Consider the following 72,089-nt stretch of genomic DNA (forward strand, 5'->3'; position numbering starts at 1 on the left):
AGGTTCAACAGGATCGCTACCGGGCTTTTCAAGAGGTCAAGTTTTGGAGAACAATATTGATAAACAATACTGATAAAATTTACAAATTGGATCATCCAGTGGATATACTACCAGTTGATATACTACTATCCAGTTATATATTACTATCTAGTGGATATACTATATTAGCATGATCTGTGCCAAGTGTAATTCTGAAACAAATTTATATCTCAATGGCAGATTAATTCATACAATACACAGATTCTTTCCTACAGTGTTACCAGGATATAAACTCACTGAGGCACCAAACAAGTTCCTGTATCTTCCAGTGACTGTTCAGACATTGGACCTTCTCAGGTTGAACCTTGCGGGCAAGGATGGGAATATAGTCGATTTTAGTGGAGAGCAAATCATGGTACATCATCACCTGAAGCAGCAGCCTGGATAAAATGCATAAAACTTACCTACATGGATATAAGTGCACCAATTTGCAGTGCAAACACAACATGTTGATGGGAGAAATACAAGCTCAGTGAATTGGTAGATCTGAAATCACACAACAACATCACTCAGCATAATAGCTCCAATTCAATTAGATGAACAAATCATTTATCAGGAATAATACTCCCACAAACCGTTTGATTGGTGATGACCAATACTAATGATTCGACACCAAGAAGGTTTAACATTTCCTCTACCTGAAGAAAACGTTTATGAAGAAGGGTGGAAGTTCTACAGCAGCAGTACTGTAACTTACATGTAATGCGTTTGGCTTTCACGAAACAAACTGAAGGCTGTTGACATTGACCACACAGAAGTGTTGGAATTACATTGATCCTCAAAACATATGCTTTTGCTTCAACTTCAAACTTCTACAAAACCCTGGGTGGTTCATAGACAGATCGATAAGTAATAATTTTACTGTATGTATTCCACTCAAATGTTTATGGGGTCCTTTGGAGATTACTGACAAACCAAACTTCGAATTAAGACGATTAAGATGAAGGCTCGACTTCTGAAGATTAATTAAATGAATAACGATAGAGATCATTAATCACCAAACAATCCACTTCCACCTGAATTTAAATGGTCATAAGTTAACTGCATATTTCAATTAAAACACGAGAAATGAAAGATTTATAGTTTGACAAAATGAAAATAGATTTGAAATACAATGGATCACCTATTACTGGCGAAAGATACATCAAGTATATTTATATCCATATCATGCCTATCCCAGAACAAGATGAAGGAGACAATTTCATGAAGTGTTTTTCCGATATAAAACAATTACATTTATGAAGCACAAAGACTGGTGCAGTGTCAGTGGATTATTGATTTTCCAACATCTTGCTTTTCCACAAGTACAACCAAATTTTTTACCATTCATTCAATGCAACTGGCGTAATCTCATAAGCTTTTCAACTTGAATAACATTAGGAATTGTTAGATGTCAGTCTATAAGCAGGAATATTATTTGATATTTTTATTACTATCATGTCCATTTTGCACTTCTTAATCAGGCACCAAAGTTTACCTCTGTGTCTTTATCAAAAGGTAGGTTATGTAGCCCCTCTCACATGGTGAAAGCATCGTTTTGCAGTGCAACCCTGCTTCCACCATTTGACTACATTCTATTCACCTCAGTTGTTAGCAAAACTTTGGAAAGGTGCCATAAATATTAATCATTTAGTTATTATAGTTGATTCATAGTGTTGGTCATGAGAGAATTAACTGACTGAACAATGGTGTTTGTCATTTGAATGTGGTTTTGCAAAACAAACATTATTATTAGATTCTTTCTGTGGCATGGTATTCCCCACATTAGTTACAGATTTTCTCGTCAGCATTGGGTAATTAGAGATCATAGGGCATTGTTAAAGACTGGATTGCTATATCAGTGCTCATGATCAGATTTAACACATTTGCCTCCAATTTAGGCGAAATCCATGGGAAACGAGCTAAAAGTTGGGTCATGGTTTCAGGCTTAACATCAGTCATGTTTAGAAGTAGTATGGGTCACGAGGTGCATGACAAATAAAGTTTGGAATTTATTTTATATAGAATTGATGATAAATTTCATGTTCTTGAAAACCACACTAAGTACATTATTTTAAAATAAGGTTCATGTGTATGATCCTAGATTTGTTAAAGTACAGAGAATTCGCTGGATATGGCATCCAACGAAGTATAAATTTTATCTGGGAGTAGTGAACATAAGGTTATGTTAAACATGTTGTTTCTGAGTACAAATAACTAAATTCTGTAGAGTTCATGACGTTGTATTAGATTTTACAAAAACAACATACATACACATAATTTAAAAGGAAAAATTTTTTTCATTTGTAGGAGAGATGAGTTCAGGTTTTACAGGAATCATGTACTTTAGATTGTTTCTTATTTCATAACATTTTGTAAAAGTACAGAAAGGAGAAACACGTGTTAGTATGTATTTTAAGACAACTGATTTCAGGTGTTTAGACATTTTGAATGATAGTTGTCAATGAATAGTCTTCTATGTTGAGATCTGATGAAATGGATCACATATAAGATGCAAGTGTAAATTGTCGGGGCAGGATTCATTGTTCAAGTGCAGAGAGCCAGACAGCCAGGACAATCTTCATTGGCCTGGTGGTAGGTGGTCACAGTCTTTAGGATAGGTTGGTATCATTTCACAGAGATGTCACATAGCTCATCAGATTTGGATTAAATGAAACAGTTGTACATTTGTATCAATAACAAGTAACATAAGACTCGCATTAGGTTGTTCTAAAAGGAAAATTTCATTAATTCATACATAAACTTTATATAAGTACATAAACAAATTGCTAATCATTTGAAGACATTGAGGTCCCTTTTTAGCTTTTAAGGTTGTAGGTCTCTTTATCTTTCATCGATTTGTATATTTTTTCTTAACTGACTTAAATTAACATCTATTATTCATGACCTGTAATCTATTTCATAAGCAAGACACATCAGTGTCCACTATATACACTTGGAGAGGGCCTTCGCAGGGATAGGTTTAAATATTGCCATTACACATTTTAGGTCATTAATGGTTACACACCCAATATTTCACTTCAACAACCAGGTGCAGGACAGAGAGTATTGTCGCTTACGGTGAGTATGGATACAGTGGCCATTAACTTTTCGTGCACTGTGACACTGTGTGCACCTGCTTATCAAATGAGTTCATCAATCTCATCTGAAGCTGAGATCTTCTACTGGATCATGGATGTGAATCAATCTTACTACAGTGTTGAATAAGGTGAGTGAGAAACCATAGTTTATCGATTTATGCACTAGACTTGCTGTTCACGTCAACATTTGCTAGCATCACTCAGAGGAGCGATCACGAAACTTAAATACAAGAACTTCGACATAGAGTTCATAGCATAACCATCTTAAATTTCTCATTTTATGTGAACAGAAGTTTTAATATTGTCCCCACAGATCACAGTTTTTCGAGATACGATGTAAAACCAACAACATTTACATTGTATTTACACAAGAACCTTAATTCACAACGATAACATAGATTAATAAGAGTGTGACATTTTGGCCTGAACTTTACAGACGAGTACACTAACACAAACTTGTTATATTTACTGAACTATTAGGATATCATAGTTCATTTTCAAAAGTATACGTCTCTGCATAATTATAATATATTTGTATCATAATACATGTAGTAAACTTCATTTAACAAGAATAGAAAAGCAATTGTAAACTCATGAATCAGTGAAATAATCATTTCAAAGCTAAAAACTACTATCGGTTCCAGAGTAGGTAATTCAGATTCTGTATAGGTCGAATAATACTACCTCTGGACCTATGAACATCCACAATGTGAGCTTGGAAACTGTTTCTACACTACAGTCTTGGAAATTGACAGTCTGTGTAGAACACTGTACAGAGCTGCTATGCATCCACGTCACAATAAGTATTCAAAGTGGCCTCCATGCAATGCACACATTCACACATCGCATCGTGGATTATCACATTCTTTTGCATGTTTCAGGCTCTCTCTGAATAGCATCACAGGTGTCATAAATACACTCTTGAATGGTCTGCACATGAGGCACTGGTTCAGCATACACAACGCTTTGAGATGCCCTCAGAGGTAAAAATCCAGAGGGCTTAAATCTGTTGGTCTACATGGTCATGCTACAGGGCCTCTGCATCCTAGCCAACTTCTGGGGAAGATGTTGTTGAGGTGTCAGTGAACTATAATACAAAACGGGGTTGGTACTCCATCATGCAGAAATCACATAACCTGTCGTATTGACAAAGGCACATTCTCAAGCAGACCCAGCAGAGCATTCCACAGGAAGTCCAGGTATTGTGGAATAATAACCAATCCAAGTACATCGTCGCCAAGACTCCCTGCCCACACACTGACGCTGATGAGACACCTCAACCATTTTCTAAGAATTGTCTGTAGTCCACAGATGATGATTATGCAGACTGACGATGCCAGTTCCAGTTAAGGTAAAGAAGACTGATGACAGAAATCTCATAATTGTAATGGTCTGGTGCAAATACGATCTGCAAAGTCCTTCCCATAGAGAGAAATAAGCCGCTGACAATCTTCGCACTCGTTGCAGGTGATAGGGATAATCTTACTTTGGCTTACACCATGTGGGCTGGCCACTTACCTTTTTTTCTAATGTTCATCTCAAAATCCTATAGAGCCTGGTAGTCCAAATATGCTGTACGGACAGTCCACTGCCTCCCTGCATATTCCTCTGTCTGAAAGGATCCATGATAAAACAAAAGCCCAAAAAGAACTTGAAACGTTGTGTCATGTGGTTGATGTCTGTGAGGGTACTTGTTATGGTATAGAGGTGCTGCCTCTGGACTGTTTCCATTTGCTTGGCTGTACAGTAACACCATATCGGCTTGCTCCCGACGTGAATACCCGATCATTCTGCTGTTTACAGTACTCTGTGTCAATCACACAGCCTGCAACACACAAGCAACACACCGCATGTGGTCAGAGGAACTTTCAATCATCTGCACCACCTAATACCAAGGTGGCGATGCTTTCTGGAAACATATTCATAGGACCTTCTTTCCATCATTTTCAGTCAGTAATACGTAACTGCAGTGTGTCTGTTTTATTAATGTTCACCCTGTATATATATATATATATATATATATATATATATATATATATATATATATATATATATATATCCTGTGTATTAACAACTACTGCTCATGGTGCACAGCTGTTAATCTATGTACCCTGTATACAGTTAGTTTCTTGTCTTCAGTGCACTGACACCTGAGTGGTTGTCAACTACTACCATATCACCAATATGTTCCAAAATGCTGCGAGGGAAAATGCGATTTTTCGGGGATCATATGTCGGATTCTATTGATCGCAGAGATAAGACATCAAGTGTATTGGATAGCTCCAGGTCTAGTGACCATTTGTATACCATCGGTAAAACAGGCATACTGTAGCTGTCCTACAGTATAGGTTCAAAATTCAAACATCACGCACTTCCTGCATTGGATTAGCTGTGCGGTCTAGGGTGGACTTTAGGCAGCTTATAAAAGCATCATTTGTTCGTGGATGGTTCCTTAGAAAATTTATGAACTACCTGATTGAAAAACTGAGGTTCTGGTCAGGAAAACTGACAATGGTCACGAACTTGGTGTGTTGACCACATGGCCCTCCATATCCACATCCAGTGATGCCTCACGACAGTGGACAACACGGTAGTTGGTCAGTACCACTGGACTTCACGAGGAGTGTTTGGACAGAGAGTATTACGTGTACTTATTTGTTGGGCTATACGTATCAAAGTATATAAATGTGTCGAAAAGCGGGAAACTAGCTGCACAGCGGAAAAATTCTCCTACTAGGGCACAAAGAAAGAAAATATGTTCCTCTTTAAAAGTTTATGACTGAAAAGTGGCGAACCAGCTGCCTCAATCCTCATCCCGCCTACCTCACAAAATTTTTTGAATGAAAACGTATTCACACTTTTTGTACTGAAAGAAAGTAGTGGAGAGACAGTGACAGTTGAAAAGGGCCAAGACAGTGCCAGTGGGGAAAACGACAGAGAAGACAGTCATGGTGGGAGAGAGTGAGTGACAGTGAAACAGAAAGAGTGATACATGAAGTAGCAGCAGTGGCAGCCAAAGAGAGAGGAGATATTGATGGTAAGTAAGAGACAGAGGCAGTAAAAGAGAAAGAGAGATGGCCTGACACAGAAGCAATGGCAGCAAAAGAGAGAGGTAACAGTGGAAATGAAAGAGACAGATGTGTGGAGACCATACATAAGTTTGGAGGGTCTGCAACCTCCTCGACTAGCGAACTTTAATGCGTAGGTATAGGGGAGGATGCACTTTGGGCTTAAGTTTTAAACTCGTGGGTATAGGGAAAAAAATGAATTGGACACCCAAGAATTTTTTATCTGTTAATGTATGGTGTGAAGAGTAACAGTGGAGAAGAAAGACCAAAACGATACAATGTCAGACAGCAGATACTGGCGGTGGTATATATTGTAAATTAATGTAAGAAAACGGAGAGAATGAGAGAGTCATGTGAAAATAGTGGCAGTGAGAGGGAGATAGTAACTAAGAAATCTACCTACAAAGAGAGACTGCGAAAAATGATCTACAATCTTCTGTGTTAAAAGATTATGAGCATGCTCACATGCCAAATTTTTGGATGAGGCAGGCAGAATGAGGATTGGTGCAGCTGGTTTCCCACTTTTCTTTCAGAATCTTTTGAAGAGGAACATATTTTGTGCCCTAATAAATATAAGAAAATTTACATAGTAAAACATATTGTCCTGTGTTGTACCACTCATTTATGCTTTTTCTAAGAGAAGATCTTGGATTGTTGCTAATCTGTGCATTATATCAGTTATCTCATTGTAAGATTGTTAATATCTATAGCTCAGTGAACTAGTGATCATTCTCAATGTAGATACAATTGTTAACTGCACTGTATTTAATATTTAATAGGACAGGTCTGTTTCTCCTTGAAATGCAAATAATTACACTCTTCATTCTTACTCACTACTGTGTACATATATACAAAGACAGCAGCCATGGAGAGGATTAGCTAGTCACTTACGCTATTCCAAAGCTTAACTGTGTTTGTGTGTAATAGTCATATTAATGACAGAATACAGTTTCTGTCTCTGGATGTCCTTTAAACTGCAAATTAAGTACAGTCTTCAGTCCGGAGACTGGTTTGATGCAGCTCTCCATGCTACTCTATCGTGTGCAAGCTTCTTCATCTCCCAGTACTTACTGCAGCCTACATCCTTCTGAATCTGCTTAGTCTCAGAACATATCCTACCAACCGATCCCTTCTTCTAGTCAAGTTGTGCCACAAGCTCCTCTTCTCCCCAATTCCTCATTAGTTATGTTATCTACCCATCTAATCTTCAGCATTCTTCTGTAGCACCACATTTCGAAAGCTTCTATTCTCTTCTTGTCTAAACTATTTATTGTCCACGTTTCACTTCCATACATGGCTACACTCCATACAAATACTTTCAGAAACGACTTCCTGACATTTAAATCTATACTCGATGTTAGCAAATTTTTCTTCTTCAGAAACGCTTTCATTGCCATTGCCATTTTACATTTTATATCCTCTCTACTTCGACCATCATCAGTTATTTTGCTCCCCAAATAGGAAAACTGATCTACTAGAAGTGTCTCATTTCCTAACCTAATTCCCTCAGCATCGCCTGATTTTGTTATACTACATTCCACTTTCCTCGTTTTCCTTTTGTTGATGTTCATCTTATACCCTCCTTTCAAGACACTGTCCATTCCGTTCAGCTGCTCTTCCAAGGCCTTTGCTGTCTTTGACAGTATTACAATGTCATCGGCGAACCTCAAAGTTTTTATTTCTTCTCCATGGATTTTAATACCTACTCCGAACTTTTCATTTGTTTCCTTTATTGGTTGCTCAATATACAGATTGAATAACATCGGGGATAGGCTACAACCTTGTCTCACTCCCTTCCCAACCACTGCTTCCCTTTCATACCCCTCGACTCTTATAACTGCCATCTGCTTTTTGAACAAATTGTAAATAGCCTTTCGCTCCCTGTATTTTACCCCTGCCACCTTCAGAATTTGAAAGAGAGTATTCCAATTGCATTGTCAAAAGCTTTCTTCAAGTCTACAAATGCTAGAAACGTAGGTTTGCCTTTCCTTAATCTTTCTTCTAAGATAAGTAGTAGGGTCAGTATTGCCTCACGTGTTCCAACATTTCTACGGAATCCAAACTGATCGTCCCCGAGGTCGGCTTCTATCAGTTTTTTCATTCGTCTGTAGAGCATTCGCGTTAGTATTTAGCAGCTGTGACTTATTAAACTGATAGTTTGGTAATTTTCACATCTGTCAACACCTGCTTTCTTTGGAACTGGAATTATTATATTCTTCTTGAAGTCTGAGGGTATTTCGCCTCTCTCATACATATTGCTCACCAGATGGTAGAGTTTTGTCAGGACTGGCTCTCCCAAGGCTGTCAGTAGTTCTAATGGAGTGTTGTCTACTCCGGGGGCCTTGTTTCGACTCAGGTCTTTCAGTGCTCTGTTAAACTCTTCACGCAGTATCATATCTCCCATTTCATCTTCATCTACATCCTCTTCCATTTCCATAATACTGTCCTCGAGTACATCTCCCTTGTATAGACCCTCTATATACTCCTTCCACTTTTCTGCTTTCCCTTGCTTGCTTAAAACTGGGTTTCCATCAAAGTTCTTGATATTCATGCAAGTGGTTCTCCTTTCTCCAAACGTCTCTTTAATTTTCCTGTAGGCAGTATCTATCTTACCCCTAGTGAGATAACCCTCTACATCCCTACATTTGTCCTATAGACATCCCTGCTTAGCCATTTTGCACTTCCTGTCGATACCATTTTTGAGACGTTTGTATTCTTTTTTGCCTCCTTCATTTACTGCATTTTCGTATTTTCTCCTTTCATCAATTAAATTCAGTATTTCTTCTGTTACCCAAGGGTTTCTATTAGCACTCGTTCTTTTACCTATTCGATCCTCTGCTGCCTTCACTATTTCATCCCTCAAAGCTACCCATTCTTCTTCTACTGTCTTTCTTTCCCCCATTCCTGTCAATTGTTTCCTTAGGCTCTCCCTGAAACTCTGTACAACCTCTGGTTCTTTCAGTTTATCCAGTTTTAATGGACAGTTCATAACCAATAGATTGGGGTCAGAGTCCACATCTGCCCCTGGAAATGTCTTACAATTTAAAACCTGGTTCCTAAATCTCTGTCTTACCATTATATAATCTATCTGATACCTTTTAGTATCTCCAGGGTTCTTCCATGTACGAGGGCAGTTCAATAAGTAATGCAACACATTTTTTTTCTCGGCCAATTTTGGTTAAAAAAACCGGAAATTTCTTGTGGAATATTTTCAAACATTCCCGCTTCGTCTCGTATAGTTTCATTGACTTCCGACAGGTGGCAGCGCTGTACAGAGCTGTTAAAATGGCGTCTGTAATGGATGTGCGTTGCAAACAACGGGCAGTGATCCAGTTTCTTTTGGCGGAAAGCCAGGGCATCTCAGATATTCATAGGCGCTTGCAGAATGTCTACGGTGATCTGGCAGTGGACAAAAGCACGGTGAGTCGTTGGGCAAAGCGTGTGTCATCATCGCCGCAAGGTCAAGCAAGACTGTCTGATCTCCCGCGTGCGGGCCGGCCGTGCACAGCTGTGACTCCTGCAATGGCGGAGCGTGCGAACACACTCGTTCGAGATGATCGACGGATCACCATCAAACAACTCAGTGCTCAACTTGACATCTCTGTTGGTAGTGCTGTCACAATTGTTCACCAGTTGGGATATTCAAAGATTTGTTCCCGCTGGGTCCCTCGTTGTCTAACCGAACACCATAAAGAGCAAAGGAGAACCATCTGTGCGGAATTGCTTGCTCGTCTTGTGGCTGAGGGTGACAATTTCTTGTCAAAGATTGTTCCAGGCCATGAAACATGGGTTCATCACTTCGAACCTGAAACAAACCGGCAGTCACTGGAGTGGCGCCACACCCACTTCCCTACCAAGAAAAAGTTTAAAGCCATACCCTCAGCCGGTAAAGTCATGGTTACAGTCTTCTGGGACGCTGAAGGGGTTATTCTGTTCGATGTCCTTCCCCATGGTCAAACGATCAACTCTGAAGTGTATTGTGTGACTCTTCAGAAATTGAAGAAACGACTTCAGCGTGTTCGTAGGCACAAAAATCTGAACGATCTTCTCCTTCTTCATGACAACGCAAGACTTCACACAAGTCTTTGCACCTGAGAGGAGCTCACAAAACTTCAGTGGACTGTTCTTCCTCATGCACCCTACAGCCCCGATCTCGCACCGTCGGATTTCCATATGTTTGGCCCAATGAAGGACGCAATCCGTTGGAGGCACTACGCGGATGATGAAGAAGTTATTGATGCAGTACGACGTTGGCTCCGACATCGACCAGTGGAATGGTACCGTGCAGGCATACAGGCCCTCATTTCAAGGTGGCGTAAGGAGGTAGCATTGAATGGAGATTACGTTGAAAAATAGTGTTGTGTAGTTAAAAGATTGGGGAATAACCTGGTGTATTTCAATGCTGAATAAAACAACCCCTGTTTCAGAAAAAAAAATGTGTTGCATTACTTATTGAACTGCCCTCGTATACAACCTTCTTTCATGATTCTAGAACCAAGTGTTAGCTATGATTAAGTTATGCTCTGCGCAAAATTCTACCAGACGGCTTCCTGTTTCATTTCTTACCCCCAGTCCATATTCACCTACTACATTTCCTTCTCTCCCTTTTCCTACTCTCGAATTCCGGTCACCCATAACTATTAAATATTCGTCTCCCTTCACTACCTGAATAATTTCTTTTCCCTCCTCATACATTTCATCAATTTTTTCATCTGCAGAGCTAGTTGGCGTATAAACTTGTACTACTGTAGTAGACGTGGACTTCGTGTCTGTCTTGGCCACAATAATGCATTCACTATGCTGTTTGTAGAAGCTTACCCGTACTCCTATTTTCTTATTCATTATTAAACCTACTCCTGCATTACCCCTATTTGATTTTGTATTTATAACCCTGTATTCACCAAACCAAAAGTCTTGTTCCTCCTGCCACCGAATTTCACTAATTCCCACTATATCTAACTTTAACCTATCCATTTCCCTTTGTAAATTTTCTAACCTACCTGCCCAATTAAGGGATCTGACATTCCATGCTCCGATCTGTAGAACGCCAGGTTTCTTTCTCCTGATAACGACGTCCTATTGAGTAGTGCCCGCCCGGAGATCCGAATGGGGGACTATTTTACCTCCGGAATATTTTACCCAAGAGGATGCCATCATCATTTAATACAGTAAAGCTGCATGCCTTCAGGAAAAATTACGGCTGTAGTTTCCCCTTGCTTTCAGCTGTTTGCAGTACCAGAACAGCAAGACCATTTTGGTTAGTGTTACAAGGCCAGATCAGCCAATCATCTACACTGTTGCCCCTGCAACTACTGAAAAGGCTGTTGCTCCTCTTCAGGAACCACAGCGTGAGTAACTAGCTAATCCTCTCCATGATTGCTGTGTTTGTATTTATGTACACAGTAGTGCGTAAGCACGGAGAGTGTAGTTATTTGCATTTCAAAGAGTATATATATATATATATATATATATATATATATATATATATATATATATATATATATGGTGGTCCATTGATGGTGACAGGGCCAAATATCTCACGAAATAAGCACCAAACGAAAAAACTACAATGAACGAAACTCGTCTAGCTTGAAGGGGGAATCCAGATGGCGCTGCCATAGGTCAAACGGATATCAACTGCGCTTTTTCAAATAGGACTCCACATTTTTTATTACATATTCCTGTAGCACATAAAGAAATATGAATGTTTTAGTTGGACCACTTTTTTCGCTTAGTGATAGATGGTGCTGTAATAGTCACAAACGTATAAGTACGTGGTATCATGTAACATTCCGCCACTGCGGACGGTATTTGTTTCGTGATACATTACCCGTGTGAAAATGGACAGTCTACCAATTGCGGAAAAGGTCGATATCATGTTGATGTGTTGACTATTGCGATCAAAACTCCCAACGGGCGTGTGCTATGTATGCTGTTTGGTATCCTGGACGACATCATCCAAGTGTTCGGACCGTTCGCCGGATAGTTACGTTATTTAAGGAAACAGGAAGTGTTCTGCCACATGTGAAACGTCAACCACGACCTGCAACAAATGCTGACGCTCAAGTAGGTGTTTTAGCTGCTGTCGCAGTCAATCCGCACACCAGTAGCAGAAAAATTGCTCGAGAATCGGGAATCTCAAAAACGTCAGTGTTGAGAATGCTACATCAACATCGATTCTACTCGTACCACATTTCTATGCACCAGGAATTGCAAGGCGACGACTTTGAATATCGTGTACAGTTCTGCCACTGGGCACAAGAGAAATTATGGGACGATGACAGATTTCTTTTCATGTGTTCTATTTAGTGACGAAGCGTCATTCACCAACAGCGGTAACGTAAACCGGTATAATATGCACTATTGGGCAACAGGAAACCCACGATGGCTGCGACAAGTTGAACATCAGCGACCTTGGCAGTTTAATGTATGGTGGGGCATTAAGGGAGACCCCCATTTTGTCGATGGCAGTCTAAATGTTGCAGTGTATGCTGATTTCCTACATAATGTTCTACTGATGTTACTACAAGATAATTTCACTGCATGACAGAATGACGATGTACTTCCAACATGATGGATGTCTGGCACATAGAACGTGTGTGGTTGAAGCGGTATTGAATAGCATATTTCATGACAGGTGGATTGGTCGTCGAAGCACCATACCATGGCCCGCAAGTTCACCGGATCTGACGTCCCCAGATTTCTTTCTGTGGAGAAAGTTGAGGGATATTTGCTATCGTGATCCACTGACAACGCCTGACAACATGCGTGAGCGCATTGTCAATGCATGTGCGAACATTACAGAAGGCAAACTACTACCTGTTGAGAAGAATGTCGTTACACGTATTGCCAAATGCATTGAGGTTGACGGACATTATTTTGAGCATTTATTGCATTAATGTGGTATTTACAGGTAATCATGCTGTAGCAGCATGCGTTCTCAGAAATGAAAAGTTTACGAAGGTACATGTATCACATTGGAATAACCGAAATAAGATGTTCGAACATACCTATGTTCTGTATTTCAATTTAAAAAACCTACTTGTTACCAACTGTTTGTCTAAAATTGTGAGCCATATGTTTGTGGCTATTACAGCGCCATCTATCACAAAGCGAAAAAAGTGGTCCAACTAAAACATTCATATTTCTTTACATACTACACGAATATGTAATAAATAATGGGGGTTCCCATTTAAAAAAACACAGTTGATATCCGTTTCACCTCTGGCAGCGCCATCTAGTGGGCCAACCATAACGCCATCTGGATTTCCCCTTCAAGCTAGACAAGTTTCGTTCTTTGTAGTTTTTTTCGTTTGACTTATTTCGTGAGATATTTGGCCCAGTCACGATCAATGGACTACCCTGTAGAATGTATACCTGAGTACAGGTCACATTAATTACTGCAGCTTAATAGTACCCTTGTTCTTCTTTGCATAAATCATGTAATTAAGTTTTCTGTCAATGTCCATATAGCAACTAAGTTATGTATAAGTCAGAGCTTTCATGCATCTACACAAACCAGTAACTGTAGAAAATTTAAAATTAGTGCATGTATTTCTTAACTTCATAGTGAGTGTGTAGTCCCTTAACCTTGTTTGGCTCAAGTTAGGCTAACAAGTAGCTCCCTTCATAAGGTATCCTAACGACTTCAAACAGTCTTGAATACATTATTTGACAGTTTGTGTTTTTTCTCTTTAAATGGATGGCTTCACATATGTCCCAAAAAGTATGTCAACCCATATGTGGGATTCTTGGGTATGTGTTAACTTTCTATCATAGTACTCTTTCTTTAGGCAAGCATCTTCTGGTAATGCAGTCAGTGATTGTGTTAGTATCTCTTCCCAGGAGCTTTCTTTCCTCAGAAATCAGGGAAGTGGATCTCTCTACTTGTTCTTTTCTGATTCTTTAAGCATTAATTCAGCTAGTATGTATTGAGTAGAGTCATGTGGCAAAGTATTACCTATTTGATTGAAAAGCCCAAGGTACTCCACCCAACCTGTTTGTGATTTGCAGCGTAAGTACAGATAAATCGATTATCGATTAAATTCCCTGAAAACTCTATCCAGGGGTTTGCCTCTGGATGAAATCTTGAAACTGAAATCTGTTTAATTTGATTATCCCTTTGAATGCTTTCCACTTTGCATCAGAAGCGTTGTCTGATATTGATGCACCAGATTTACCAATTCTTAGTAAATAGTCATTTGATATCCTATTAATAATAGAAACAGCTGTGATAGTTTTCATTATCACAGCATGACATATTTAGAAAAGGTAATGTAAATTGCAACCAAGTAGTTTACTTCCCCCTGAGCTTGAGGCAGACAGCAAGAGACGTCATATGACATAATTTGTTGTGTTTTAGTTAGTAATATTGAATGTAGTTCTGTTCAAGAGCACCTGTTTGATGATTTGATCTCCAGACAGATGATGCACTTTCTTAAAATTTGTTGCTCTTTTCTATGCAAGTTTTGAAAGTAACAATAAAGATTAACTCTCCTTAGACATTCAGCACCAAAGTATCCCCATACATAATGAGTGTACCAGATATGACTAGCTTGACAGGCTGTGGAAAACAAACACATGCCAAGAATAAGATTGTACACTATGCCAGTGAAATTTTGTATTAGTGACTGTTCAACCATTTTACATCTGTGATCAGCATCCTGTAGAGACCCCTAACTCTTAAACATGTCTATGTAATAGTGACTATAAATGTCGCTCTTGATAAACAAGTTTCTGTAGCCTTAAGTTCATTCAACTAATTCCGAAAATTCTGGAAGCCCATAGGGAAGGTGTGATAAGGCATCTGCCACTACATTACTTCCTGCATGAACATGAATCACTTAAAAATAATTTTCTTAGACAAATAAAGATCAGCACATGAGATGCGCATGTAGGATTTTGCAGCTTGAAAGAAAACTCAAAGCCTGATAACCACAAATATCTTTGACATAATTACCATAAATATAATAACAAAATTTTTTAAAAGCCCAAACAACAGATAAAGTCCCTAACTCAGTGGCAGAATATACTCTTTCGCATTCACAAAGACTATTGCTAGTGAAGCCTGTGATGCCAATGTTTGGTTTGCCCTCAAATTCATTGATTTATAACAGACAAGCTCCCAAACTACAGCAGTAAGCTTCTGTTGCAAGATAGAAGTCCTTAGACATATCAGGCTAGTGCATAGTTCAGAATTCAGCAAGACTTGCTTGATAGAATCGAAAACTACTTGATAGTCTTTCGACCTAAACCACTATGTGTTTTTTGTATAGAAATTCAGGAGTGGCTCACCATTCATCAGTTGATTAGGTACACATTGCCTTAAAAGCTAGCCTATACCTAACAATGCTTTGATGTGTTTCTTCATTCTGGATGAAGGAAAATCTTTTGTCACCATCTGGTATTATCCTCTTAGGTAAAATTACATATCCAAGAAATCTGATTTTATCCTTACCAAATTTTGAAGGTTTTCTGTGTCTCTTACCTTCAAAAACTTCTGTAATACTCTCTTATATAAATTCATTTGTTTCTCAGAAGTGGGTGTCATGATGAATAAATCCTCAACAGACAGGGTTATCTTATCTCACATTTCAGGTCTTAGCTCAGTGTCTAGGCCAGTAATAAAGATACCTGAACTGACATCTAAACCAAAAGACAAAGCACTAAATTGGCAAATTCAACCTGCAAATATAAACAGGACACACCAACAGGAGCTTTTCAGATCAATGGTTGTAAAAAATTTCGTACTATGAGATTTTTGTATTAGATTAGATTAGTACTTGTTCCATAGATCATGAATACGACACTTTGTAATGATGTGGGAAGTGTCAGGTTAATAAAAGGTGTCAATACAAGATATTACATTACACAAAATATTACATGACACTTAATATTTTTTTTGGGTGGCAGGGTGGGGAAGTTACCCACTTACTATATCCAAAAATTCATCTAATAAGTAGAAGAAGTTTCCATCTTTGTTCATGTAGGTTCTCAGTCTTGGTGTGAAAGGAACAATTTGATTAATCGCTCTAGCATCAAGCACAAGACGAATGTTACCACTAGGCTTGGCCATGGCTAATAGCAGACTACAAAACAATGACAACAGAGACTCAGTGATCAACCAGGGTAGTATTTTATGTATTTCTATAGTAACTGCCTCTTGCTTAGATGATAGGGTGGACTAAGATGTATGACAATAGGATTTAATAATAAATGAAAAGCACCAGTCTGCTTTTGTTCTACAATATTATTTTTATTGCTAACCGGTTTTCGGCTTACAAGGCCATCTTCAGACATTTACTGAGTATTATCACCAAAGAAGTTAAATGTTCGCAGACAACATTGGAAGAGAAGTAACACATCTAGAGTGAAGTAAAAACATACAGTAACATCTTTGCAATGAAATAGTAAAAACGGAACAGTACATAAATAACAATGGAGTTGACAGGAAAACCTTTAGCACAAAATAGGAATAGCATGCCTACATAACAGTTTCTATTAATAAACAAAACTAATGAAATAAGATAAAATTAGTACTAGACAAGGCTGCATCAAGAGGTATGAAACATGGAGAGTGATACACAACCAATTAAAAAAGGAGACACAGTTGTCAATGTAAATACAGAGTACACAAGGAACTTAAACACAAACATGCAGCTTTCCACTCAATGGTACACCGTCTCATATCTATCCCCATGTCCAGAGATGATTTTATAGCAGAGTTAGATACAATAAAATTTATTGCCTCAGCCAATGGCTACAATGCAGTTCTTATTGACCACATCTTGCACAGGAAACAAAAACAGAAAATTATACTCCTCCTCTATGCCCCACCTGCTTCCCCATCCACTGTCTGCAAAAAATGGTGTACTCTACCATTTCTAGGTCAGGTATCACAGACTGTAGCCAAAGCACTGAAATCCTGCAAGTATAGGGTTTCCTACTATGTCAGGAACACTAAAGCCCAGTGTGTTTTTAATAGCAAAGACAAGATCCAGTTATTAGCGAACAGTGGGGTATACAAAATCACCTGTTCTGATTGTGACAAATTTTACATTGGTCAGTCAGGCAGAGTCATATCAACTAGGCTGGCTAAACATGAACGCAGATGGAGATTGCAGAATTCAGACTCTGCATTTGCTGAGCATGTACTGAGTGAGGGTCACAACTACCAGCCAGTGTCCCATGTATTTCACTTAGCAAACAAAGGCCATAAACTCAACCTGCTGGAAGCCCTGGGAATTAACAAACATCTTGCTCACAGGCCAGATCTCATCCTAAATGACCAGACACAACTCAACACTTCCCCTCTCCTAAACTTCATATAATCATCTTTGTTGTTCATTACTTCCCACACTCTCTCTTCCTACATATTCCCATTTTCCTGTAGTCATTAAGTTGTTTTATTTGTTGCCATTGTCTTTGTATTCCACATATGCTGTAGTTTCAATAGTTAAGGGTTTGCTTTTAACTTGTATTACTGTCCATGTTTAACTCCCCTTGTAGTTGTCTCATCAAATACTGTTCATATTTTACTTTGCTCATTTATTTAATGTAAACTGGTATACACCCACTGCTTTGATTATAGTGTGAATGTTAAAATGCAGTACCACCACACTCTCAAACTGTAGGTTCCCTCAAACACCTCAATTTTCCTGCATTTACTAATTTCTGTTTATCTTATTGATATTGTTTAAGTTCATCGTGTACTCTGGATTTACATTGACAACTGTCTCTTCTTTTTTAATTGGTTGTGTATCACTCTCCATGTTTCATACCTCTTGATGCAGCCTTGCCTAGTACTAATTTTATCTTATTTCATTAGTTTTGTTTATTAATAGAAACTGTTATGTAGGCATGCTATTCCTATTTTGTGCTAAAGGTTTTCCTGTCAACTCCATTGTTATTTATGTACTGTTCCGTTTTTACTATTTCATTGCAAAGATGTTACTCACTGTATGTTTCTACTTCACTCTAGATGTGTTACTTCTCTTCCAATGTTGTCTGCTAACATTTAACTTCTTTGGTGATAATACTCAGTAAAAGCCTGAAGATGGCCTTGTAAGCCGAAAACTGGTTAGCAATAAAAATAATATTGTAGAACAAAAGCAAACTGGTGCTTTTCATTTATTATTATAATGTTGTTCTACGAAGAACCGACGGAAGATTCTGTTAATACAATAGGTTTTGTGCGGAATTACTGCCGTATAGTATTCATACTCATGAATGATGGCTGGTTTTTCTGCATATACATCTACATACTTTAACAAAATTGACTAATTCAGCTTGTTGCTCTCAATGAAGATACTTGAATTCTGACACATTGTCACTATTATGATCTTTGCTAGAGTTCATATCCATGAAATGAGACTGCTAACTGCTGATATCCAGCAATTTTCATTTAACTAATTTGACCATTACACCTTGACAGTACTTACCATATTTGGCTATCATTTCTATTAAATCTATGGTAATATTCTTTCCATCACCAAATAGGTAGCATTTACTACTAAATAGGTGTAATTAGGTGTCTCTTTCTTGAAAAAAGTTAATGTCAAGGATGCAATGTGTAACTAAACCTTCTAAAATTAGGAATGTTAATCGAATGGCTCTATTCCCTAGGATTAAAGGTGCTTGTATTTGCTGCATGATATTGCAAGACCTAATACCAACCACCGAAAGTAGGCCCTTTCGAAATTTCATTATTCCTATTGAATAAGTCAGTGGCCATCACATTGACGGTAACTACCGTGTATAGTACAATTGTAGTTGGTACATTTTCCACTACAGTGTCAACAACAGCCTAATCTAGGTTTTCAAGCTGCTCACTAGTCATTACACACCCTAAGATCAGTACACAGCTCGTCTCTAATGTCTCTTTCAGCATTGTATCACATAGGTTAACAGAATTGGCATCATTGTCCTAACCCCATCCCATGGCCAGCATTTGAGGGCATAATGGCGTCGCTTTTAGATTGTTGGATTTGACAGTAAGAGGTGGCCATCTTCCAATTAGTTTTGGTGGTTCAATTCTACATTTTATTGTTTCCCTGATGAGTATTATTTACATTGGACTGACCATTATTTCTTAAATTAAGATTCCACTGATTTTGACAATTATTATGCACTAATTTCCCCTTTTAACAAAGTATCTGGCATTATACCTTCCGTCATTTCTTCTTCTTTTTATTTAGTTTCGTCAGACTCTGGTTTCCTTGCATACCATTATTCACCAGAAGTCTCATTGCCAGCACTAGACAGTTGTGGCAGCAACCGTTTGTTCAGCTGTGATTGTTGAAAAAGTTACCCATCAGTGTGGACTGGCCAGTACTACTAACATTACTTAGTTTAGACCGAGCGAGGTGGCGCAGTGGTTAGCACACTGGACTCGCATTCGGGAGGACGACGGTTCAATCCCGTCTCCGGCCATCCTGATTTAGGTTTTCCGTGATTTCCCTAAATCGCTTCAGGCAAATGCCAGGATGGTTTCTTTGAAAGGGCACGGCCGATTTCCTTCCCCATCCTTCACTCACCCGAGCTTGCGCTCTGTCTCTAATGACCTCGTTGTCGACGGGATGTTAAACATTAATATCCTCCTCCTCCTCCTCCTTAGTTTAGAATCCTCAAGTAGTAAGTCATTTGAGTCCAATATGGACATAAAATGCTCTAAGTTTGTTTCAGAAACATTTGCTAACTTCTCTCTGATTGATAGTGATACTTTAGATTTAAAAAACCACAACACATCTCAGTATGAGACTGTTTCGTCCTACTGTTGTGTTTTATTTGAATATTTTTTGAAGTATTTACGTAAATTACATTATTGGCTACGGAAGGGCTGTGAACTGAATATTCTTTTCTAGGCTTTTTCTGTACACAGGTAGACCAATATTTGGATACATAAGCCTTTTCAGATTGTTCATGTCACGGATAATAAAACACTCATCAGTGTCTGTTGCCCATAGTGTTGTTTCACCCTGTATGAATACTGTAGTGAATTATATTTTTTATCAATCAGTCCATGCCTCAGGTAAAACTCCTTTAAATGATTTTGTGGGAATGACTCTTTGTGTGCCATTTTTATCAAGTGAGAAGACTTGGAAATGCCTATGGCCCAGCAAATTTTCACCTAGAAGAACAGATGATGAAGTAGGAACTGCCTCCATCCTATATGATGTGCAGTTAGGCGACAGGCTACTATGATATGCATCATATTTATGTATCGTATCAAACTGACTAGATTTGTTATAAGCATCACCTGTCCTGTAACAGGGAAGGTGTGTCATGCACGAATACTTTAACAGTAGACAACTCCCTCTTTATATCATTAATTTGTGCAGCAACATTGTTGCACAACTTCGGGAGGTCCCTTCTTAGTACATTTTAATTTGACATAACTCAGACTGGATTAGCTCCCCTGAAATATCTCTTTCTGCTAACATCCCAGTACTAGACCTTTGTATAGTATCTTTTAACTCAAAATCTATCTTTTCATTAATCTCTGCACCTCCTTCAGATTCCATTTTATAAATGCATGAGAAACATTCCAACTCTTTTAATCAAATTGTTCTTTTAATTTTACCTCTTCTTCAGCAGGTAAGTTCCTTTCTATCTCAATTAGCTACTGAAGAGTTCTTTCTAGTCAGGAGTGTTCCAATCATATTGCACCCAGTTCACCTGTTAAACCATTTATAGCGCCATGGTAAGCACTATTTAATTCCAAAATTTCTGATATTAGTGCATCCTGTATGAACTGTAAAACTTCCAGTTTAGACTTGAAGGAGTCCTAGGTGGACTGAAAGGCAATCTCTTTTAATGACAAGCGATCAAAACTTGTAATCATCATTTATTATGTTATTTTATACAGCTCCATAAACAGGTTTACAGTGTGACCAGTTTATGGAACAAACTCCCCACCTTCAGCTTGCAGTTGATTCCATCTCCCAGGAGAAGGTTCTAACAATTGCCAGATCAGCAAATTCACTGCTACCTGCATGTGATTCATGATCACTGGTTTCTACAGGTTCCATATTTATAATTCTGCCTGTTTTTACAATGCTTCAGATGACTGAAATCATTTTGACGAATTTGGTGTATCCATTTTAAAGAGCAGTATACAATTAATATTGCCTCACAGCACAAACTGTTGACAAGAAATTAGTGATGTGTGGAAACAAGATAATTGCACTATACCATATTGTTCACACTGTGCACATAATCAGCTACCTTGTTGAGACTAATTTCATGGATAATAGAATTAACTAATATATTTCTGTACTAAATTCGGCTGTGAACTCTCTACCTAACTGACACAGTTTTATAAATTGCAGAGGCACAAGAGTAAACAGTTATATCTTTACCTTACATTTAGCAAGGTATTTTAGATCCTTTGTAAAAATATCCATATAAGAAAATTGTATTTAGACAATTTTATGACCTTTTAAACTTTTTTCTTTATGTTTACTGCTTATTCACTTCATTCCTTCTCATCTGGTTGTCTCGTTCACATTTCTGTGACCATGAAAAAGACAAATACAATTTTTAGTTACTTGACATCAAAATTAGCTTGCACTAGAAGCTCAACAAGATTATCTATAAGTCCTGATAAATGGTGACCACTTGAAGTAGTTCCTTTCGTATAAACTGATTAATTTTCCAGGTTATTAGAATTATCAAGTCTTTACTAAGGGATCCACTCAAAAGGTGGTATAAAAGGGCAATCACAACTGTCCTCATTTGTAATTGAAACTATTGTAAATGTTGATTATTTTTGCTTTAAATGAAGTTATATTCATTAACTTTAATAGAATGGGTAAAAATGAACTTGTAGCCGAAAAGTCATTGCTGGTTAATGGCGCATTTTGTGACAAATGACCATGTACATAGGTAATGTTCATACAAAGGAAATTATTTTGTAAAAAGTTAATTGAACTTCAGATTAAGATGCAGACTCAATTTTTTAAGAATTATTAAATGAAGAGCACTTAAGGTGCTCAATCATTGTGTCACAAGATTAACAGTTCCTACTTAATTTAAAAGGCCAGAAATTAATTGCATATTTAAGTTCTGACAGGAGCACTGGGAGGTTTATCTTTTAACAAATTGTAAACAGTTTTGAAATATAATGGTCCAGTTACTATTAACAAAAGGACACATTGAGTACACGTACTCCAGTATCATGCTGATTCCAGAATAAGAAAAAGAAAATAATATTGTTTAGAATCTTTCACAAATATAACACTTACAATCATTGTAGAACAAATGTTGTTACAACACCAGCACGTTACAGATATTAATTTCCCAAGACTTTGTTTTTGCAGAAATCCGACAAAAAGGAAAGCTTCAATGGATTGGACATAACAACAAACCAGCTGCAAAATCCTGGTTTATTGACACTTGGCCACGGTTTTAACAGTTTCCAGACTGTCTTCTTCAGACGGTATTCTACACAGAATCACATATTATCTGTATCCAGCGTGGGAGTTATCTCTGTCTAGTACATGTGTTTGTCATCCACTTAATCGTCATTCAAAACATATGATTTAAAAATAGTAGTTCTCTATTTCAGGACTCTGTCATAAGACTTTTTAAAAATACCACATATTTGACAATATCTTGGACGATTAACTGTGTGAAACTTGAAATATACTATATATATATGTATATGTATATATATATATATATATATATCTGTGTGTGTGTGTGTGTGTGTGTGTGTGTGTGTGTGTGTGTGTGTGTGAGAGAGAGAGAGAGAGAGAGAGAGAGAGAGAGAGACATTTAAATATAAAACATGGCATTGGAACCTACAGAGTGTAGGTATGCCACATACGGATCTAGCAGCAGTCCTGCAGGCCATTCTGTCTATATGCACCTGGTAAATCACACATCCACGCTGAACTAAACCGTGGTTGATGGTGTTGTAGGGGACAGGATCCCAGAAGCTTGCATAGACAAATCTGTAGGTGGCTACCAGGAAACTCTCATATTCCACAACGCTTACTAGCCCATTTTGGGAAGGGAGCTCCACAGAATCATCAATGACTCACGTTATTATGCCACTAAGTCCAGCATGGTTCTATGCTCCAAATTATGCACCCAGCTGAAAGAAGGTAGTAATGCTGCTGAAGAAGAGAGCATTGTCTGAATTTGGAGGGTTATTGGTGTGACATCAAAGGGCGACTCGATATGGCATACTGATACAGAACGTTTACCATGAGTGTCACACAGGCTCATTTTTCTGAAATGCAGGAAAGGCCATGTACTCCACCTCATCTTGTAATCACATGTCTTTGATCCAGTAATTGGAAAATCTAGTTTTATCCCCCTTCAAAAAGATATTGCCGCTAAAAAAGCATATATTAATGTCGAAAATTCTGCTGAGGGAGATGAATTCTGCTTTGCATGGTCACTTCTGGCTTGTGATAGAGAATACAAGGAACATGCAAACAACACTCTATGAAAAAGAAAATGAAATATGTATTGCATAAAGAAATCAGATCCTTAACTTTTCCAAAGGAGCTGGGCAGCAGCCCAAACACGTAGAATTGTTGCTATTCTTTGTGGGTGAGACACAACGCTATGTTTTGATCAAAACCACGTCCCACCGACTCTTCACCAATTGAGTACAAATAAAGAAGCATGGCATTTTTGCCATAGATGTCTCAGCTCGTTTACTACAATTGGATATTTAGCACAGCAGCTGACCGATTTCTCTAGTGATGAATGAGTGTGTGAAGAATTGCCTACTGAGGTAAAGAATTCCTTAAAGATTAAGAATGTTGACAACCAAGAACACAGTGCCTTTGGCACAAACGAGGATTTTGAGTGCCTCTTAGATTCAATTGCATGTTTCAAGGTGACGTCACTGCTTCTGATAGTACCTTAGCAGAATGACAGGTGTGACATCACTGCCTCTGATAATATCTTCACAGAATGACACGCATCATATGTGACAACATATCAAGTGAGCATCCTGTGAGATGGTTGCTCGCTGAGCTCGAAAACTTGCATGGCTTGTTGTTGCCACAACAACGTTCGCATGACAGAATCACAGGAGAATGATTACTTATACAAGTAGGCAGCTGACTGTCATATTTGTGTGTTTCAATGAATAGAAAACCTTCAAACCCTGCACAGAGACCACTGTCATCTGACAGGAAAGTTCCGCAATATGCATGCAACCTCAAATATCAAATGTCAAGGAAAATACCCTTTTTCCTTCATAATTTGGATGGGTATAATGCTCACTTCCATGTTGAGGCTACTTGGGTTATTTCGGCTTCAGAGGTCATGAGGTTAGTATCCTGCCTGATAAAGTCAAAGAATACATCTCATTCTCCAAACAAGTCACCGAAAACGTAACACTTCATTTCCTGGAGTCACTATGATTTATGGATACACATCTTCAGAAACTTCCTGAGACAATATGCCAGAAGAACATGCATGGTATTATAACTGCATATTCCAGTGATGCAAAGTTTCACCTTGTGACGAAGAAAGAGGTCTTTCCTTACGAATAACTGGATTAGAAGGAGAGACTTAACAGAGTCAGACTGCCCTGCATAGCTGCATTCACCAGTAAATTTACAGTCATTGCCATACTGGATGCATAGGATGGGCATGCAATTAATGTTTGGCAAGAGTTTGGCATCACTAATTTGGGGGAAATGGTCGACTATACATCGACACAAATGTACATCTGGTCACAGATGTTTTTGAGAAATTTTGGAGTGTATGCATGGGCCCATACTTTCGATACTGAATTTTAATACACCACACCAGGGCTTTCATAGAACATAATGTTAAAAATAACATGTGTCAGTATCAAATTATTGATTGATGCTGACATGCTGCTATTTTTCTATTGCAGAATCCACAGTGGAGTTTGAGAGTGTATGCATTCACCTTAAGGTGAATAGCCCACGAATTAGTGAAGAGGAGTACAAGTAATTACATGATTTGAATTATATCCTATGCTAGGATGCCAACAACATGCATAGGCAAGTCATGCAGCAATCTCAGCCAAGTGGAGAGTTCTGAGGGCTAATCAATTTGGAATTTGCCTGAATGCTGTGGATACTGGTGAATGATATGTTGTTGAGGCAGAGGCAGAACTGGCATGTCCCACCAATCTGCATGGTGAGCATAGTGACTTGCAGTTGTGCCCAGAGCGACTGGTCCCACACAGTGGTTCTTTACCCAATTGGATGATAATGCTGGGGGATAAGAGGAGATACATCAAGCACTACAGAAACCTTCATTAGTGTCTCAGTTTGGGTGTGTTTCCCTGAATCCATCACCGAGCGAGGAGGCGTAGTGGTTAAACACTGGACTCGCCTTCGGGAGGACGACGGTTCAATCCCGCGTCCGGCCATCCTGATTTAGGTTTTCTGTGATTTCCCTAAAATCGCTCCAGGCAAATGCCAGGATGGTTCCTTTGAAAGTGCACAGCCGACTTCCTTCCCAGTCCTTCCCTAATCCGATGAGACTGATGACCTCGCTGTTTGGTCTCCTTCCCAAACAACCCCCCCCCCAACCCCCCCCCCCCCCCCTGAATCCGTCATGCTGGTTGGAGGAGTATGTAGATATCAATACTGAAAAGGGTGGCACTCGTGAATGTGACATTGAAAAGTATTATCTTACATTAATGACTAATTGGTATTGGTATTGGTAACTAATGAGGAGGTATTGAATAGGATTGGGGAAAAGAGAAGTTTGTGGCTCAACTTGACTAGAAGAAGGGATCGGTTGGTAGGACATGTTTTGAGGCATCAAGGGCTCACAAATTTAGCATTGGAGGGCAGCGTGGAGGGTAAAAATCGTAGAGGGAGACCAAGAAATCAATACACTAAGCAGATTCAGAAGGATGTAGGTTGCAGTAGGTACTGGGAGATGAAGAAGCTTGCACAGGATAGAGTAGTATGGAGAGCTGCATCAAACCAGTCTCAGGACTGAAGACCACAACAACAACAACAATGACTAATTTCGTATTCAGGTTGATAAAGTGTCACAAACTTCATTTAGTTTACCAGTGGTATGGACGTTATGGTGCAAGAGATTGCATTTCCTCGAAAAATTTTATGCAGGCCACTGTCTTCTATCAAGAACTAGTTACTCTGGAGATGGCTAAGATTTCAGTACAGTCTACAAAACCTGTCTGTGATACACTGGACCTTTCCAAACTCTACATGTACCACTTCCACTATGAGTTTGAGACTCTGTGCTTTGCTGATTCGAAGTTACTTTATGTGGATACAGACAGTTTCATCTAATGGGTGAAAGACTGCAATATGTATGAAATAGTAAGGCGGTGCCCTGATGCATTCAACTCATCTGTATGTGCAGCCGATAGCCCTTATAACATCAAACCTCAAAACCATAAGGTTATAGATCTGATGAAAGATGAGGTGGATGGAACGCAGATTGTGGAGTTTGTAGGGCTCAGATCAAAAATGTATACATACTGTACACATACAAGTGCCATCCAAGGATGGCAGTCTCAATGCCTCTAACGATCAAACATTACAAGGATCGTCTGCTCATAGGTATTGGTGGTGGCTTGACTCGCCCTCGGTAATGGGTGCGCCAAGTAGTCTTTCGAGCGTGAGACAACGTTGTGTATACTTTAACAGAGCTGAAAGTTAGGCTGTTGGAATATGACAGTAAACAGTTCATCTATGAGGACAGGATCAGGGCCCTCCCATTCCTACACTGTGCACTTGGGTGATAATGAGAGGGCGCATGTACAGGTCTGTATTGAATTTTCTCATTTTGAGAAGACCAAAGTAGCAATCCATTTTACTTACTAAAAACGTTCAACAGACTAGAGCGCATAAATATTTCTTTGTTTAATACAACCAGTTTCGAGAAAATTTCCTGTCATCTTCGGCTCTCAAAATATCTTTTTGCTGTGAAACATGTTTATTTTACGTTGTGCTCACGGCAAATTGTCATGTGGATAATAATCAGCGCCTTTTATAATGTGCTGATTTTTATCCACATGACAGCTTGGTATGAGGTCCAACGTAATTTAAACAGTTTTCACAAAAAAAAACATTTTAAGATCTGAAGTTGACTGCAAAATCTGTTGAAACAAGTTGTCTTAAATAAAGGATTGTTTATGTGATCTAGTCTGTTGAATGTTTTTAGTAAGTAAAATAGATTGCTTCTTTGGTCTTCTCGAAATGAGAAAATTCAAACAAACCTTTTATAATGTGCTAATTTTTATCCACATGACAAAAATGTAATAATCAATCAGATAAAAATCACTGATTAAATAGAAAATGTAGTAGTATATACATTCTTTACTAGTAGTATCTGTCTCAGTATAAAGTGTGTCCCATTTATCTTGACCAACCCAAATAGCTGTTTGTCCAGATGCAAATTACAAAATGTTTCAAGCAAATGTTCTTTAGCCGTCAGGGGGACATCAATCACCATGATTTCCTTCGTTGTAGCTTTGCTTTTTACAAAGATATGAACAGCGGTATGACTTTTTTAAACGGCACCCTGTATTTTTTATTCGGTAATTAATTTGACGTTTCACATGCAGCTGAACACTTCCTGTTCCCTTAAACAACATAACCATCTGCCGAACGGTCCGGACGCTTGGATGATGTCGTCCGGGATACTGAGCAGCACACATAGCACACGCCCGTTGGGAGTTTTGATCACAATAGCCATACATCAACACGATATCGACCTTTTCCGCAATTGGCAAACGGTCCATTTTAACACGGGTAATGTATCACGAAACAAATACCGTCCGCACAGGCGGAATGTTACGTCATACCACGTACTTATACGTTTGTGACTATTACAGCTCCACCTATCACAAAGCGAAGAAAGTGGTCCAACTAAAACACTGATATTTCTTTACGTATTACACGAATATGTAATAAAAAATGGGGGTTCCTATTTTAAAAAACGGAGTTGATATCCGTTTGACCTATGGCAGTGCCATCTAGCAGGCCAACCATAGCGCCTGGTTTCTCCCTTCAAGCTAGACGAGTTTCGTTCTTTGTAGTTTTTTCGTTTGACGCTTATTTCGTGAGATATTTGGCCCTGTCACCATCAATGGACCACCCTGTATATATATATTAAGGTACAAAAATAATGTATAGTAAAATAATTTTGGAAAATTATCGTCATAAAGTATAGTTAATAAACCATAATTTTGTTCTATATCTGTTAGTGTGTACAAAGAAAGAGCTGGATCCTTTCACTATGGAGTACAGAGCACAAATTATGAGGAGTCTCATGCAGTTGCTCTAGAAAAAAATGTAAAAGGAGAAGGGCTGGTTTCCGGGCATTTTATTGCGGCCCAGGGAGGAAAGTGGGCGGGGGGGGGGGGGGGGGGGAGGAAAATTTCATGCCATCCTATGCCCTTGGCACATGTTATTCTAATTTTCCCACAAATTTTAGGTGTGGATGTGATCTTGACATAAAAGGCTTTGTTCTGTCACCTGAAGTCTCATCTGTGAGATTTATTTTGGGCCCAGAACCCACACTGGTACCCTACTCTCGTATCACATTCGTCTCATCATCTGCTAAAACAAAGAACAAATCAGCTGGTAACCTAAGCTTCTGGTCTGAATATAAAATGCATCCATTTAAAAATGTTGTACAGAGATCTGCGCCTTACAAGCGTCACTTATGGGAGGGTACTTCAGTCAAAGTAGGGAGCGACACATCACAGGGAAATACACTCCGAAAATAAGTGGGAAGTAGTTACTCTCGTGTCAGTGGCGAGATGGAGGTACGCTACGGTCGAGTACTTTGTTTTACCAGTCGCTACTTGTTGTCCGTCATTTCCAATCGTATTTATTTCCACGGACGCATGGCTTTGCACCCCTAGAGCGAGGGGAGAGGGGGGGGGCGCAACACAGTAGGCCATATCATTCACAGTACATATTTTATTGGCTGGAAGCACACATCTTTCTCACTGCAAGAGAGATATTGCAAAGGAAGAATGTAAAAAATTAAAAATTAGAGATTGTCGACATGCAACAAGCATGCGTCGAGGTCTTTGGAGTACAAACTGATTTGTCAGGACAAGGGAAGGAAATCGACTTCGTTGAAGGCATCACACTCGCATTCACATCGGGTGAACTACAGAAACCAAAGAAAAGCTAAACCAGAATTTAGGAACTGAAATTTAATGTTTAACGCATCGTCGACGAAGGGGTCATTAGACGGAAGACGAGTTTACATTGGGGAAATAATGGAAAAAAGGGAGGTCAGGTGCTTTTCAAAGGAAGCAGCCCGGTATTTTTCTCTACACATTTAGGGATATCACGGTAAACCCAAATCTGAATGTCTGGTCGGGGATTTGATCAACTGTACTCCCAAATGCGAATCCGGTATCTCAAAAAGCAACACGTCGCTCAGTAGAATATGAACGCGCTCGTCCGAATGCAAAGCAGAGGTAAAAATACTGGTTCGTGTTCAGAAGGAGTCTGGACCAAACCTCCTCCTAGCCATAATGATTGGGCTTATGAGTTCCTTTCTGTACATCACCTCAGTCGAATGCTGGCCACATTCAGCATGGCCGTGGTCGATTCATTCCCAGACATTTCCTTACATGAACTTATAACAGTCGATGGGTCGCTCGTTCCTCATTTATGTCTGTTTCGTGCAACGAATAGTTAAGAAAACTAGTATCGAAGGACTGTTTTGCTTTTGAATGACGACCGGAAATTAACGTTCACATGTTGAAGAAATCAGTTTGCTGCTTGGGCGCTAACACTACGTAGTACCGTTTGCATAGCAACCGATACTACGAGTTAACTTCCTATTGCGGGTGGCGAGGATGATGTAAATAAAAGTTGTAATGCGTTACGCACAAACTCCCGCTAGTGGTTTGTAGAAGCTACTTCGGTAAGTTCTTTGACTTGGAGACGTTACCAGAAAATTGACTGCCTCAATTTGGTCCACTTCCAGAACTCTCTTCCGAAAGTTAGTGAAAACAGTTTCTTGCATCTTGCTGCAATTACTTTCCGAACTTGCCAGTTGCCGTAAATTTTTCCCAAACTTGCAAAAGTTTCATGTGTTCAATACGAATTCAAAAATTTCATTGTCGAAAAGGAGAATGGCGCAAAGACAAATACCCTGAACGAAATTTACCACTGGACGCGCGAGTATAATGACTTTTCTGGAGACTAGAAATCTACTCTGTAGGAATCAGCATGGGTTTCGAAAAAGACAGTCGTGTGATACCCAGATTACGCTATTCGTCCACGAGACTCAGAGGGCCATAGACACGGATTCCCATGTAGATGCCGTGTTTCTTGACTTTCGCAAGGCGTTCGATACAGTTCCCCACAGTCGTTTAATGAACAAAGTAAGAGCATATGGACTATCAGACCAATTGTGTGATTGGATTGAAGAGTTCCTAGACAACAGAACGCAGCATTTCATTCTCAATGGAGAGAAGTCTTCCGAAGTAAGAGTGGTTTCAGGTGTGCCGCAGGGGAGTGTCATAGGACCGTTGCTATTCACAATATACATAAATGACCTTTTCGATGACATCGGAAGTTCACTAAGGCTTTTTGCAGATGATGCTGTGGTGTATCGAGAGGCTGTAACAATGGAAAATTGTACTGAAATGCAGGAGGATCTGCAGCGAGTTGATGCATGGTGCAGGGAATGGCAATTGAATCTCAACGTAGACAAGTGTAATGTGCTGCGAATACATAGAAAGATAGATCCTTATCATTTAGCTGCAAAATAGCAGGTCAGCAGCTGGAAGCAGCTAATTCCATAAATTATCTGGGAGTACGCATTAGGAGTGATTTAAAATGGAATGATCATATGAAGTTGATCGTTGGTAAGGTAGATGCCAGACTGAGATGCATTGGAAGAATCCCAAGGAAATGGAATCCAAAAACAAAGGAAGTAGGTTACAGTACGCTTGTTCGCCCACTGCTTGAATACTGCTCAGCAGTGTGGGCTCCGTGCCAGGTGGGGTTGGTAGAAGAGATACAGAAGATCCAACGGAGAGAAGCGCGCTTCGTTACAGGATCATTTAGTAATCGTGAACGCGTTACGGAGATGATAGATAAACTCCAGTGGAAGATTCTGCAGGAGAGACGCTCAGTAGCTCGGTACGGGATTTTGTTAAAGTTTCGAGAACATACCTTCACCGAAGAGTCATGCAGTATATTGCTCCCTCCTACGTATATCTCGTGAAGAGACCATGAGGATAAAATCAGAGAGATTAGAGCCCACACAGAAGCATACCGACAATCCTTCTTTCCACGAACAATACGAGACTGGAATAGAAGGGAGAACCGATAGAAGTACTCAAGGTACCCTCCGCCACACACCGTCAGGTGGCTTGCGGAGTATGGATGTAAATGTAGCTGTAGATGTAGAAGTGCGAAATGAATTGACCGTTTGCTTTGTTTCACTAGAAAGGAAAACAGAATTGCAATGTAAACGTCTTTAAATATTAGTTGATATTTGATGTTAACATACACATATGTGCATTACATTGTAATAAAAGTAATAAATACAGATTGTAGAAATCGAAGAATAGTTAAAAGTCGGTCTCTTGGTGATATACCTTGCCACATTTCTGTATCCCGCTTTCGAATACTTGATTATACACTAGACAATGAAATTTTCCAAACTTCTATACGACATTATAATAAAGTTTTTAGTCAGAGCGGAGTCTTCTGGTTTTAGTTCAATCAGCAGTGTTTCTTATAAATTTAAACACGTACGCCTCTTTATCTGTTTCTTCAGCGCAACACTTCTTGTTTTTTCTTAGATTTCTGTGTTCGTCGAGGTTTTCCTTTGATAATAGTAATGCAGCAACGATAGCACCCGTTCTGGTTCTTAAGCATTTCTTAGTAAACTTCCACTTCCTTATCTCATGATGCGACTCTGCTGCTCTAATGCAAGCCCTTTTGCAAGTACTCGTAACAAGTGCCTGAAATGGACTTGTCCAAGCGAATTGCAGAGGTAAACTTGCGCAAGTTTTTGTTCTAATGCAAACTTCTCAGTAAATAATATAGATGACATATGCCATTTGCAACTAAAGTAAAAGCCTTATTTAGACGGTAAGCGTTTCGATTTATTTCAAATATCTTCTCTTGTCTCTGTAAAAATTTGGTTTTCGTACAAATCTGTGTGGCAAGATCGTAAACAGTTTTAAAGCGCCTCTATTGAATAGCATTAACTCGCCACTATTAAACAGTATTACACTGAAATTACTACTCAGGATTTTTCCGCTTCCTACTTCGTTCCTAATGTTCTTATACACACATGCGTTCGACTTCAGTACACTGCACTGTCGGTGACACTGAGTATTCTTTCTCTTGAGGTAGAGAACGTCAAAGCAAATATATTTAATTAGTGTGCATATGGTGCCTGATGGCAGTTTCTGACGCTTGGGACGATCTACACAGAAGTCGGTTTAGCATGCTAATTACAGCAGTTGTATTCACAGGATCTCAGACGAGGTCTTCATCTGTTCCCGCAACGATTTCATACACTAGCTGCTTCATATGAGCGCAGAGGAGGAAATCCAGAATCCCTCCAAAACCCAGGCGATCATTGTAGGCAAAACCACCCCTTCCTTCCGCCTCCTTGATTTCTATCTCACCGTCTATGGCCGTCCTATCGCCCTCACTCCCACCCTTAAGTACCTTGGCGTCACCCTCGACCGTCGCCTCTCCTGGACTCCCCATCTCCAGACGATCCAAGCCAAGGCACGTTCCCGACTCCGTCTCCTCAAGCTCCTTTCCGGCCGCACGTGGGGTCTGGACCCCTCCACAATCCTCCACACCTATAAATCCCTCATCCGCCCTATCCTTTGTTACGCCCATCCAGCCTGGATCTCCGCCCCCCCTACCTTCTATAAATCCCTCCAAATCCTCGAACGCCATGCTCTCCGCCTTGCCTATCGCATCCGTCTCCCCTCCCCCACGCGGATCCTGTATGATCTCATCCCCTTCCCCCACCTCCTCCTTTTCCTTGAAAGGATACGGATCCTGTACACCTCCCGTAAACTTGATCCTCCTCACCCGCTCATGTCCCCGATCCTCTCCCACCCCCGCCCGCTGCCGCGCCTGTATTCCCACGTCCCACCCGGTCTCCATCTCTCCACCCTCCTTACCCTCTCCCAAGGTGGCTTCCGCCAGCTCCCCCTCCCTGATGATGTCCTCGTCCCCTCCATCTACCCCTCTTATCAACTTTGATCCTCCCCCCCACCTCCTGTGTCCTCTCCTTTAGGCACCCTCCCTCCCTCCCTTCCCTTCCCTCCTTTTTCCTTTCCCCCCTCCCTCCTCCCCTCTCCACCGGGCTTCCCCTGCCCCTTCCTCCCTCCCCCTCTCTCCTTTGCCCATGGCATCTCTGCTCCCCCCTCTCCCATTCCCCTTCCCATTCCTCCTCCTCCACCTTCTCTCTTGGCAGGTCCCCGGACTCGTACACGCTCAGTGAACATTCGCGCGCCGGAGATCATCGCCGTCAGTGTTTCGTGTGTGTGTCTTCGTTTGTGTGTAGTGTTGTTCGCCGTCACGCCCCCACCGTTCACGTGCCGTCGCCATCATCCATGTTCTGTGCATCGTGTCGCCCAGTGTTAGTGATGTTTCTCGTCCAGCGTGAACGGCTACGTGTTTTTTCGATTTTTAGTGTCTACATTTTTTTGCCCTCCGTTTTTACTGTCAACTCTGTGCCACCTTTATGTACTACTTTGTTGTAACACTCAAGGCTGAAGAGCGGCGTATTGTGCTGCTGCCAGCCCGCCTTTGTATAAGGTGTTAAAATCACAATAAAGAAAAAAAAAAAAAAAAAGAAATCCAGACACGTGAGGCCACATGACTTGAGTGGCCAGGCTACAGGGCCACCTCTGTCGATGAATCGATTCTCGAAGACAGAGATGGCTCTCAGATGATCCCTCACAGGAATGCTGAAATGGGCTGGCGCCGCATCGTACTGAATGTACATCCTTTGTCTAACATTCAGAGGTTCATTCTCCAGCGGTTCTGGCAACACATATTCCGTCCACAGAGCAGTTTTGAATGTCAGTACACATTTCCCATCAGTGACAACGACACAACAGCTTATATCAGCGTCTTGCTCGGTTCGCGTAGCTCCCCTTGTCAGAGGTTCGTGTTCTCCCTTAGGCATGGGTATGTGTCTTTTCTTAGCGTAAGTTAGATTAAGTAGTGCATAAGCCTAGAGACCGATAACCTCAGCAGTTTGGTCTCATAGGAACTTACTACAACTTTCCAACTTACATCAGCACCACTAACAAAATGTTCTATACCATTACAAACTGACTTCAGAGACCAGATGTTTCTCATCAAAATATATTTGTTTTTATGTTCGCTACCTCCTGCATTAATAGGAAGAAATACTTCGCTTTGATGTTGTGGGATGCGATCGTCTTTTGTTTTGTTTTTGTCGTTGTGGAAGCCATACTATTCCTGCACACATGCCTCTGTGTAGGAGGACGGGAGGAATGAAAAAAAAAAAAAAGGTTCAAATGGCTCTGAGCACTATGGGACTTAACTTCTGAGGTCATCAGTCCCCTAGAACTTAGAACTACTTAAACCTAACTAACCTAAGGACATCACACACATCCATGCACGAGGCAGGATTCGGTCGCGCGGTTCCACACTGTAGCGCCTAGAACCGCTCGGCCACCCTGGCCGGCAGTAGGAATGAAGTAGGAAACTAAGTATCATGAGTAATATGGGATTTTGGATCCGCCTCGGTGCAAAACACTTTTGTTTTTATTTATTTTATTTCTTTCCCAAACTAGTTTCAGTGACAATATCGCCATCAACAGTGCGTTCTTTCTTTATTCTGAAACAATCAAAAATAGCAGCTTTACAAACATTATAATACCTTGTTATATGTGTACTGTTTGGTTCCCAATATTGTATTCTGTGAATAGTTCAATAAGACCTAACTTAAGTCAGTGGCTTCCGTTATTCCCAGTATATCTTAAGGTTGTTTTTTTTTGTTTTTTGTTTTTTTTTTTTTTTTTTTGCTGTTTCTCCGGCGCACAGCATGTCATCTGCAACTGTATGAGTGGCTGTTGTTGACAAATGCGAAAAAGTGAACTTATCTGCGTCAGCGTTATATACTGGGAATTGCCTAGTGTTACGAATACAGTTTCAGTGTGAAGTAGTTCGTTACGTAATTTGCCACGTACTAACGATCGTTGGTCGGCATGCAATTGCTTTTAAACACAGACAGACATAACATTTGCACTTTGGTCGTACTTCAAAACATTATATCATCTTGCTGTTCGCATGTGTCGCGAGAATGTATCGAATATTTCCAAGGTTTTGGAAATAGTAGCGGGAGTTCTGACGACTTCTGCTCCTTCTTTACGTTTTTGTTTGTGAGTGGGAAATATGCCGGAAATAACTATAACAAACGTAAAAAACCATGCTGTTACTTGAAGTAAATAAAGTATTATGAAACATCACAGAATACAATACTCTGAACCAAACAGTAACAGAATACAATACACTGAACCAAACAGTAACAGAATACAATACACTGAACCAAACAGTAATTTTTTTATCGTGATTACAACGATGGTATCTTTGCATGTTTTAGAATAAAGGAAAAACCCACCAACGATGGCGATGCTGTCGTTGAAAATAGTCTGCGAAAGAAAATAAAATAAATAAAAACAGAAGTGTTCCTCATCAAGGCAGACCCACAATCCTATATTCTTATTTTAGTGCAGTCCGCCCCCGGTAGCTGAATGGTGCCGGCACGGTAGCTCAGCGTGTTCGGTCAGAGGGTTACGTGCCCTCTGTAATAAATAATAATAATAATAATAATAACTGAGTTAACGGATCAACAACGAACTACAATGGATGTCTTACTACGTCCGCCCCGAGCAGCTGCAACGAACAAAAGCGAACAAAAATGAGATTTATAAAAAATGAGATTTACAAAAAAAAATGGTTAGCGCGACAGAATGTCAATCCTAAGGGCCCGGGTTCGATTCCCGGCTGGGTCGGAGATTTTCTGCGCCCAGGGACTCGGTGTTGTGTTGTCCTAATCATTATCATTTCATCCCCATCGACGCACAAGTTACCGAAGTGGCGTCAAATCGAAAGACTTGCACCCGGCAAACGGTCTACCCGACGGGAGGCGCTAGTCGCACGACATTTACATTTTATTTTTATGTAAACACGAACCAATGGAAGAATTTCAAGATAAAATATTGGTGAGTAGTAATTGTTATTTAATGCCGTTTGACAGTAGTAATTTAAAACATGAGAACTGTTTAAGATTTTGGCAAACAGTAAGAAAAACCACGTTGTTACAGTGAGCGCTGAAAATGCTTTGTAATAAATCGAAGCGCGTATAATCTGAAGAAGACTTTTATTTCAGTCCCAAAAGACGGTAATACCCTATATTACTTGTTTAACTCCGACTGCGTAAAGGAGGCTTAACAACAAAAAAGGCTACACGTACTTGTGCAAGTTGTTGCAGAAGTTACTTGTTAGTGGACACTAAAGACGAGGTCTCCATATGGCCGTAGGGACGACTCGTGAGTCTCCGCCGCGGAAAGGAGACCGAAAGTACACGAGTTCGCAAGTATAACAGCAGACTTGCGGCATCTCCGGTGCATACGGTGCCGTTTTGAAAGAAATTTCCGCCATTAACCTATAAACTACTATTCACTTACTTCATACAGTCATGATTTCGTCTATTCAGCAATTCTCAAGTCCAAGTTCAAATGTCACAAAATATCCGACCTGCCTAAATAACAGGAGTAAGTTATGTACGGACATAATGTCTGGAATGCTATCAGTTAATACTGTACCGTTTGTACATACATTTCCATAAATAAATCTATTTTGACGTTTAATATCTATTCAGAGCATGCCTAATAATTACGTTGACATATACACGCTTTCGAAGCGTTACTAAGTCTATAACGATAGTACCAGTAAGCACGACGTGATAATTACGTGCAATATCTAAATGAAGATTAATTATTAAATTGTGCTACAGAAATGAATAATAAGCTACTCAACTCGCTGTTTGTTCATAAACGCCATTTTCCATGACCAAATGAATACAGAAATTGTGCCCAATTTCCGTTTGACACAACATATTTGTTTTGTCATGGTGGACGTAGAATAAACAAGAATACGACCATTTAGTTTGCATTGGAAGAAAAAATGGTTCTAATGGCTCTGAGTACAATGCGACTTAACTTCTGAGGTCATCAGTCGCCTAGAACTTAGAACTAATTAAACCTAACTAACCTAAGGACATCACACACATCCATGCCCAAGGCAGGTTTCGAACCCGCGACCGGAGCGGTCGCTCGGCTCTAGACTGTAGCGCCTAGAACCGCAAAGCCACTCCGACCGGCTGCACTGGAAGAACTTTGCCTGTTTATGGTCTAAAGCTTGGGCTATAGCGTGAAAGTTAGTCCACATATCTCTCCTCGTCTAATGGAACACATTTGCAGTTGTGTACTTAACATCAATTAATTTTCCCCTGACGCCATCCACAGTCTCATATAATATAACTTCGTAAAAGCCATCTGATGCCGACGATCAGTCATTTCACCATGTCAGTTCGACTTCACAGCAAAAAAACGTGAATTCATTTTCCGTACTAAGTCACGACTAAGCTTACACTCCTACGTGCTTCAGTAAATGTGCATCCACACGATGCCTTTTTTCCGTTCAAAGTTGCCCATGTGCCAACATTTACGGAAGCGCACCAACGCATGCGCATTTGTGCATGCGTCGTTTCTTCGAAATGGAGACCGTGCGTAAGGGCGCATTGCTTCCCCGGTTCGGTGAGCTTCTCTTGCGCTGTTTAGCAGACGACAGGCAGCTTGGACCCCCTTGTGTGTGTTGTAGTGTGGTGTGTTGACGTTATGTTTTATTTGCAATAATGTCTGTTGACTCGAAAGAAAGTACACTGAAAATTATGAATGCATACAGAAAAATACAAGTCATATGGAACGCTGCTTTAAAGATTATATGAATAAAAATTTTATGTATGATGCCATGAGCGTCAAATGAGAAAGGTACACTACTGGCCATTAAAATTGCTACACCAAGAAGAAATGCAAATGGTAAAGGGTATTCATTGGACAAATATATTATACTAGAACTGATATGTGATTACATTTTCACGCAATTTGGGTACATAGATCTTGAGAAATCAGTACCCAGAACAACTACCTCTGGCCGTAGTAACGGCCTTGATACGCCTGGGCATTGAGTCAAACAGAGCTTGGATGGCGTGTACAGGTACAGCTGCCCATGCAGCTTCAACACGATACCATAGTTCATCAAGATTAGTGGTTCAAATGGCTCTGAGCACTATGGGACTCAACTGCTGAGGTTATTAGTCCCCTAGAACTTAGAACTAGTTAAACCTAACTAACCTAAGGACATCACACACATCCATGCCCGAGGCAGGATTCGAACCTGCGACCGTAGCAGTCGCGCGGTTCCGGACTGCGCGCCTAGAACCGCTAGACCACCGCGGCCGGCAAGACGTGGCTGCACGATCCGTTATAGCCATGGGGATAAGATGCCTGTCATCTCGACTGCTAGTGATATGAGGCCGTTGGCATCCAGCAAGGCGCTCCGTATTGCCCGCCTGAACCCACCGATTCATTATTCTGCTAACAGTCATTGGATCTCGGCCAAGGCGAGCAGTAATGTCGCGATACGATAAACCGCAATGGCGATAGGCTACAATCCGACCTTTATCAAAGTCGGAAACGTGATGATATGCATTTCTCTCCTTACACGATGCATCACAACAACGTTTCACTAGGCAACGTCGGTCAACTGCTGTTTTTGTGTGAGAAATCGGTTGGAAACTTTCCTCACGTCAGCACGTTGTAGGTGTCGCGACCGGCGCCAACGTTGTGTGAATGCTCTGAAAAGGTAATCATTTGCATATCACAGCATCTTCTTCCTGTCGGTTAAATTTCGCGTCTGTAGCACGCCATCTTCGTGGTGGAGCAATTTTAATGGCCAGTAGTGTATACACACTTTCGAGGCGTAACCCAAGTATATAACGACAGTACCAGAAGGCACGACATGATAATGACGTGCAATCTCTAAATGAAGATTAATTATTAAATTGAATTACAGAAATGAATAATAAGCTACTCAACTCGCTGTTTGTTCATAAACGCCAGTTTCCATGACCAAATGAATACAGAAATTGTGCCCAATTTTCGTTTGACACAACATATTTGTTTTGTCATGGTGGACGTAGAATAAACAAGAATACGACCATTTAGTTTGCATTGGAAGAACTTTGCGTGTTTTTCGTCTAAAGCGTGAGCTATAGCGTCAAAGTTAGTCCACATATCGCTCCTCGTCTAATGGAACACATTAGCAGTTGTGTACTTTACATCAATTAATTTTCCCCTGACGCCATCCACAGTCTCGTGAAACATAGCTTCGTAAAAGTCATCTGATGCCGACAAGCCGCGCGGGGTTAGCCGAGCGGTCTCAGGCGCTGCAGTCATGGACTGTGCAGCTGATCTCGGCGGAGGTTCGAGTCCTCCCTCGGGCATGGGTGTATGTGTTTGTCCTTAGGATAATTTAGGTTAAGTAGTGTGTAAGCTTAGGGACTGATGACCTTAGCAGTTAAGTCCCATAAGATTTCACACACATTTGAACATTTTTTTGATGCCGACAATCAGTCATTCAGTCATTTCACCATGTCAGTGCGACTGCACAGAGAAAAATCGTGAATTCATTTTCCGTTCTAACAATACGTCACGACTATCCCTACACTTCTTTGTGCTTCAGTAAAGGTGCGTCCACACGATGCCTTTTTTTCCGTTCAACTTTGCGCATGCGCCAACGCTTCCGGAAGCGCACCAACGCATGCGAATTTGTGCATGCGTCATTTCTTCGAAATGGAGACCGTGCGTAAGGGTGCATTGCTTCCCCGATTCGGTGAGAATCTCTTGCGCTGTTTAGCAGACGACAGGCAGCTTGTACACCCATATGTGTGTGTCGTAGTGTGGTGTGTTGACGTCATGTTTTAGTGCGATTTATTTGCAATAATGTCTGTTGACTCGAAAGAAAGTAAGCTAAAAATTATGTATACATACAGGAATGTGAATAACAATTTTAGGTATGATGCCATGAACTTCAAATGAGAAAGGTATAACATCTAAATGTAAGAAGTTTGGGAGTCAGACGGTACAGGTATGGATATCCTGAGGGCCACAATGGGCTATAAGAGATTTCTGTTTGTAATGCATTGTATTCTCTGTCGTACATAAATAAATACTATATTTCTGCCCTTTGTTGCGTATTTGCATATTTGTATCATGATTTCCTTCATTCAGGTGCTGACTGAAACTTTTCAAACCAATATATAACAACATTACTGCAAAACGTGAATATTAAACTAATTCCTAAATGAATTATAACTTGTCATAGAAGGGGGGTACTGAATATCTCACGCGGCTAGGCATGCAAAAAGAAAGAACATGCGCGGCCACTCGAAGGGTAAGAGAGAGCGAGTCGACGAGTGTGAAGCGACGGCATCGCCACGCTTCTCAGACTCGTCATAGTCGTTGATATACCAGGTGATCAAAAAGTCAGTATACATTTGAAAACTGAATAAATCACGGAATAATGTAGATAGAGAGGTACAAATTGACACATGTGCTTGGAATGACATGGGGTTTTATTAGAACCAAAAAAATACAAAAGCTCAAAAAATGTCCGACAGATGGCCCTTCATCTGATCAGAATAGCAATAATTAGCATAACAAAGTAAGACAAAGCAAAGATGATGTTCTTTACACGAAATGCTTAATATGTCCACGATCATTCCTCAACAATAGCTGTAGTCGAGGAATAATGTTGTGAACAGCACTGTAAAGCAAGTCCGAAGCTATGGTGAGGTATTGGCGTCGGATGTTGTCTTTCAGCATCCCTAGAGATGTCGGTCGATCACAATACACTTGCGACTTCAGGTAACCCCAAAGCCAATAATCGCACGGACAGAGGTCTGGGGACCTGGGAGGCTAAGCATGACGATCGAGCGCCATCTGTCGGAAATTTTGTGAACTTTGTTTTTTTTTTTCCTCTCTAATAAAATCACATGTCATTCCAACCACGTGTGTCAATTTTTACCTCTCTATCTACATTATTCCGTGATATATTCAGTTTTCAAATTTATACTGACTTTTTGATCACACAGTACAGTGGGAATGAAGGAAGCCCGGTATCACTGATGTGACAGCGGCAAGTTGATTTGTGGGTATGCAACCCGAACATCAGACTCGTCCTCTCTCCGTTCATGATCTCTAGCGGACACACGCTTTTTCGAGGAACCGCTGGCGAGCTCAGAGAAGGTGCGGACCAGTCAGGCAGCGCCCGACTGGAGACTGGAGTGCCAGAGGCACCGTGGCCACGGCGGCGGCGCTCCGCCGACCAGCTCCAGAGGACGCGGCGGCGCCAGGTCGGGGAGCTGTGACGTAGCGCGTCGGCGTCGCGTGGCTGGCGCAAGGCGGCGGCGTACGAAGTGGGGGCGGTGTAAACCAGAGCGACGGCCCAGGGGTGGGGGCGGCGGCTGTGGTGGCGGCAGGGTGGGGAGGGGAGAGGGGCACGTGACGTAGCCCGCCGCCGCTGGAGAGAGAGTACGGCGCGCACACGCGTCGCCGGTTCATTCGCGGGCCAGCAGTCATCAAGAGCAGAGGACACCCAGAAGCTAACGGACACCATGCCGGGACACCAAGTGCCACAGCGCGTCGCGGCCAACTCCACCAAGGCTCCAGAGGTGAGTGGTTCCCAGCACTTCTTTACTAAACTACTACACGACTTTTGCCTATTTTTCTTTCCTTCAAAATAGCACCCGTTTATTCTGGACGCGCGCTTTTTTTATGTAGTTGGCATGAAGCACAACAGTGGCGCAAATAATCCGCACACGTCTTAGCCTAAATAAGTAGACAGCACGTAGTTGTCATAGCGAACCCGATGACATTTTCGTAGTGCTGTGCTTCGCAGCTCCTCGACCTCATTCGGTTTCTGGTCGGGCGCTGCCTTGGCTTTTGGCAACCGTTGTCAGCCTCCAGGTACGGCCGTCTGGCACCGCAAGGTAGTTTGTGGGTCGATGCGATGCGGTCACTGACCACGGCAGACTCTCCCTGAGCGGGAAAAGAGAAGCGTTCACTCCACGTGCAGCCGAACATTTTCTACACTATGTGGTGCATAATCTGTTGGATTACTGTGTGAGTCTGCCCAGACAATGCTGGGGTTGGTGCGGTTATCTGCCCGCAAGGATCACTCTATAAAAATAGTGGAAACGTCCGCGTGAAGTCAGGTAAAAAGACGTCGAACTGGTGTCTTAAGATTGGCAAGTAGCTTTCAAGAAAGACAAAAGTTAATTTTCCTGTTTTTCGATAAATATAAATATCTGGTAGCCTTTCATTGTGCCGACTGAACTACACCTCGAAAAACGAGGCAGAACTGCCTAAGGTGGGACATCGAGCTTATACAAAGAAGAGAACCGCGATTTGTCACAGGCTTGTTTGTTGCGCAGGAGAGTGTGACGGAAATGCTAAGAGCTCTCGACTGATAAACATTTGCTGAAAGACTACAACATTTAGCAAAAGTCTGCTTCGAAAATTCGTAGGAACCGGGATATTCTGCAGATGTTTGCAAATCGCTCCCGGACTGAACTCAACGGTAAAATTAGACGAATAACACTCCACACTGAGGCGTATAATCAGTGCGGCGTAGTCACTATTTCGATGAAGGATGAAGAAATCTTGATATGGGCTCCAACAAATACAGCTGCACACTTAAACGGTGCTTTTCGGAGTTTAGATGTACAATGTGTTGGACAATCAACTGAGACAATTTTCAAAGCAAATGAAGTTAATAATAATGTCATTGTACACCTTCCCAAGCTTTTTCCGTTAATTTATATATTTGTATCTGCATGTTTGTCTCTGAAATTTCTGTGAAGCTTTATTCTGTGTTGGCGCACATGTTAGTCATCCCTCGAGTCGTCATGATAATGTGCAGATTATAGGCTTATAATGCTTGAAAATGTTTATTAATTGTGCACCTCCTAAGAAATCCGAAAAGGGGTACTACGCGACACTTGAAGATGTAGCGGCGCGGAGTTTTCTACGCAACAGAGGGGTAAAAAAATGGCGGATATCTCAGCGCTCACGTCGTAGCTCTTAACTTGGTCTCGTGACACTGCGGATGTGGCATTCTATCTTAATAACGCACAACTTTCTGTGGGATGGTCTGGCGTCTTGACGTGCCATGGTGATTCACAAGGAAAAAAATAAAAATTGTAAACAGTCGGTCAGCTACGCTATCTCAATGAGACTACAACGATGGAGCGCCCCTTATCTGTCAGCAAATTTTGAGTTTCATTGGTCGCCTAATTGCATTTTCTCAACTGTTTCTCTCCCTGGGTAACACTGTGTGTGTCATGTATCGTTCCTTCACGTACCTGCAAAGCAACCTGGATCGGTTTGTCATCGTTTGCGTCAGCAATAAATTGCGTTTCTTTTTTCTTTTCTTTTTGTATATTATTACAACTAAAGATAGACAGGTTTCCACTCTTCTGTCTGCCTTCTCTCGAATCGTCCCGTGAATGCTACTTGAATGGTTGTGGATTCCGATGTCCTGTGTCTTGTTACGTAAATGGCGCCGTAGCCAAATGAGGGCCACGGACTTTGCGAAATAGTCGCTCGACTCGCAGACTGTTTCCGCATTCACTCCCCCTTCGCTCCATAATTTCGCAAGGTTTTCCAACCATTCAAAGTGCCGTATCTGTTGGAGAATGATTGCTTGTTCGTGACTGTTAACAGGGATATTACTGAAAATGAGAGACCACACTGAGCCTACATTAGCGTTAATGGATGTGATGTGTGATGTGTTTTATTTTCATTTTTCGGAGCTTTTCATTCTAAGCGTTACATGAATGATAGTAGACACAGTCACGGTGTTGCCAGTGTCAGCTACAACACACCTTAGAAAGCCCGAATACGGGTAACTATAAGAGATGTAAGCTTTTTGGTTTGTGTGTCCTGTTGATTTTTTTAAAAAAATTAAGCTTTCAAAACAAAAAGAAGTTGTAGTCAGTCAAGTACAGAAAAGTCTGTTATCACTGAAAGACTCAGTAGTTGCCGTCCGAGAGGTAGTATCATTAAGGCAGTGATGTTTGACAAGCTGGAGAGGCGAGATTAAAATCGTACAGTGATTTATTCCATATTTCACCCAATTGACTAATAGGTCGATTATTTTTACAGATTACGTAAGTTGACGCTTCGCCTGTGGAGCTGCGGATGAACGAACGAGAGCTGCTAAATCTGCGACACACCGTTTCCCAACGTAGGCGTTACGTAAGAGCGACTCAATGATCATATGTCACAGTTCGGACCATAATTCTTACCATCTGGCCGTCACGTGCACTTGAAGCCAGCTGTTTCCCTTGATTCAGTTTCTATGCCTCATGATGTGGAGAGCAGGCTGCTGTAACTCACGACCTAACGTACATTCTGACATCGACGACTAACTTTTCTACTGGAATGTTTCAGGTTGGCTAGCCTACATGCGCGGATTATTTTTCACCCGAGAGAGATTTTCCGCGTAATAACTCTACATTTCCTGGTGCAACATAGTCGTTGCGTGTGCATATGGATATATGCCACTGCCTAAGTGGGTTCGCTCTGATTAATCTGAGGGCGCGGGTGGGCGGCTTTTTTTACTGTGTGTGTGTGCAGCGCATCGCGCCGATAAGCAACTTTTACGATCGATCCACAGCCACCCATTGACTGGCGTACGCACTCGATCCATTCAAGCAGATGCGACTACCGAGCAAAGTTGGCATCACTCGTTCGTTCTCCTCGACCAACAAATTAGACTCGTGTTCCAGAAAGGACTCTACCGTATTATCTCTAACTGCTCCAAAGTTGTAATACACTGGTGTACAGAACGTAACGACAAAAGTAGCCTCCGCGAGATGTGTCACTACCAAGTAACATAGTTAGATAAGACTTGGTCCGTACATAGAAAGAACTGGTATAGTGCAGCACAGAAGCTAACTGAAAGAAAAACGCAATGACAGGAACTGAAATGACACATTCATTCAAAGAAAATAATTCCAATGAAGTCTTTGTAATTCATGTTCGTTCCCTGGACAATACAAAAAGCGAGATGTGGTTCTTAATAACGCGTGTGGTCACCACAGAGTACAAAGATTGCTCTGCAACGTGGCCCCATGCCGCCCACAAGATTGATAAGGGTTTTTGTGTAGGGTTTCCCATTCGTCCATCAGAGCGGTTGACAACTAAATGGCTCTAAGCACTATGGGACTTAACATCTGAGGTTATCAGTCCCCTAGACTTAGAACTGCGTAAACCTAACTAATCTAAGGACATCACACACACCCATGCCAGAGGCAGGATTCGAACCTGCGACCGTAGCAGGTTGACAACTGCTGGATGGTCGTTGATACATGTGGAAGTGCTACAGTACATCTCCCCAACGCATCCGACACATTCTCGACGGGATTTAAGTATGGGTGACGGACAGACCATTGCAACCGCCCAGTATCCTCTCGTTTCTCGAGCTCCCCCAGCTGCGTTGTTTGATGCGGTTACGCATGAATTCAAGTCAGAATGCACCCCTGAAAAGGCACATGTGGGGAAGGAGTACTGTGAAACAATTACGTTGGCCGCGTAGTGTACCGTGCTCGAAAATTTGAAGGTCAGTACACACATACAACATTATGCCTCTCCTCAGCGTGACACCTGGACGATCAAATCGATCATATTCGACGATGCTCGACTTACCCTCATAGGGCGAGGAGTAGGAACACGTAATGCACCCAGGAACATTGCTGAAAGTGGTCGTTTTGGCGAGCCCGGTGTTATGGTATGGGGAGGTATAATGTTGTATGGGCATAATGATCTTCAAATCTGTGAAAAAGGTACACTCACCATCAATGTTATTGTGACACTACTCTTTTGCCAAGTGCATCTTTTTCAGGGGTGGATTCTGCCCAGACTTCGCTTTCATGGATGACAATGCGCGAGCCGGCCGGGGTGGCCGAGTGATTCTAGGAGCTACAGTCTGGAACCGCGCGACCGCTACGGTCGTAGGTTCGAATCCTGCCTCGGGCATGGATGTGTGTGACGCTCTTAGGTTAGTTAGATTTAAGTAGTTCTAAGTCTAGGGAACTCATGACCTCAGATGTTAAGTTCCACAGTATTTGGAGCCATTTTTTTAACAGTATCCACGGTACTGGGACCAGTTTATGTCTAATCTCATGGATCACCATATTTCCGCTGTTTGTATAGCATAGCGTCGCGTATTATTCATGGCAAAATTTGCTACATAAAGCCTCAAGTCGAGGAACACCGATTGTTTACTTTTACAATATAACACTGTAAACTGATGTGTATACATTGTTCCTTACATGCAGAAAGATATTTGGCCAGCGTGGCACTCGTTGACATGAATGAGCGACAAACATCCTAGAAACCTTGTCAAGCTCCATTGGCCGGCCTGTCCTGCGCAGATCTCACTGGAAAAACAAACTCGTGCAAAATTTCGTTGATGATTGATGTTGTCGTACATGGCACTACGTTGTTACATGATATGCACGCAAATTCACGACTAAATCGCGTTGTGTTATGTACAATCGACAGCGTTCCACTTGCCTTGGCTTTTTCCGCTGTTATTCTAATACGGGAATAAACTTGTTAATACTATGGGAATAAACTTGTTAATAGTTTGTAAATGTGAGCAACGTTAAGGAAACGCGGTGTCTTAAAAGTCATGTCATCGGAATTCTATTTAGTTTCCTTGTTGCGTCCCCTGTCCAGTAAATGATTCAACACGATAAAGTGTAATGATAAGTAGTGACAATTAGCACCGACGTTGGCTGTTGTTGTCACTTTGTTTTTTTTAAATAGTACTTCATTTCTTCGCAGAGTGCGCGTCTAGTAAGTTGCCTCTTTCGCTCGTTTCCGCCGGAATCATCGAGAAACTATGCGAGGCGTAAAAGTCTGAATAAAAAAACAATATTGCCTCAAGGGTGGAGTCAGGGTCGTCGTGTAATGTGGCACGCTCTCGGGTGTCTGTTGCATCATACTCGCGGCTTCAAGTTGCGGAACCTGACACCCTCTACAGCTTGTCTGCATGTGCTATCGCGTGACAGGACTAACGGAGTCTCCTTCTTTACTCCGACACCGCCGACTTCTTACTACTCATTGACGAGGTGCCTATCATCTGACGTTGCAAAGTCGGACCAATTATGGACACGGGCTGTATGTGAAAGTCGTGTCCATCAGGACGATTTTCTCGTCTCATGCTTATTCCGCAGGATTCCTTTATCTTCTCTGCATTGACAAAAAGTTAAATCGTTTGACTTACACGAAGATGGTTTGGTAAGTCTGGTAAAAAAGCAGTAAAAATGTTTGTTTCGTAAACAACGCACCTTACTTCTCAACATAGCCTCCTTTCAGGGATTTACACTTGGTTCAGCGATCCTCCAAACTTCTCATCCCACCGGGAAAATAGGTTCTGTCAAACTATGCAAAATGCTCGTTGACTGCAACTATCAGTTGCTTATTTGATGACACTTTCTTCCCAACAAGCCAAGGTTTTGGATTAGGGAACAGGAAGAAGTCACTTTGGGCTATGTCTGGTGAATATGGTGGATGAGGAAGCGATTGATGCACCATAGCTGATGCTTGAGATGGTACATTATCCTATTTAGCGTGCCAACCTTGATCTTTTTCCAGCCAACGGAAGTTTCAAACTATCCAACACTGAAGTTTAATGGGGTCCAGTTATGGTTCCGCTTTTCTCCAAGTAATCTATGGGAATTATTCCTTGGGGGGGAAAAAATGGTGGCCTTCGCCATCGCCGAACCAGTTTAAAGCCATATTGACTGTTTGTGGACCGTAACTTCCATAAATATGAAAATGTTTTACAAATACCGCTACCAGTCACAAACTTTGTTGACTGCTTAAATAATTTAATTAGCAATATGTACCCAGGTAAGACCTCATCATCAGCCTATGGTGGCAGTACATAAAACGTTTAACTCAAGTTCACATAGATATTAAAGTTTGTGAAATTTTGGTATGTGCTGTGGTTATCTTTGATCTTATTGCGTGGCAGTCTTCTAGAAGTTTGTGAACAATGGCCCGCAGGTTTAAAAGAGCAATACAAATAGACCTACCTCGACACATCGTAGGAAGTCTACCACGTCACAAGAACAAGGATGAGCACAGGACATACCGAGACTATACAGAAAGGGATTTATATATCTATAGCAAGTGTATATATATAGAGAGCAGAATCTTAAGGAAATATAGCTCACCCAAGTGGCTTACAAGGCGTTTGTTCAACTGACTCTTGAGTATTATTCATCAATCTGGGACCCTTAATATGTAGGACTAATAGAGGAGATACAGAAGATCCAACGAAGAGCGGCACGTTTCGTCACGGGATCGTCCTTAATCGGCGCAGAGAACGTTACAGAGACGCCCAACAAATTCCAGTGGCAGACGCTACAAGAGAGGTGTTGTGCATCACGGAGAAGTTTACTAACCAAATTTCGACAGAGTACTTTCCGGGAAGAGTCGGACAGCTTATTACTTCCTTCCACCTGCTAGTACAGAGGCTTACCAACAATCGTCCTTCCCACGCACCATTCGCAAGTAGGTTCGTATGAGCAGTTGCCAGCGGGCTCGTGCGCATGCGCAGAGCTGAATTCGCGTATGAGCAGTGCCCTCCTCCCGCTTCTGGCTACTTGGAGCGTGGCTGTTTGGTGTTTGAGCAGTAGCAGCAAGCAGCCAGAAGCTACCCGGAGAAATTTTCCTGGCGCGCCCAAGCTGCCAGATCCGCGCATGCGCAGAGCAAGCTGAGTTACAGTGGGGGGGTCCTTTCCCACGTGACCCGTGGCCGTGTCTTCGTATACAGCTCCCACGTCAAATGAAAACAAAACAGATTTCTGTGGCTGGGAGCCATCAAATGAATTAATATACATTCTCATAACCATGAAAGACCAAAATAAGTTGGTAGTTTCAATTTTCTGATTTTATATTATTTCCACATTATTAGCAATCAACCATTAATGTCTTAATGAAGCTATTTCTGTCCGATTTATAGAGAAATTTGCTTCAGTTAATATTTTTTCCGCTGAGGCAGTTAGTTTAGTTGAAACGAAGTGTTTCATTCCGCGCTGTTGGCTATTTTCAGCCTCGTTCAGTTTAAAGTGCAAATTTTCATCTACTGGGACGAATGACGTTATACCATAATAAAGAACCAAACATGAGAATACAGTACTGGACCTCCAAGAAAATTAGTATCACGAGAACCACATGAAACGCTGAATATCAGGTACTTCAGAGTCCATCTGTACATAGAAATGTGCAATTAGAGCGGAATGAAGCATTTTAGTATTGTTTATGAAGTTCCGATGCTGCTGGAGTAGTCTCTGATGTCCTGTTCCTTTTATGACACTGTAAGATCTCTTAATTCTATATACGTACGAACATACGTAAACATTGACTTGAAGCTAAGTAGGCAAATTTGCTCAATAGCTTTGAACTAAATATTTTGTTTCAAATATAATGACAGCTGTAGCAGAATTTTATAGATCTGCCTTCTGTGAAAGTGTTTTTCGATCACAAGGCACTTGTCTAGTACTACTTCTTGGCCTGAAGTTATTTCTTAATTTGTGTTTAAGTCTTAAATTTATAGAATGCCATTCCATGCTAAATTTTAGACTGGCAGCATACCATGTTTCATCGTTTTAACTCCCCACATGGCTTCATATTTATTGCTAGAATAGAATATAAACTGTCAGTTGTACAGTTTCTTTGCCTCACCATGTTAAATTTTTCACATTTTGAAATAGTCATGAAATTTATTGTCCTTTATTCCGGTGTAAGCTACACAAGAAACTGTCTCTTTTTTTGTTGCAAGTAATTTGTATTCCGTCCTAGTAGCTTTTTGCGGTGCTGTGTAGATGTAAACCAGTTGGAAATGCTACATAACAATATTGCAGAGTACGAATTAAAAAAACAAATCTGTCAAAAGTCACCCCTTAGCAAAATTTTATGGTACTTCGAGCTGTGGAGTCTAATTTTGAAATGATATTTTGCCAAGAACTGCTTCCTTATTTGCATCCTTTATCTGTGTGGGATATGATAAAACAATTGCTCTAAGTACAATTCAGTATGTCCTCTCAACAACATGCCGCACGGGCCGCACGGCTACACATGGTCACGTGATGCCCCACCAGAAATAAGACGAAAAGCGTATGAGCAGAGCAAGCACCAAGCACGGGCTGCCTACGTCATCGTAGCTGCGCATGCGCACTACAGCCTGTTGTCTGGCGCTTTCTGGTAACTGCTCAAACGAGCCTAGTGGAACCCTGAAAGGGGGGGGGGGGTTCAGTTAGTGGTACCAGAAGTACCCTCCTCCATACACCGCCAGGCGGCTTGCGGAGAACTGATGTAGATGTAGACGTGCACTTGTGTGTTTTTTTTTTTTTTTTTTTTTTTTTTTTTTTTTTTTTTTTTTTTTTTTTTGTGTCCTGCCACTGTAGACTGATGATGTCTAATCTCGAAACATGTTGCTAATTAAATAAATCGATCAACAAACGTTTCATATTTGCACAATATTATTGCACTTTTTTTATGAGCCGTCTAAGAAGACCATCTAAATATTATTGTACAGTAATATCGACCGTCTAGTGGCCGCATAAGATAGTGTAGACAGCCGCAGTGCGGCGGAGTTGATAGAAGTCGTGCCCATTCAGGAATTCTTTGCTGGTAAATGGACTATCGGAAATCCCCCTCCCCTCCTCCCGCCCCTCCGCTACGCCTACACACACGCCAGTGGCGCTGGCGCCATTTATGAGCGGAAGGACAGGTCGCGTCTTGTCTGCGGCCGCCCGACCCGGCCCGCGTTCTTCCGGCTGGCTGCTATTGTGCGGTGGTCCGCCCTTTTTCCGCGCCGCCACTACCTGTACCTGCATTCTGCAGTGAAAGCGGCCAAGCTGGGCTGGGCTGGCCATTGTCCGCCAGCGAGCCGCGCCCTGTCTGCTGACGCTGCTGTTCCTGGCGCCAAAATGCACACGTCGCAAGTGCCGCGCCAATACGTTGCATCTACACCGTCGATCACTGAAAGAATGTAAATATGTACTCAACAAGAGGCCGCACGGTGTCTGGTGATTGGTACATATTGTACTGTTGTCACTTTAACCCATTTCTAATCTCTTCGGGGATGCTGTTAACATACGTACCTCCGTGATCCTAGGCTTTAAATGTAAAGAAATGTTCAGATTTTCAGCCGAATTTCTGCTACTAATCACTTCGTGGTGACTAGTTTCTAACTCCACTGTTTTCAGATTTGCGCTCATCATCAGTTACATTTACTTTGAACAATCATAATTTTAAAATAATAAAACACTCACAACTAAAAAGAAATCTGTGTTCGCCTGATAGCCAAATACTCTGTACTGCCGTCCAATTATAGAATTTACAGTAAGAGAACAAATATAAATACGTTCAACCTTTCGTTGTTAAGGCATTTTGGGAGATATTTGTGTCAGTTGCGTATAAAACGTGTCAAGCTTTCTTTTTTGCGTGGTACCATAGGCACTGAAAGATTTATATTTTATGATTAAAAGTCCGCGGACTGGCTGTTTTTCGGTTTATACACTGTGTCCAGTTCTGTCAGAGACAGCAAAGGACCTGGAAGAGCAGTTGAATCGAATGGACAGTGTCTTGAAAGGAGGATATAAGATGAACATCAACAAAAGCAAAGCCGGCCGGTGTGGCCGAGCGGTTCTAGGCGCTTCAGTCTGGAACCGCACGACCGCTACGGTCGCAGGTTCGAATCCTGCCTCGGGCATGGATGTGTGTGATGTCCTTAGGTTTAAGTAGTTCTAAGTTCTAGGGAACTGATGACCTCCGATGTTAAGTCCCATAGTGCTCAGAGCCATTTTTCAGCCAACAAAAGCAAAACGAGGATAATGGAATGTAGTCGAATTAAGTTGGGCGATGATGAGGGAATTAGATTAGCAAATGAGACACTTAAAGTATTAAAGGAGTTTTACTGTTTGGGGAGCAAAATAACTGATGATGGTCGAAGTAGAGAGGACATAAAATATAGACTGGCAATGGCAAGGAAAGCGTTTCTGAAGAAGAGAAATTTGTCAACATCGAGTGTAGATTTGAGTGTTAGGAAGTCGTTTCTGAAAGTATTTGTATGGAGTGTAGCCATGTATGGAAGTGAAGCGTGGACGATAAATAGTTTGGACAAGAAGAGAATAGAAGCTTTCGAAATGTGGTGCTACAGAAGAATGCTGAAGATTAGATGGGTAGATCACATAACTAATAAGGAGGTATTGACTAGAATTGGGGAGAAGAGAAATTTGTGGGACAACGTGACTAGAAGAAGGGATCGGTTTGTGGGACATGTTCTGAGGCATCAAGGGATCATCAATTTAGTATTGGAGGGCACTGTGGAGTTCCAGAAGGAGTAGTCAATATGCAGGAATATCAGAAGGACGATCATTCGAAACAAAAAGACTAATAAACATTGGCTCTAAAATACACATCTTACGAGCTGTCAGCTCTTCTTCATCTTCGATAGTGTGAAACCAATCCCTTGTACAGCAAGCTCCTTGCTTTCCACATTCTGAAAGGTGGCAGCATGCACCAAAACAATAAATAAGTCCAGTAATCATGGTCCGTTAAACTGCATACCTTAAGAGTTACGAGCATTTTTTTCAGCTTCACTACTGTTTAATACATAGCTTCTATTCAACAAGTGTTCGTAGCTCCTAAGGTATGTGTTTAAACGCATCTTTACTTGATAGTTTTCCTTGTTTTGGTCCATCCTCCAAAATATGAAAAGCAAAATCCTTGTAGTAGAAGAGATTTGTTTCGTAGTATCAAAGATAAAGACCTGCTCATAGCTCTTAATGTATCCATTCTAGAGGCTATGTTTACCAGACTTCTTTGCTTCGAATGATCGTTCCTGTCATATCCCTGAATATTGACAGTATCTCTTGGTACACACTGCATTGCTGTAACGTATTTCAGAGCAGGAGCTTTCACTCCGGAAATAAAACTGAAATACAGTCAGTCGACGGACATTTATTCATAAAATATGTATCCCTCACTGCCTCCGTGCGCCACTTGGAAACATTATAGATTCATTAAAATTTGTGTCGCCTGGTCGGGTGATTAAGACAAAAGTACGAGTTAGTAATTACGCTGGAGTTACCTCTTCGAAATACGTACCGGAAGCAAAAACTGAAAACGGTCAATGGACATTTATTCATAAACAATGTGTGTCAGTCAATTAGTTCCCATCTCACCATGGCAAGTTGTACCTCTCCATAATTTAATTTTAGCCCTCAAAGTCTCATCCTCGAGCGTCCTTTTTCTTGCCTAAAATCCCATGTTCCTGAATTTGTGAGAAAAGTATCGCTTCTAAAGAAATTTTCTATAATTTCCAGCTTCCTTGTTCCTGTTTACCTAATCAAACGTAGTGTTCCTCTAGTTCCAGTAGTGGTCCTGGATTCGTTTTTCCTTCCGTTCAGCTCGCTGTGGGCATATCCATATTCCAACTGCCTTCACTCGGGTCTTCTCTTGTTTCTACAGAGTCCAGCTTTCACACCCACAGAGATGTCTCTCCACATGAACAATTTTGAGAAGAATTTCTCCATTCCTACATAGATGTGTCTACTTATAAGAATTATTATCATAAACAAAAGTCTTTGATTTTCCTAGACCAATCATTATATCCGCTGCTATCGAACATCTAGTATCTTCTCATAATTATTCTGCCGAGAAGGCAGAACTGCTAAACCTGAGACTGATTTTAGTGACACCAGTCCTCATTTCCATGTAGGTCTTTTTAACTATTTCCTTATTCCCATTAATGCCGATTTTCTTCTTATTTATTTCTAGATTCCTGTTTATTAATACAACATTTTGTTGAATGTCTTTCTGAATCTGGAAAATTCATTGCGGTAAAATCGATGCGGTGCTTCACTACTGAATTTAATTCGTTTTCTGTATGCCCAGCTCTTCAGAGGTGGTTCGGGACCTTGGGTGTTCAGTACAGAATATCAAATCAAGTAACTTTCAGGCGTCTAAATTTCCGAACTGTTATTTTATTGGGCTACCAGTTTCGGTGCTATATTATGCCATCTTCAAGCCTCCTGGCTGACGTGTAGGAAGATTCCAACCTGGGTTCCGATCAAAATAGAGGCCAGTATTCAAAGGCTGATGTCTGTAGATTTTTGAGACAGCGATCACTTCAAACATCAGCTGCCGATTCTTCATTTGGAGGAATCATAAGATGTGGCATTTCTAGGAAAGGTCGCGTCAGAAAGGGCCTTCTGCGATGCACCAAGCCAATTAAAATGCGGGACATCTGACAGATTCTGAATGAAATCTTCCATATCCTCTGGGCAAAACGCAACGCTCTTCCGTGTCTACCGGAATGTATCACCGTTGGAAGATCGCAAGGAAATACAGAAAGACTAGGGCACAATTTCCACTAGGTACAATGAATGGCAGCTCTGTTCTAATGTGGGTAAATGAAAGATAATGCCTACGACAAGGAGAAAGAAACCAGTGTTATCCGATTACAGGGCTAGTGGCGAACATATTGAGCACGTCGCATCGTACAATTATTTAGAGGTAATAGCAAGAAGCAACATGAAATGGGACGATCTCGTAAAATCAGTATCAGGGAATTTCGTTGGAAGACTCAGGTTTGTTGGAGGATTCTGTAAAAACGCAATTTATCTGTAAAGTAAATCGCATAAGAGGCGGTAATGCGACTGTTTCTGGAGCAATGTCCTAGCATCTACAGTCCTTATTAAGTGGGCGCGGGAACAGACATCGAACTAACGGAGATCCTAAGAAGAAGGACGGCGTAGTTCTCGGGAAACCTGGATTGGAAAAAGCCTGTGTGAATATTGGGCTGTCACCATCGAACATGTCGTGAAAGGAACATGGGAATAAGGTAACAGAAATTAGGGCGTACGGTAGCCATTTTACTCTCGCTCAATACGCGCATAGAATAGGGTAGAAAAAGGATAATCTGGTACGAAGTACTTCTCACCGAGCACTGTTCAGTACCTTTATGACTATATAATTAGATGTAGATGGACACGCCCATCCAAAACTTTCAGTGTCTGTGGCCTCTGCACGAAATACCGTTACGGCAGGGTCAGCAGTGCGGCGCAGGTAGCAAGAAGCCTGTGTGGGAGACCTAGGTCTAACGGGAGCCGCAAGGGCGACCTTCTGCCACGGCTGCTCAAGGACAGAGCACTGTGGCACCTCACCGTCCACAGTGCAGTTTTTGCCGCTGGCGCGACAAGCGAGATCCTGTACTGCCGAGGAGGCCGCAGTGCACTGGTCGTAGCTGGGTCCACGACGCCGCCGACTGGCTGATGAGTTACGGGGGCGGCGGCGGAGATTATTAACGTGTCACCAACGTGACCATAGAGCATTTGCTCATCTGAACAAAGATGCAGGAATCGTGGCCTGGAAATGATTAATGGTAACCACGGAAGACCTAATAATACCAGACGGAGATTTAAACTCCGCTCCCTTCATATTCAATGCCACCTTCCAAATCCACGTGCCACTGAAATTATTGCATGAAGGTTTCTACACAGACAATAGATTACAGCAACAAGTCATTGTGGTGTTACACGTCTACTGCGCACTCAAGATTTTCAAGGCAACAGAAAACTAACATCAAGCACTGTACTTGGGAGGGAAGAGTGGACTAGTGTTCAATATCAAGATCACATGACATTAAGCTTCAGTTAAAGTAAAAGGTAAAGAAAAGTAACAAATGAAGGATGAGCGGGCCAGAGAAATGTTAACAATGAGCAGCAACACTAGGGTTTGACGTAGCATCTCGCTGTGCTGTGCCGACGGCGGATGGCAGTTGTCCACAAGGCCTCCTGTGATGGCCACTGCATACGCAGATGAATCTTGTTGATTGCTCCGGGACACCAACGAAAGGGAGGCTGTGTGACAGGCTGTGTGTCCCTGCTCGATCCTGTTTAAAAATATGGTCCATGAAAGAAACAACAGACTGGCAGGGTAGACACTAGTTTCTATTGGACCCCAAACGGCCTTTCCTACAGAACGGTATATCTCTAACCAGAGAGTTCTGAAGGAACTACGTAGATCTGTTGAGGAGCCGTTACCTTGCTGATCCTAACCGACAGCTACCTTCCAGGAATGTATACCTACTCTCCTTGCGTCCTTCTTCAAACCAAGGACCTCCTCTGACGGTCAACGACATGTGGTGACCACCAATAACTACTGTTTGGAAGGCATTGCCCTAAAATCAGCGTGGCCCAAAATTGCTCCTGTACGGAGGGAATACTGTTAAGTATTTTCTGTCTCGCTCTCGTCTCGGGGGCACACAGACAACCAGCAAACAGGGCTTTTTATTTTAATTTATGGCTTCACTCCCTTGCAAAATAAATGTGATATCACTTAACCAATACCATATCTTCGATAGCGTGGATACAGACGCCAAACATCCTCTGAATCCCATAAGCTGGAGGGTTCGCTCGTCTGCTATGCTGAGATAGAGTGTTTTTGGACCTTGTTTTATTCGGCCAGTGAGTTGTTCCAGCATTCTGGTTGCCCTACATGGACCGTAGTGATCGCACAGCAAGATCATGCGAAAAATGGTACAATTTTCACGATGGCTCTCGAAAAAGCGTGTTCAATCCACTCTCGACACGCCTACACTACAGAGCTTTGGAGTCAGTTCTTTCATCGTAAATATGCTAACTCCCTTTCCCTCCCTTGCCTCGGAAACTAATGGTCATCCACTTTTGTATTTACATGGCGTTACTTCCTCTCACCTGTACCTAGAGATATACTCGCAAGAGACTTCGTTTTTAACAAATCATTTGCAGCTGCCAGTTGCGTGAAAAAAAAAAAAACCATACATACCAGACCTTGGCATACCATGTTCGGTACTCGCTAGCAGTGAAGACAAAATTTAAAAAAATTAAATATATGAACACAGACTTATTCACGTGGTGTCATTACCGGTTCGTGTTTGAATTATTAGCAACTCGTTAAATGTTCCGTTTAAAAAGAAAGAAAAAGAAAAAGGGGAGTTAGCAAAACGATACGAAATTATATTACTTACCCATAATTGTGCAAAAATTTGGTTTGATACGTGATCTAGTTTTCTAGTATGTTAACATCCTTCATTTTCTTTCTTTTGAAGCAGATCATGTGACGATGGCTTGGTAATACGTCGAAAACGGTAACAGTAAAGATTGCATTTGAGTGACATACGTGTAAAACTGGAACACATGAGAAAAAAATTAAATGTATAAGAATCGAAACGCAGCAGCAAGTGTTTTGCTGTTAAGATCAGGGTTTAACGTCCCGTCACAGTTTTAAATGCGAACATTTTAGGTTAAGCTTTACGTGAATTATTGACGTTAAATGAAACAAGTTTGCTGTTACGAGTCACTGTTCATTTATCTCCACGACGCGTTTCAAAGGTTTAAACCTCCCTCATCCGGTGGATTTACATTTGTTAGTGTGAAATGTGTATGTGTTGTGTTACGATATTTTGGAAGACCTTACGGCTCCGTCTACAGATACGTTCTGTTGTCAAAATAATCCAAAACCATGTTCTGAAATAGTGGTTTGTTTCTCCACTAGAAAGTGTCATAAGTTCTTCCAAAAAAAGTAACACACACACGTGTCATACTAACAAATGTAAATCCACCTTTGAAACACGTCGTTGAGATAAATAAACAGTAACTGGTAACAGTAAACTTGTTTTTTCATTAAGTCCCGTTAGAGGTTAGTGACATTTGTGAAGAGTTACGTTCTGTGAAGGTAGCCTCTGATATTGCGCCTCGGTAGTGCAACGGACGCGGATGGGTGAATGTGAGGAGACTACCTGCGTTGTAGACAGTCAGCTTAACCGTAAGCGAAACGAACAGGCAGTGGAGCGTACCGGGCAGGAAGCAGCAACCGCGGGAGGGCCGTATAGTACGGCGCCGACCTGCTCGTTCCGCTGCTAGCTGCCTGCTGACGTTCCAGAGGAGGTGCCTCCCGCCTCCTGCAGCCGCACAGTTCGCGAAAGCTAATTCCGTCACGCCGCTTTGAAAATAACTCGGCCGCCGGCCTTTTCGGCGCCGGCGCCGCCGTCGTCACCGGAGGCTCGTTCTGCAAGTCCGCGGAGCTGCTCTGCCCGCTAGCCGCTAACAGCAGTGACAACAGGGCAACCGTGTCTGCTAGCGGCTTGGCTCTTCTGAAGGCACGACTGCGTCTGACGCCATGTTGGTTCCCATTGGGAAGAAGGGAAGCGGCACATTAGTTGACGGGTGGAATTCTCAACCTCTTCTGAGATAACAAGTGGGTGGTTACTGGAAGCTGATTTATAACTGAGGTTGCGTGCCTTCCACGGATTCCTCGATGATGTATTGTTGTGAATTCGATGTGAGGACGCTGTTCGATGGGTAACACACCCGAGATTCGTCGATGATCAAAAGCTGCTCGACTGCGGTGCATTTTACTACACTGACAAGATACACCATCTACTTTTGTCTACCTTATTTTCCGTGGAACGGTGCGTTCTCAAATCTGATTATTTCCTCTTGTTTCGAAAACGAAAGGAGGAAGATTACGGTTTAACATCCCGTCGATGACGACATAGTTAGAGACGGAGCACAAGGTCGGAAACGGGATGAGAACCGGCCCTGCCCTCTCAGAGGAACCACACCGGCATTTGCATGTAGGGAATTAAGAAAAGGAAAATCTGGAGGGCTGGACGGGGTTTGAACAGCCGTGCACCCTAATACAGCCCTTGTTTGATATAGTACACCAGACCTACTTTTAACTTCTGGTTACTCCTTACTGACAATGAAAATTCTGTAGTACCAAATTAGTGAACTCACACGGGATACGAAGCTCTACAGGTTGTAAACAAGCCGTATATCGGCCAATTTCTTCTGAGTAATTTGTTCTGGCACAGTAAAATGCGGCTAACTTCCTCTGAGTAATTTGTTCTGGCACAGTAAAATGCCTTAGCCAGGTTTGAAGAACGGCTGTTTTTGTCATCGCAGTAGGTTTTGATCAAACACAATAATATATTTACAATCGTTTGATGTTCCACCTAACCAAAACTTTCAATTGCCTTTCATATTTCTGCTTTTTGTTCCTGTAGGGCCGGCCGGAGTGGCCGAGCGGTTCTAGGCGCTTCAGTCTGGAACCGCGCGTCCGCTACGGTCGCATGTTCGAATCCTGCCTCGGGCATGGATGTTTGTGATATCCTTATCTTAGCTAGGCTTAAGTAGTTCTAAGTTCTAGGTGACTGATGACCTCAGAAGGTTAAGTCCCATAGTGCTCAGTGCCATTTTTGTTCCTGTAGGTCTTGAAAATAGTTTTCCAAACTTAAATTCTATATAGGCTATCACTGCCACTGTAAGTAGTTGACATAATATTCGTACACAATCTACATATTTTACAGTGAAATCACCGAACTAAGTCCATTTTTCTAGAAACAGCTTTTTAAACTAATTTCCTACTATTTCAAAAGTAACCGTTGCATGTGTACACTTTTCTAGGCAATAAGTAACTAATCGCTGAAGGCAGAAGAGTAGGTACTGAAACCTGACAGAAAAAAAAACACTGAAGGGAATAATTGTCACACAGTGATTCTTTCCTCTTGTAGAATTAAAAAATAGAAGAAAAAGATCTATAATTTAAAAATTAAAGTGAAGCACAAAACAGAATGGAACTGAGGATCATTTAATGATAGCGTTTGGTGTGAGTCAAAAATCGGACAAAAATTGCCCATGAAATACACTGTATGTCGTAGATTCTTACTTTAGCAAACTATGTGCCTCCGTTTTCTCTTTACATTAGTTTTCGAAGTGCAATACGGTCTAAAATTTCATCACAAGCTTCTAACAGAAGTTTTGAGCCATGTGAGGAACCCGAAACACTAGAGTAAAAAAAAAAAAAAAAAAAAGAGAGAGAGAAAAAACCTCATACATAGATTCTGACCTGACAGAATCGTTTCCAATATGATACAGAGCTGACTTAAGGGGGCTGGACATGTACTGAGGTTACCATGAGATTGATACCAGTCAGAGGTTGTGTAGCCGACTGCACGAGACGAGTGAGGCCTTAAATGAAATGAAAAGATAAAATCGGCGGAGGTACTGCTGAGCAGTGTATCTGCCCGAATAACAGCGGGCGTTAACACGTCGCTTCCAAGATTCGGGGTGGCGAGCCTGTCCCAGATCAGATTGGCCTCGCGGATTAACAGCTAGGGCTGGTGATCCTGCCAACCTGCATGTGTTTTTTAGGCAATTTCCCACACCCATCCAGGTAAACACCGGGTTGCTACCTACGTCCCGCTCCAGATACGTGCTACGCATACTTTTCGAAAAACTTTCTCACGCTTGAACACGATATTTATTCCAGACGCATACAGAGATGGTACACAGATTCCGTCCCCGGGGGTACGGTAGCCAGCCATCAACTGTCATTAACATTGCCACAACCAATGTTATTATGCCGACGCCGTAGAGAAACGGGAAAGGGCTACGAAGGGAGGCGAAAACTGACTAGGCACGAACAGCCATCGACAGGGGAACACGGCGGGGGAGGGGGGAGGGGGGGTCTGGAGCAAGCATGTAGTTCACTCGGGCCGAAGTGGTGACTAAGCAGCAGAGTTGCTTTTAAGTCAGGACAGCTGAAGGACACAGCCAGAACAGACGAACCAGGCAAGATTTTCGTTTTCAGAACAAAACAGATCGTCAGTCTACAGTGATATAGTGCACCAAACCGCAACTATCACGGAAACACTGCGATTTCCGAAACCTAGATATTGTGCGTGGTACAGGGGAATGCCTCAACGTGCCCTGATCTGTCGAGGACGCGACAGAGCTTCCTGCAACAGGTGCTGACGAAACCGAACGTGAGGTTCACTGCATACATCAGAGTGCAGGAAGGCGGTTTCGAAAGCGCCCTTGCCGGCAAACCGGTTCCATCAGCAGCGGCTGGCGTTGCCGCAGGTCGAGGAGAAAGGACCGCACCGCCTGCGGTCGTGACCGCCCGCCAGACTCCTTCCGGGGGTTGTCGTTCTCCTCCTCCTATAATGGTAGGTCAGGATCGTCTCCCAGACTAGCCTCGTCGTAACGGCTATTCTTAGCCGCACAGCCAGGTGCTCTCAATAGCCCCCAACTGTGTAAACGTTCGTAACTGTGGGCGACGTGCTCTTCCGGAGAGAGCAGCTGACGAACATTAAATGGTAGGCACAGAAGCAGTAACAGTAGTGACAGTGTAAAAAGCAGTATTAGAGATCGAAATAGTGATACTAATGCAGTAATGTGGCCCTTGAAACACTTGTTCCCTGCTTAAACTGTTGGCGTTTTTTGTTTTACAATGACTTATTGGTACTCCCTCTCTGACGAAGGTATTGATGTGATTTTCGGTCCGAAGACTGGTTTGATGCAGCTCTCCGCTCCTGTCTGTCTTGTGCATAACCCACCCTGCTTAGTGTACTCAACCATTGTACTCCCTCTATAATTTTTGCCTGCCCCCCCCCTCCCCCCCCCCCCACTTCACTCTAAGACCAAATTGACCATTCTTCAATACCTCAAGATGTGTCCTATCAACCGGTCCGTTCCTTTAGTCAGATTATGCCATAAATTTGTTTTCTCCTCAGTTCGACTTAGTACTCTCTCGTTAGTTATCCGACCTACTCAGGTAATCTTCAGCATTCTCGTGTAGCACCACATTTCAAAAGATTTTTTTCTGAACTTGCCTGAGCAGTTTGCCGCCCACGTTTCACTTCCGTACAAGGCTACAAGTTCTGTAGCGTCCTTGAAGAAACCTATCCCAATATAGTTACTGTATTTTGTAAGAACGTTCTCAGTACCGTGATCAGCAATCTGTGTGACTGACGTAAACGGTAGCTGGGCATATAACACATCTAAAAGCAAAAAAGGCCGCTTCGAAAAGCACAGACCTCCTATTGGAGGCATTTGGTTTCTCCTGAGGTGACTTACCCAGCCAGTTATAAACAGGACTACCAGCTACGGTACCACTTGGCGCTTTTCACCCTAACAATTTACATTCAGAGCTGAAAGACACAATACCCTCCATTTTATTTCACTTTTTTCCTACCTTCCGGTGTACACTTGAAAACAGTGTACTGCTACATGTGCAGCCCCGAATTTTTCGCTAACTCTGCTTAAGAAGATTATCTCATATGTGGGAAGCAGAGGAGTTTTCTAAACCACTTCTGGCGTATGTTAGGATGGAATCAAGCCCACAGTCACCTCCTTCCCAACCACTAATCATGGTTCAATCGAGCTTGAGCTTAGGCAATAACGACCACTCTATAGAAGACGCCTTAATACCACATGTCTCCTAAAAAAAGTCTCACGTTAATAGTTTTCAGCTTTTAGTCGTAGGTAGTATAAGCATATGAAACCTGCGACTGCGCCGAGTGTTTGTTTCTGTTGTAGAACAGAGAAAAAACCACACCTGTTTACAGAATTCTGGCACGCATAAGCCCAGCTTGTTTATTGTACTATCAATACACGGTCCATCGAAAGAATTGCTGACCCTCAGTTCCAGTTTGATTGACATGAACTTCCGATTACGTAGGTCGCAATCATCTCCACAAGCACGCACGACCTTAATACATTACGCTGCCACAGCCATTCCTAAAGCTATTTAGATTGCAATTACAGCTTCCATTGAATCAGACTACTGTAGACTTCGGCTTGACTCAAGTGCAGGAAGTGTATTGTTCGTCCTCCTTCCAATGTTCCCATGCAGCTGGTATTACGTTCACTGTTTCCTGAGATTCGACGACGCGAGAAACTATGGTGTCGCAACAGAAAGTTGCTGCTGTATGCACTCCAGCCGGAAGTCGTAAAGGCACGAACAGATCACGTGTCGTACGTCCGAAGGGAAATAAACGCGCGTATCAGTGGCAGGATGCCAGTTGCATAAGAAACGCCCGACGTTTACGATGCAAACTGTGAAAGTCAATTGAGCCCATTTCTTGACGTTTATTTCCTGGAAACGATCGAGTTGCATCAGAAAATGCTGTTTCTGTGCCTTCTTCTAACGAAGGAGCAATTTGAGAGTCTACTTTCCCTCTTCTTACAAACATACAACTGTCTTCATACGACGGCTGTCGGTCTACGTAGTAATATACACTCTCTCTAGCACTAAAAGGTGCACGAAAGAGGGTACTTTTTGTAAAGTGCAACATCGTTTCACATAACTTATTTACGGAGGTTCAAAAAATGGTTCAAATGGCTCTGAGCACTATGGGACTTAACTTCTGAGGTCATCAGTCCCCTAGAACTTAGAACCACTTAAACCTAACTAACCTTGAAACTTCCCTTTGAACAATTTATACACGACTGTGCTTAAACTGACACACAATATTTTGTTAGCGCAACGCAATCTGACTTTCAAAATTCCCTACAAAAGAATGGCCCTGACTAACATTAAACTGTACCTTTCACAAATCACTTACCTCACAAAAATCTTCGCTGCTCAAGCTACTGCAATACAGCGAGCGCCACTACTGCCAGCTAAATAAAAGATTCAAACTATGGAAGGCACTAACTACTGATAGGGATAGTTAGCAAATGAAAGATATTAATAGAGAACAAACAATGTATTTACCTTGATATCATCATATATAAATATAGCAGTTGATGACAAATTTCAAAACTCCGCCCTCTCTCTCCCCACATCCACCACTGCTGGCGGCTCACCTCCAACTGCGCAACGCTACGCGCTGTTCACATCCAGCTGCCTAACACTACAATGGCGAGTATTACCACAATGCAAAGCAGCCACAGACTGCACACAGCACAGCCAGTGATTTTCATACAGAGGTGGCGTTACCAATAAAAAAACCTAAACAGCCTACTTACAACCTAAGGACCGTAGTGGTCGCGCGGTTCCAGACTGTAGCGCCTAGAACCGCTCGGCCACTCCGGCCGGCCTTACGGAGGAAATTTATGAAGAATTACTGCTTATATGACGCTGTGCGTGTTTTTATTAGTCTGATTTTATCACCACTGTCTCTACTGGGACAACACTGGAAATCTAAAGAATATTTTCTGAGTCCGCCCTAAGAACTGAATCGGATTCTCGTGAAATATTGGGTATTCTTAAGAGTATCTGCGAGTTAAGATTATTCAGTATTTCCATTACTATCCTTCGACGAGTATACAGTGACGTAAATCACTGTGAGACAAGACGGTGAATGCCTTTATGGAAATATGGTTGAGGCTGACGATGGAACCATGATTTTACTCGGGCGTACATCTCTTCGTTTGCATCAAATCGATGACCACGAATGTCCTTCCCGCAGGGCTCCAAACGTATGGAAAACGTATGGGGAGAAATCTGGACTGTATGGAGAACGCGTAAGGACTTCCAGCGAAATTTCTGCAGCTTAAGTAAACAACTCACCAGCAAAATGTGCACTCACATGTTGCCAAATTTGTTTCGCTTATGCCGCGGAAATTTCGATGAGAAGCCCTTACACAGCCTTCATACAGTCCCAATCGCTCCCCATACGTTTCCCATATGTTTGGAGCACTGTGGAGAGACATTTGGGCCGTCAATTGGGTCGGACGGCGCACGCTTCAGTACAATAACTGTTCCGCAGGCAACCGTAAATATTTTTTCGTGAAGGCACTGACCGTCTCGTCTCGCATTGGAATAAAAATATTAACACTAATGACGATTACTTTTGAGATAGTAAACGGTTTACTTATTTTTTTCCATTTCTCTCGTTTTCATTTGAGTTCCCCTTCCTGCATCTGAGCATGCAGTACAGCTGACGGCTAGTCCCGCCGGTCCTGTCACGTCCTCAAGGCTGCTGCAAGTTGGGACAAGCTCGCACGAGACTCCGCCGGCATTCCATCTGCCGCAGGGTGTGGTCTTTGCCGACACGCACGCGTGCCTTTGCGTGGGCGTGCCAACACGCAGACGTCGCGCGTCTGTGACCCCGCTCACGACCAGGAAACGAAATCTCTCAATGCCTTACTGTACGAGTTTACATCTACATTCATACTCCTCAAGCCACCCAACGATGTGTGGCGGAGGGGTGGTATCATCACCTAGGGCCTCTCACGTCAGGCGCACAGCCTAAGCGTATCTCCATAGTTTTTTTTTTTTTTTTTTTTTTGAGTCATCAACCTGGGGGGGTCTCACATCAGAGTTGTTGAGAAATCTTATGGGTAATGAATACCAGTTACCAACATATGTGCCAACGTTATCAACAACCACGGACTTTGCAGTGTATATGGAACTTCACTCCTTTCTGTCAGAATCGAATAGAGAAATATGAACTGACTGACTACACCGAATAACTTTGTATGATTTCAGAATGTCGTTTTAGTTGTTTCCGCTTTTGTTTTATAGCACCATTAAAGTCTGTATTATTAATTTGGGCCGGCCGGTGTGGCCGTGCGCTCTAGGCGCTTCAGTCCGGAGCCGCGTGACCGCTCCGGTCGCAGATTCGAATCCTGCCTCAAGCATGGATGTGTGTGATGTCCTTAGGTTAGTTAGGTTTAAGTAGTTCTAAGTTCTAGGGGACCGATGACCACAGATGTTAAGTCCCATAGTGCTCAGAGCCATTTGAACCATTTGCCATTATTAATTTGGTTTGTTATCTAGACGCGTTATTCTGATTTATTTACATGTGTTGGTGTGAGGGATATACTCAAAGGAGAATAAGGCAGTTACATGAGCTGGCATAGATTTCATCTAGGCGTGGTAGACGATGTACCGTTGTAGGATTTGGAGGCAGTAAAAACTGACCTCCTGACAAATTTTTCATAGGCAAACGCGAGTCAGATCGAGTATTGTAGAGGATACTGGAGAGACGCAAGTTCTATAAATGCAGCTGCTACCCAAGCCTGCAGGTTGTGCTGTTGTGTTTGACCACGAACAGCACCTGTGTGTTCCGCGTAGTTGTGAGTGCGTTATGTCGGAGCTACGAGAATTCTAACATGGAAAAATTGTTATTGCTCGTGTGGTCGGTGCTTCCGTAACCAAGAAAGTCGGAGTGTTTGGTGTTTCAAGAAACACCGTACCGAAAATTTATACCTTATACAGGGAAAGCAGAAAACATCATCCGCTAGGTCACAGCGTGGACGAAAGTGCGTCACTGAAGATGACTGTGACGAAAAATAAAGAGGACGACGGATGTAAAAGTCACTTTAAGACTGAATGTCGCACTAGCGAAGCCTGACAGCTTCAAGACAAGACGAGGGGTGTTCCATAATTAGGGAATTACAGGGCGAGCTGGCATTGCAAAACCACTAATCAGTGATGCAAATTGCCCGTAACAGGAAAAACGTGCTCCCGAAGCCACGAAACCAGGACTATGGAAGCATGGAAGGAAGTCATTTGGTCGGAAGAATGTTACTTCACACTGCTGCCAATCAAATCAAATGGCTCTAAGCACTATCGGACTTAACATCTGAGGTCATCAGTCCCCTAGAACTAAGAACTACTTAAACCTAACTAACCTAAGGACATCACACACATCTATGCTTGAGGCAGGATTCGAACCTGCGATCGTAGCACCAGCGCGGTTGCTGACTGAAGCGCCTAGAACCGCTCGGCCACAGCTGCCGGCTCTGCTGCCAATGTCTGGCCGAGTTTAAGTCCTAAGAGTGAAACATGGTGGGGGTTTCTTGTTGCTTTTCACTGCCATATCGTGGTATCCAATGGACCCCACGGTTATTCTGTAAGGTCTCATTATTTGCCAAGGATTTTTTTTATTTTTTGGGTCATCAGTATTCTGACTGGTTTAACGCGACCCGTCACGAATTCCTCTCCCGTGCCAACCTCTTCATCTCCGAGTAGCGCTTGCAACCTACGTCCTCAATTATTTGCTGGAGATATTCCAGTCTCCGCCTTCCTCTACAATTTTTGCCTTCTACAGCTCCCTCTAGTACCATGGAAGTCATTCCCTGATGTCTTAACAGATCTCCTCTCATCCTGTTCCTTCACTTTGTCAGTATTTTCCACATCTCCGATTCTGCCCAGAACCTCCTCATACCTCACCGTGCCAGTCCACCTAATTTTCTACATTCTTCTGTAGCACCACATCTCAAATGCCTCGATTTTCCTCTGTTATGTTTTTTCCACAGTACATGTTTCACTACCAAACGTGCATTCTCAGAAATTTCTTCCTGAAATTAAGGCAGATGTTTGATACTAATAGACTTCTCTTGGCCAGGAATGCCCTTTTTGCCAGTGCTAGTCTGTTTTTGATGTTGCTTTATCCGTCATTGGTTACTTTGTTGCCTAGATAGTAGAATTCCTTAACTTCATCTACTTCGTGAGCATCAATCCTGATGTTAAGTTTCTCGCTGTTCTCATTTCTGCTACTTCTCATTACTTTCGGCTTCCTTCGATTTAATCTCAGTCCATATGCTTATTCATTAGATTGTACATTCTATCCCGCAGATTATGTAATTCTTCTTCACTTTCACTAAGGACGGTAAGGACTACGTGACCATTTTGGCTGATCAGGTTTATCCCTTATACAATGTTTGTTCCCCAGTGGTATGCTGAGCTCCAAGATGACTGGTCCTCTGTTCACACAACTCGCATCGTCTAGGACTGGTTTTGTGAGCACGAGGATAAATCTTCACACCTCCCCTGGCTACCAGTCACTAGATAACAGTGTTATTGAACCTTTGTAGTGTACTTTGGAAAGAAGGGTGCGTTATCCTTATCCAGTTTGTAATGGTACTTGAATTACGTAACCATTACGGTACCTTACCTGAACCTCTCGATACCAGGAATATTCTACTGTATTCCTGTTAACTACTTAACATATTTCTGAAACAACATTCAAATTTGATTTCACTTTTGATACATCGATATGTTTATATTGCAATGATATTATTCTTATGTGTATTCTTTATTTTGTCACTATGATCATTGACGTACTTGTAACTCTGATTTTTGGGCGCGTAAGCGATTATTAGTTAGTTAGTTGTTGAGTTGTTAGAGAGTCGGACCTTGAGAAAGTCAAGTCTTGGACGTCATGTTGGAAAGATGCATATTGTAGTTGGCTTATAAATTGTGAGGAAGATGTTTTCAACAAAAGTGTAATCTCCAAGAATGGTTTGTGAAGCGAATCTACAAAACTTTTGAATATAGCACGATCAAACCTAGGCCTCTTTGCATCCGAGCTTGGAATCATAACCACCTAGATTTTCAGCGATTGAGCCATGATTTTACGACGAGACCTGCGTGGGAAACACAAAACATGAGTGCCTAGTTTTTTCATTATTACATGAAATGACTATTAACTGTGCTCTAATGACACCTGCCACATAATATGACTGATGTTGCCAGAAAATGCAGTATTTAGCAGCGTGAGCAACACCACAATCGTTATTAAAATTTTGACCTTTGTTGTGGTAGGGTTGGTAGAACTTCCACCGCCTTTACGTTAACTTCCACTGTTTTGTGAGAAGAATGCTGTAAGATTTGCCTGAAAACCGTAAAGGAGCTTTGTTTATCGATTCCGAGGAGACTCTGTTTTGTACCGTATTAGGCATGACAATGTGCTGTTGGTCTTTCCATATTTTTGTGCAACCCCTGTATGTTCGGTCGATGTGTAACTTGAGTCTGCTGTGGACCTCCTGTGGGATTGTGAGTAGGAGAGTCTCTACGCTAGAGGGCAGTGCCAGATTGTTGTCAAACCACGCCGGTCGGAGTGGCCGAGCGGTTCTAGGCGCTACTCTGGAACCGCGCAACCGCTGCAATCGTAGGTTCGAATCCTGCCTTGGGCATGGATGTGTGTGATGTCCTTAGGTTAGTTAGGTTTAAGTAGTTCTAAGTTCTATGGGACTGATGACCTTAGAAGTGAAGTCCCATAGTGCTCAGAGCCATTTGTCAAATCACTGATAGAATGCTTTTTGCGAGAGAGCCTCTTCACCTACAACTCGACACTGCTGTTTGGCGTTCCACGGCCACGCGCCGAGTCAGCCAGACCCCACCACCCAGCGGCAAGTAGGCCAGGAGCCCGTATGAGCCGCCAGCAGGGCTGCAGAGGCCGGGAGCACGCGGGTGCTGCGGTCCCTGCTGCAGGTGCCTTCCTCCCGCCGATGGACGCCGACGCCCGTAGTGGACGCCGCGTATAAATAGCGAGCATTGTGTCACCGCCGCCGGCCTACATACTTCCCGCGCATCTCACGGCCTCGCCCCCAGCTCTATCTGCACCGAACGGGAGTGCCTCTCCGGCGTGGCTCCGATTGGTCGTATTCGCATCACTGCGCCTCTGTGCTCGTTTGAGGCTCGTCGCCGATCTCTTCCGATACCTCACATGAATCCAGGATAGCAGCCGGTACCACTCACTCGTGCCACATTGCTAATGCTTGCTACCTTTGAACACACTATGAATCTCACGCTGCACATCTCTGCTCTGGTAAATCGATAAGGCGGGTAAGCATGAGTGTCCGTCCCTCTGTGTTGGCATGCTTGGAAGGGGCACTGATACTAACAACAGAAATGTTTGCCAAAACAGCAAAGTTTTTTGACCCTTCGTGTACGGCTTCGGCAAAGATTTATCATGAACAGACAAACTGCACTGTTTCGATAACTACCCTTCCTTTCAAGTGAGAGGTCAACGATGAACACGGAGATGCATGAGGCCCAACTGATATATCTGGCTTATAGGTCTTCGCTCTAAAAATGAAGCACTTGGCGAGATAGGACAGTACTTTCCTCACAGGATTAATACACAGAAGAACTCCTTCGGAAGGAACAGACCGAAGACGACGAGATAGTGAGAGCTAGGATTGGGGAACGATGTAGATTTAGATGGTGAAGGAAATTGGTGACGGTCTTTTAGAGGAAACAGCTTTAAACGATTTAGAGATGTCGTGGGAAACTTAAATCTGGATGGCCGAACGAGTATTTGTGGTGAGTTCCTATGGACTAAACTGCTGAGGTCATCGATCCCTTGGCTTTTACACACTACTTCATGTAACTTAAAATAACGCTAAAGACAACACACACAGCCATGCCCGAGGGAAGACTCGAGCCGCGCGTGATTAGCCGAGCGTTCTAAAGCGCGGAGGTTCGAGTCCTCCCTCGGGCGTGGGTGTGTGTGTGTGTTTGTCCTTAGGATGATTTAGTTTAAGTAGTGTGTAAGCTTAGGATGATTTAGTTTAAGTAGTGTGTAAGCTTAGGGACTGATGACCTTAGCAGTTAAGTCCCATAAGATTACACACACATTTGAAATTTGTTTTTGGAGGACTCGAACCTCCGACGGGGGAGCCGTGCGAACCCTGGAAAGGCGCCTTAGACCGCGCAGGTACTCCTCGCGGCCCGGACGAGTATTTGAACCACTGCTGTCCCGAATAAAAATCCATTGTCATACCAATGTGCCACTTCGTTCGGTATGTCCTTCTGTCCTTCGGTCGTCTAGATTGAGATTTTTGTGCATTATTCCTAAACTGCCGAGGCCATACTCCTACCTTATCTTTGCGCCATTCGAGCTTGTGCTTCGTTCGTAATAACCGAATGTCAACGGCAGCCTCTCTTCCTTTTAGAAATGAAGAAGCACGATACACGTAAGTCTCAAATGATAGTTTAATGAGTCACGCCGCTCGTGGGCGTCGACAGCAAATAAGTGGACACAGCTATGCTACCGAAAACACTTTGGGAAGGAAGTTGATGATATGAAGAGATTAGTAAAATTGGACATCTGTTTGTTGATGAAGCGTCCCCGCCTACTTTGAACTTTGAATTTCGTTTTGTGGCTTATAGTAAAAAAAAAAAAAAAAAAAAGCACCGAATAATTCCTTTATTGAATTGCGACTGATTTTTTTATGGAATTGTATGGGACCAGCCAGCAGTACGATAGACACATCGATAACGTGGTTAAGAACGTACTGGTCTCTATTATCTACTGCTATCGACGCTGATCTAGGATTATGGTTATGGTACATAACATGAGAGAAGCATCCAGCAGTGGCTGGAACAACAGGCCTTAGATATTCAAAACTTTTGTGGTCCTGTAGGCTTGAGCTGAAATTTTATATCTGTAGCGAATGCCGTGTTGGCTGTATTGATTGTACACTGTTCTTCCACAAGAAAGTCTGTTTTTCTTTCGTTTTAAATACGTACTCCCCTTTTCATGTCTCTCGTCTATAGTAACTATAACTTCAGCTCTATTTCATTTTTTTAACTGCTGCAATTTTATACGAAGACAGTGTCTATATCTTTCCGCACATTCCTCTATCTCTCTCTCTCTCTCTCTCTTCCTCCTGTTATGGTTATACTCTATGGGCTACTGCGGTGTAAGCAAGTGTCGCTGCGTGGCCCAAAATGTAAATTTCTGCCTTCTGCTGTATTCTTGCGAGGGTGCCCATTTAGCCTGGTTTTGAGTAGTGTTGCATTTGCTGAGTCGTACTTGGTTCTGCCTACTGTTTGTTGCTAAGCGTTGCTTTAGCACTTTTATTGCATTAATGGCGTTGGTACGGTTGTGGATTACGATATCTACGTATCCACACTGTCCACAAATATTTATATGTATCATACTGATACGACGTAGTGACTGTGACGCTATATTGTTGCATACTGTTGGTTACCACCGTTTGTCTAGAATTCGAAATTTTTTTCCAGTGTTTAAGCAGCTACTTCCCGTACGTGACTGTATCTGTTGACGCACCTAAACTACGGTGCAGCATTGAAGTCGTGTTGAGAAGCTGAGTTTTCCGGTATAGTTACGAGATTGTAAAAAAAAAAAAAATTTAATAAATGTTCAAACTAAGAACTTTAGTTCTAATAAAGTTATAG

This window comes from Schistocerca serialis, chromosome 5 (genome assembly GCF_023864345.2).
Source record: "Schistocerca serialis cubense isolate TAMUIC-IGC-003099 chromosome 5, iqSchSeri2.2, whole genome shotgun sequence".
Classification (NCBI taxonomy): domain Eukaryota; kingdom Metazoa; phylum Arthropoda; class Insecta; order Orthoptera; family Acrididae; genus Schistocerca; species Schistocerca serialis.